Source organism: Oncorhynchus kisutch, linkage group LG12, assembly GCF_002021735.2.
Source record: "Oncorhynchus kisutch isolate 150728-3 linkage group LG12, Okis_V2, whole genome shotgun sequence".
Lineage (NCBI taxonomy): Eukaryota > Metazoa > Chordata > Actinopteri > Salmoniformes > Salmonidae > Oncorhynchus > Oncorhynchus kisutch.
This window is the reverse complement of record NC_034185.2, coordinates 9,317,658-9,389,746: the sequence shown is the minus strand read 5'-3', so window position 1 is coordinate 9,389,746 and position 72,089 is coordinate 9,317,658. Positions and strand designations below refer to the sequence as shown.

The 72,089-nt window shown below is 44.0% G+C and overlaps 3 protein-coding genes across 5 annotated transcripts; 1 reads left to right on the top strand and 2 right to left on the bottom strand.

Annotated features, from left to right (window-relative positions):
* Window positions 1–40,124: 40,124 nt before the first annotated feature.
* LOC109882282 (muscarinic acetylcholine receptor M5-like) lies at window positions 40,125–42,040 on the top strand. The gene has a single exon (XM_020474381.2). It carries the CDS (start codon window positions 40,207–40,209, stop codon window positions 41,812–41,814), a length of 1,608 nt encoding a protein of 535 aa, XP_020329970.2. The 5' UTR covers window positions 40,125–40,206; the 3' UTR covers window positions 41,815–42,040.
* Window positions 42,041–49,531: 7,491 nt separating this feature from the next.
* LOC109882286 (ER membrane protein complex subunit 7) lies at window positions 49,532–55,161 on the bottom strand. The gene is made up of 5 exons (XM_020474384.2): window positions 54,472–55,161; window positions 53,760–53,879; window positions 51,924–52,062; window positions 50,760–50,840; window positions 49,532–50,460 (listed from the first exon to the last, which is right to left on the bottom strand). The coding sequence occupies exons 1-5, from the start codon at window positions 54,705–54,707 to the stop codon at window positions 50,305–50,307; spliced, it is 732 nt and encodes a 243-aa protein (XP_020329973.1). The 5' UTR covers window positions 54,708–55,161; the 3' UTR covers window positions 49,532–50,304.
* A 5,680-nt stretch (window positions 55,162–60,841) lies between these two features.
* LOC109882288 (KATNB1-like protein 1) lies at window positions 60,842–68,696 on the bottom strand. Of its 3 annotated transcripts, XR_004211849.1 has the most exons (11): window positions 68,517–68,683; window positions 64,721–64,851; window positions 63,811–63,848; window positions 63,470–63,566; window positions 63,266–63,324; window positions 62,786–62,901; window positions 62,636–62,686; window positions 62,443–62,532; window positions 62,181–62,285; window positions 61,915–62,008; window positions 60,842–61,561 (listed from the first exon to the last, which is right to left on the bottom strand). XR_004211849.1 is itself a non-coding variant. In XM_020474386.2 (10 exons), the coding sequence occupies exons 2-10, from the start codon at window positions 64,838–64,840 to the stop codon at window positions 61,529–61,531; spliced, it is 948 nt and encodes a 315-aa protein (XP_020329975.1). In that variant the 5' UTR covers window positions 64,841–64,851; window positions 68,517–68,696; the 3' UTR covers window positions 60,842–61,528. The 3 variants fall into 3 exon arrangements, 2 of the variants coding, with proteins under 2 accessions (XP_020329975.1, XP_020329976.1); XM_020474386.2 differs by having other exon boundaries at window positions 63,266–63,566; window positions 68,517–68,696; XM_020474387.2 differs by lacking the exon at window positions 63,811–63,848.
* Window positions 68,697–72,089: the final 3,393 nt, after the last annotated feature.

Sequence of the window (72,089 nt, the reverse complement as noted above, 5' to 3'; positions counted from 1 at the left end):
TGTTAATATAAGGCCACACAGTTGACAGTGCATGTCAGAGCAAAAACCAAGCCATGAGGTTTTGAGGAATTGTCTTTAGAGCTCCGATACAGAATTGTGTCGAGGCACAGATCTGGGGAAGGGTACCAAAACATTTCTGCAGCATTGAAGGTCCCCAAGAACACAGTGGCCTCCATAATTCTTAAATGGAAGAAGTTTGGAACCACTAAGAGTCTTCCTATAGCCAAACTGATCAATTGTGGGAGAAGGGCCTATGTCAGGGAGGTGACCAAGAACCCAATGGTCACTTTGACAGAGCTCCAAAGTTCATCTGTTGAGATGGGAGACCCTTCCAGAAGGACAACCATCTCTGCAGCACTCCAACAATCAGGCCTATATGGTAGAGTGGCCAAACGGAAACCACTCCTCAGTAAAAGGCACATGACAGCCCGCTTGGAGTTTGTCAAAAGACACCTAAAGGACTCTCAGACCATGACAAACAAGATTCTCTGGTATAATGAAACCAAGATTGAGGTCTTTGGCCTGAATTCCAAGTGTCACATTTGGAGGAAACTAGGCACTGCTCATTACCTGGCCAATACCATCCCTACGGCGAAGCATGGTGGCGGCAGCATGTTTTCAGTGGCAGGGACTGGGAGAATAGTCAGGATCGAGGCAAAGATGAACGGAGCAAAGTACAGAGAGATCCTTGATGAAAACCTGCTACAGAGCACTCAGTATCTCAGACTGGGGTGAAGATTCACCTTCCAGCAGGACAACGACCCTAAGCACACAGCCAAGACAACGCAGGAGTGGCTTCGGGACAAGTCTCTGAATGTCCTTGAGTGGCCCAGCCAGAGCCCGTACTTGAACCCGATCTCTGGAGAGACCTGAAAATTATGCTCCCCATCCAACCTGACAAAAAAGTATTTAGTCAGCCACCAATTGTGCAAGTTCTCCCACTTAAAAAAATGAGAGAGGCCTGTAATTTTCATCATAGGTACACTTCAACTATGACAGACAAAATGAGGGAAAAAAAATCCAGAAAATCACATTGTAGGATTTTTAATGAATTTATTAGCAACATGGACACCGCTATACACACTGATGTTCTGTGGTGGTCGCTGTAGCAGGGAGGAGAGACAGACAGCACTATACACACTGATGTTCTGTGGTGGTCGCTGCAGCAGGGAGGAGAGAGAGACAGCGCTATACACACTGATGTTCTGTGGTGGTCGCTGCAGCAGGGAGGAGAGAGAGACAGGACTATACACACTGATGTTCTGTGGTGGTCGCTGTAGCAGGGAGGAGAGAGAGAGACAGTGGGTGCTTGTCACACAGTCCCCCGCGGCCATTTTTTATTTTTAACACAGCGCAGCAAGTCTCAGCCCGGCTCGTCACAATCAAATCAATTGCAGTCGGACTCCTTCTAGTCATCTGTGTGTCTTAACTATTTCATCAAAACAGTGCGCCCCTATGTGTTTTCTGCGATCTGTGTTCGTAAAGAGGCAGTGTCACAATCGTGTACAGTACGACCAGTACGTCCTCCTCTGTGAGTTTCTAACCTTTCTTTGCGGCAGACAGTGTCCCTGTTTTAGAATGTTGCATGTTGCTGAATTTGAACAGTGTCCCTGCCATTTCAGTCTTTGCCTGTCAAAAAAAGATACAAGTCAAATAACACTATTCTATTTTAGAATGTTGTATGTGCTGAATTTGCATGGACTAGCCAAGTGCCACCACCACGATGACATGATTTTTGAATGACTACCTTCTATGTACCCCACACGTACAATTATCTGTAAGGTAAACACATATTCAACCACAAAGACTAACGAGATTTTCCAGTGCCTCGCACCTATTGGTAGATGAGTAAAAAAATAAAAATAAAAGACAGACATTGAATATCCCTTTGAAATGAAATGATTAATTACACTTTGGATGATGTATGATACACCCAGTCACTACATAGATACAGGCATCCTTCCTAACTCAGTTGCCGGAGAGGAAGGAAACCGCTCAGGGATTTCACCATGAGGCCAATGGTGACTTAAAAACAGTTGCTGTGATAGGAGAAAACAGAGGATGGCTCAACAACATTGTAGTTACTCCACAATACTTACAGTACCTAATTGATAGAGGGAAAAGAAGGAAGCCTGTACAGAATACAAACATTCAAAAATATGCATCCTGTTTGCAACAAGGCACTAAAGTAATACTGCTAACACATTTGCAAAGCAATTCACTTTTTGTTCAGAATAGAAAGTGTTATGTTCGGGGGAAAATCCAATACAACACATTTGAGTGCCACTCTCCATTTTTTCAAGAATAGTAGGGGCTGCATCATGTTATGGGTATGCTTGTAATCGTTAAGGACTGGGGAGTTTTTCAGTATAAAAAACTAACAGAATGGAGCTAAGCACAGGCAAAATCCTAGAAAACCTGGTTCAGTCTGCTTTCCACCAGACTAGGAGATGAATTCCAGCAGGACAATAACCTAAAACACAAGCCCAAATATACACTTGAGTTGCTTATCAAGATGACATTGAATGTTCCTGAGTGGCCTAGTTTCAGTTTTTACTTAAATCTACTTGAAAATCTATGGCAAGACCTGAAAATGGTTGTCTAGCAATGATCAACAACCAATTTGACAGAGCTTGAATCATTTAAGAAAATAATGAATGGGCAAAAATGTTGGTTGCAAAAATACATATATTTAATCAATTTTGAATTCCACAGAATGTGGAATCAGTCAAGGGGTATGAATAATTTCTGAAGGCACTGTAGATAAACATTTACTCGGGCTAGTATTGATCGCTATGAAGGTCAGTGGTCGATGAGTGGGAGAAAAATAGTGCACTATGTGCGGATTAATGCTAAAGAGTGTGTTTGAGTGTAATGAATACTCAGGGAGAAAAGGGTGTAGATTCATGTGCTGAGCGCGGCTTGTGTTCATTTCACCTTCGCAGAAGGCAGGAATCACCAACCAATTTGGCCTTAACGATTACAAGCATACCCAGGCAGGCAATGGTCATACACAGGTAGGCAAACAGGCAGGTGAATCAAAACGAGGACTGAAGGCTATAACCGGTTCTCACAAACGAGCTGGGAAAAGGCTTAGTAGAGTCAAATCGAACAATACCTCACAAAGGCACAAACAGAATGAACTGAACTAAATAAGGAGCTGATGAGACCAGGTGAGTAACTAACACAGGTAAAAACAATGAACAAAAATGAAAGACAGGGCTACTACGTTCAAGAACACAAAGAAACAGGGCTACGTTCAAGAACACAAAGAAACAGGGCTACGTTCAAGAACACAAAGAAACAGGGCTACGTTCAAGAACACAAAGAAACAGGGCTACGTTCAAGAACACAAAGAAACAGAACACAAGGTTGACTAAGAAAATAAATACAGAACTTTACATTGAGAATGGTTTCTGCATCAACTACATGACATAACTGCTTTTTAGCTGTTGTTGTTTGGTAAAAAAACAATGTTAAAATGTAACAGGGAACAAAAACACAAATGTCCTTAAAAGGACCAAAAGGATCCACACGAGGTGATACAGATGTTTTACTTTTAAAAAGTAGGCGAAAAATGAAGTGTACATTTTATTTGAGGCGTTTACAGTTTTTTTCCCAAATGGCTAAGAAGCTGAGAAGTAAAGTTGCCCCATCCAATCAGAGCTACTGAAATTGAAATGAGCCCAGAGCAGTGGGTAGGTAGCTGGGGTAGGTAGCTCTATCACCCATTGAAGATTGAAGCCAAGCAAACTTCCCAGGTCTTGAGGTCAGTGAGTTATCTAGCCACCCAGAGGAGTCAGGCCTAATCATTCCAGAGAAAGAAAAGCTCCGAACTAGCTGTCTATCTATTATTAATTAATGGACAGACATATTGGTTCTGTCAGTCGTTTGGCTGTGTTTACACAGGCAGCGCAATTATTGGTCAAAAGACCAATTAGTGGCAAAATATCCGAATTGGGCTGCCTGTTAAAATGCAGCCTTAGACACATTCATTGGGCCATACTCAGTACCAATGCAACATTTGCACTATTTTCTTGCAAGAAGGAATAAAGCGTACAAGTTGTAGTTGGCGTACTGAGCCCACAAGGGTGAACCATGAACAATATTCAGTGGCATGTCACAGTGACTGAACTACACAGGATCCTGCTTACTGAATTTCATGAACTAATACTGATATTCCTGCTTACTCAGATTCATTAACTCATACTGATATTCTGTCGACAGACAGGAAGTGCATGTACCCGCTAGAGTCTGACATGCTCTCCACTCTCTGCTTCCGGGCCATTTTTAATTACACCCCGGTTAAACATTCATTTTAATTGACCCTTTCTGATCCTTGAAGCGCAAAACACTTGAGTACTGATCGCCAGGAAAGGAGACATTAAGGTTGGCTGGTGAAGCACAAGCCTTAGGGCAGAGGTATTTAAAGTCGGGGTCGCGACCCCACAGAATTGCAGCGGGGTCTCAAATTTATTTTATTTGTACTTTTTGTTTACAATTTTGGGCAACCAAGAATTAAGAGCACAGATTATTTCATGGGACAATATACAAACGTTATTGAGAAAGATCATTTGAAAAAATGGAATGTTGAGTAAATGTATGTTATCTTAATTTCGAAGAGGAAAAATAAAAGGTTATCTGTGAAAATCTAAATGGACAGATTTTAAGGTTGCGTCATTAGATTTGTGGTGGGGTGGGATTCCCCAGATATTCTGGCCTAAAAGAAATGGTATCTCTGCCGAAAAAAGTTTGAATACCTCTGGGACAGGAGAGGCAGATCGAGTCACAGCAGTGTTCTCTACCATCACACCTCAAAATCAAACGATCTACAGTCCGTGAGTAATCACCCCATAATGAAAGTCTATGGAGTCGGGGCTCCCGAGTAGCGCAGTGGTCTAAGGCACTGCATCTCAGTGCATAGAGGTGTCACTACAGACACCCTGGTTCATATCCAGGCTGAATCACATCTGGTCGTGAATGGGAGTCCCAAAGGGCGGTGCATAAATGGCCGGGGTATGCCGTCATTGTAAATAAGAATTTGTTCTTAACCGACCTGCCTAGTTAAATATATATATATATTTTTATAAAATACACATGAGGAATAGATGACACCAGTATCTAAATAGACTGTCGTGACACAGAGTCACATAAATATGATATTAAGCCACTTGACCGACTGACTGAATAGCCCTCTGCGGATGTGGGCATTTCTTACCTTACAGATATTTTTCAAAGACTAGTTAGGGCTATTTCATGACCTTTTTTTTTGTTGGTGTAGGGAGAGCTGTATTTGTGGAAAGCAATCGAATGGCAATTCCTGACGAATGCTAATTCCAACCAATGAGATTTCCAGCAAATGGCAATTCCTGACGAATGCTAATTCCAACCAATGAGATTTCCAGCAAATGGAGAGAACAAAGAGCAATCGCAATGGAATCAAGACAAAGAGATCAGCATCAGAGCAGATAAACAGATCCCCCATCTCTGTTGTTTTCACTACAGGGGGTCTGTTCTTCACACGGCTGTCCGTCTTGTCCTCAGCAGCTGTCACTACACAGAACCCCCTGCAGTCACGACTCTCACTTCTTCACTCTGAGGCAACTAATCACTAGCATCCATCTTGTTTATACTGCCGCTTAAGTTTAAGATCAAGTTCCATTTCCAATGTAGAACACTGTCAGGGGCAGAACGAGGTAAGAGATGTCTACTCCCTGTTTCTCCCTCTGCAGTTTGTATAGTAGCCTAAACACTGTCAGGGGCAGAATGAGGTATGAGATGTCTACTTCCTGTTTCTTCCTCTGCAGTTTGTATAGTAGCCTAAACACTCAGTGGCAGAACGAGGTAAGAGATGTCTACTTTCTGTTTCTCCCTCTGCAGTTTGTATAGTAGCCTAAACACTGTCAGGGGCAGAACGAGGTAAGAGATGTCTACTCCCTGTTTCTCCCTCTGCAGTTTGTATAGTAGCCTAAACACTGTCAGGGGCAGAACGAGGTAAGAGATGTCTACTTCCTGTTTCTCCCTCTGCAGTTTGAGGTCAAATTTCATTTCCCATAATCAACATGACTCAGGGGCAGAACGAGGTTCCATGTGGTTTCTCCCTCTGCAGTTTGTATAGTAGCCTAAACACTCAGTGGCAGAACGAGGTTCCATGTGGTTTCTTCCTCTGCAGTTTGTATAGTAGCCTAAACACTCAGTGGCAGAACGAGGTTCCATGTGGTTTCTCCCTCTGCAGTTTGTATAGTAGCCTAAACACTCAGTGGCAGAACGAGCTGCAAGGTGAAATATGTATTTTCACAATGCGGTGAATAAGGTGAAAAATATCTATAAACTCATGGAAGTATCCAATCGCACACTACGATAATTGGGCCAATTCCTTGACATACACTCAGAAATCACAGTCCTTTCATCATCCAGGGTATATTGATCATTTGTTATAAACTGGGGAGAGAAATACCAGGTTTAGGCAAAGGCTACAGTATCAATCAAATGCATTCAGTGAGTGGAGGAGAAAATGTTTAATTAAGAATCTTTAGTGTTATTTTTTCCAGAAGGTTATTCCAGATCGTTAGAGTTAATTAACACGTCTGTTAGATTCTCTAAGCGTATCTGACTCTCTCGTGTTTTGTTTTAAATTGCCAATTTGAGTCTTAAAATGTCACATTTGGATAGCCACCGCAAATGAGCATGAGACACGTGGTGATTTCTGAGTTGTGTGTTGGTTTATGACATTTTTTTTTTGTAATGTGTATGTGTCCATGTTTTTGTGTGTTTTTGTTCTGTGATCTCACCAACACTATCTGGAGGTGTAGAGTATTGTATAGTGCCCATGATGTAGACTACCTAGAGGACCATCATTATCAACAGCTACAACAAGTTAGTTACAACCAATATAGTGACAGAGCTGGATACAGTGTGGGCGGATGGCATGGGATGGGAGCCTCGCCCGCATCCCAATTATCATTAATTAAAGCACACAACCATTCTGGTTGTCTATTGTCTAATTTTAGGAAAAACACTTAACTGGTGTTGGTGCAGCTTTAAAAAAAAAAACACAAGGTCGATTTTATGTCATCACAATTTGTATATATTGATGGATGAGTACAGGATGGGAAAAACAAGTGGAATGTTAGAAACTAAATGGCTTCAACCTCCGAAGCTTTAAAATATTGTGTTGTGCACCGGTAAAACTCACTAAAATATACATTTCCTCAGTCATACAATGCTGTAATTGGGATCATGCCTTTTTTTTTGTTGCTGATTCGTGAAGATAGTTGAATATCTGAAGATCGTCTGCAGGCGATTTTCCAAATAAAGTGTTATGGACTCAGTGTTATCCACCCAAAGCCATACTGTAGCAACCAAGCATCTATTTAGTCCTGACTGACTGACGTGGGTGATGACGGACTCAGCTGTAGGTGACAGAGAGACGAGGACAGACCTCAGGCCTGAGGCCAAGGTGACACAGCGTGTGGCGAGACAGTACTGAGAAGTGAGAGAACCTACTTCCAGGTGCAGTGTCACTGACTCTACATCAGTATCAGTTAGTATCTCACTCCAAGCTCAAGGACATGACGATTGAGACAGCCGGAGAGTCAGTGGGTTCTCCTCCCTTCTCCCTTGGCAGCCATCTTGCCAAAAACAGTATCTGGTGTGACAGGAGCTTTTCTCTCCCCCTGTGGAGGGTGGTGTGTACTCCGTCTGTTTCAGACACTGGCCCCGAGAGTGAGTTGATGCTGAAAACAAAAGAAGCTTATTCTTGTGAAAAACAGTACATTTCTGTTGCGGTGTTGAGGGTCGGGCATCTTCTTTCTTTTCGGACTTTGTCTTCTCCACAGAGCCTTGTTGTTCTGGAAAATCTGATCATAACTCTATCCTCCTGATTCCTGCTTATTAGCAAAAACTCAGACAAGAAGTACCTGTGAGGCGCTCAATACGGAAGTGGTCTGATGAAGCGGATACCAAACTACAGGACTGTTTTGCCGGAGCAGGTGTCTTCAGATTAGCGACTGATGAATGGCACCTGTGACTAAGGCAGAAGGAGAGACAACAAATACACACAGGATACCTGTATCCGTAACACATCCTGTGCCATTGAGGAGTTTACCACATCAGTCACCGGCTTCATTAATAAATGCATCAACGATGTTGTCCCCACAGTGACCGTACGTACATATCCCAACCAGAAGCAATGGATTACAGGCAACATCCACACTGCGCTAAATGCTAGAGCTGTCGCTTTCAAGGAGCAGGACACTAATCTGGACTCATAAGAAATCCTGCTACACCCTCCGACAAACCATCAAACAGGCAAAGCGTCAATACAGGAATAGGATCAAATCCTAATACACCGGCTCTGACGCTTGTCAGATGTGGCAGGGTTTACAAACTATTACGGATTACAAATGGAAACCCAGCCGTGAGCTGCCCAGTGACGTGAGCCTACCAGACGAGCTAAATGCATTCTATGTTCGCTTCGAGGCAACCAACATTGAACCATGCATTAGATCACCAGCTGTTCCAGACAACTATGGGATCACTCTCTCCATAGCAGATGTGAGTAAGGCCACATGGTCAGACGGATTAACAGGACGTGTACTCAGAGCATGCACTGACCAGCTGGCAAATGTCTTCACTGACATTTTCAAACTCTCCCTGAACCAGTCTGTAATATCTACATGATTCAAGCAGACTACCATCGGTTACCTTGGCATTCTGGGACACAGGGACTGTCTAAATGACTATCGCCCTGTAGCACTCACATCTGTAGCCATGAACTGCTTTGAAAGGCTGGTCATGGCTCACATCAACGCCATCATCTCAGACACCCTGGACCCAACTCCAATTTGTATACCGCCCCAACAGATCCACAGATGACACAATCTTTATTGCACTCCACACTGCCCTTTCCCACCTGGACAAGAGGTTAACTTATGTGAGAATGCTGTTCATCGACTACAGCTCAGCGTTCAACAGCATAATGCCCTCAAAGCTCATTACTAAGCTAAGGACCCTGGGACTGAACAACACCCTCTGCAACTGGATCCTGGACTTCCTGACGGGCCTCCCCCAGGTGGTGATGGTAGGCAACAACACATCTGCCATATTTGACACTCAACACCGGGCCCCCTCAGGGGTACATGCCTAGTCCCCTCCTGTACTCCTTGTTCACCCATGACTCCGTGGCTGCACAAGACACCAACAGCATCATTACGGTTGCCAACAACACAACGGCGATGAGACAGCCTATAGGGAGGAGGTCCGAGACCTGGCAGTGTGGTGCCAAGACAAATATCTCTCCCTCAACGTGATCAAGACAAAGGAGTTGATTGTGGACTACAGGAAAGGGAGGGTCGAGCACGCCCCCATTGACGGGACTGTAGTGGAGCTGGTCGAGAGCTTCAAGTTCCTCGGTTTGCACATCACTAAGGACCTATCATGGTCCAAAGACACAATTGTAAAGTGGGCACGATAGCGCCTCTTCCCACTCAGGAGGCTGAAAAGATTTGACTGGGTCCTCAGATCCTCAAAAAGTTATACAGCTACACCATTGAGAGTATCTTCACTGGCTGCATCAATGCTTGGTATGGCATCTGCTTGGCAGCAGACCTTAAGGCGCTACAGAGTGTAGTGCGTATATGGCCCAGTACATCACTGGGGGCAAGCTCCCTGCCATTCAGGACCTCTATACAATGCCTTGCAAAAGTATTTGTCCCCCTTGGCATTTTTCCTATTTAGTTGCATTACAACCTGTAATTGAAGTGGATTTTTAATGGGATTTCATGTAATGGACATATTCAAAATAGTCAAAATTGGTGAGGGAAATAAAATAAATAACTTGTTCAAAAATGTTTTAATACAAATTTTAATAAGCGGAAAAGTGGTACGTGCATATGTATTCACCCCCTTTGATATGAAGCCCCTAAATAAGATCAGGTGCAACCACAATTACCTTCATAAGTCACATAATTAGTTAAATAATGTACACCTGTGTGCAATCTAATTATCACAAGATCTGTCACATGATCTCAGTATATGAAATACCCCAGAGTCTGCAACACCACTCAGCAAGGGGCACCACCAAGCAAGCGGCTCCAAAGACACTGTGGCAGCATGGAACTCACACTGGAAAGACCCTAGAAAGATGGCGGACAGAAGATGGCGGACGGAAGATGGAGGACGGAAGATGGCGGACTGAAGATGGCGGACTGAAGATGGAGGACCGAAGATGGCGGACGGAAGATGGCGGACGGAAGATGGAGGACGGAAGATGGAGGACGGAAGATGGCGGACGGAAGCTGGCGGACGGAAGCTGGCGGACGGAAGATGGAAGACGGCGGACGGAAGATGGCGGATGGAAGATGGCGGACGGAACGTAGTTACGCAACGCACCTCAAGATAAAAACGTAATATTCAATATCGGTAAGTTAGACTAAATATTAGCACTACACAATCTGGTGGGTGATAATCTTCAATCTGGATAATAACACAAAAACAATCTTAAGACTCGAGAATTTTATCGACAAATATTACGAAAACACGCAACACCCAAACATGACGGAGAGTAAGACAGGGGAACCGATTCCAAAACGAAAATGTGACTCTTCTACAGACATAGACATTTCATATTTTCACCACCGGGAATGGTAAAGGTCGAAACCGATCTTTTAAAATCAATAAATGACAAACTGGGAATACTTGAATTAGTCAGTAAGGATATAAAAGAGTTTAAGGCCTCGAGATGAGTGATGAAAAAGCTGCGACATTGGAGAAAGATACAAACAAGCTAAAAGGGACAGTCAATAAGATTGAAACCGAAGTTAACGAACTTAAAAAGGAGAACATCGCTCTGAGAGAAGCCTTACTGGACATACAAACTAGATCCATGAGAGAGAATCTGAAACGTACAGGTATCCAAGAGAAAGAAGGATAAGTTCCTGAATCTGTAGTTAGAGAATTCCTCATTACAGAGCTTCAGATTCCACGCGAAGCTATCGACAAAATCCAACTCGAACGTGTACACCGCTTTGGACAGAGAGGGCAGAGGTATGAACGCCCAATCATTGCCAAATTTGCTTCCAAATTTGCTTCCTTTAAAGATAAAATAATGGTTAAAAGCCCAGGTAAAAGACTTGCTGGGACCCAAATTAGCATGAATGACCAGTTCCCGAAGGAAATTGCAGAACGGTGTAAAGTTCTGTATCCAATTTGAGGAAAATAGATTAAAAGGGAAACGAGTAGCTCTCGTCGTCGATAAACTATATATTGATAACCAGTTGTTCAGACACAAAGACTACTCCATGGCTATTTTAAACAATTACAATGTTCTTATACACATGGAATATAATGAAACACAATTCTAGCCCTGTTAGGGATTTCAATAATACAACAAAAAATATAGCTATCTTCAAATATAACTAATTGGAACACAAAAGCACTAATTCAATATGGTGGAGATAAACTCAGTAAACAGAAGGCACAGTATGTGTGGATGGTGTGGTCTGTGTTTTCTTTATGTTTGGGAACGTGTGGCGTTGAGTGAGAACCAATGTATTGCTGTGAGGAGGGGTTGTGAGATGCTTTCAATGTTGTTCAGATGACGGATATACTTTTTATAATGAATTATGCATCTTATTTATTTATGTATTTATTGTCCTATCATGGTGGAACAGCGTTTTAAAATAAATTATACATTTAATTTATTTATTGTCCTATCATGGGGAACTACATTTTTTTAATAAATTCTACATCTAATTTATTTGTTTATGATCCTATATTGATGGAACGGTCCACAACCCTATACCCTAGACACCCACCTGAATGTCCCTAACTGTTTTATGGGCCTGCTGTAAGCAGTCTGTATGCAGCCAAAATGCAGTCAGAGACCAAGAGCAGCACTGCCCCCTCAAGATTCTGAGCCTGCTTGGCAGGGTTGGTCCTACAAAGCCAAAGCCCCCTGATGGGAGAGCATAATATACAAAGGAAATTCTCAAAGCTGCTAATGAGAAGCTTGACGACCTTGTACCTAGCCGGTGGTGATTCCAGTGGGGTGCCCCCACCCAGGCAATGGCAGGGCTGGCAACACTAGCTGCAGTAACCCATGGAGAGGGGGGTGCCCCCACCCAGGCAGTGGCAGGGCTGGCAACACTAGCTGCAGTAACCCATGGAGAGGGGGGGGGGGGCACCCAGGCAGTGGCAGGGCTGGCAACACTAGCTGCAGTAACCCATGGAGAGGGGGGTGCCCCCACCCAGGCAGTGGCAGGGCTGGCAACACTAGCTGCAGTAACCCATGGAGAGGGGGGTGCCCCCACCCAGGCAGTGGCAGGGCTGGCAACACTAGCTGCAGTAACCCATGGAGAGGGGGGTGCCCCCACCCAGGCAGTAGCAGGGCTGGCAACACTAGCTGCAGTAACCCATTGAGAGGGGGGTGCCCCCACCCAGGCAGTGGCAGGGCTGGCAACACTAGCTGCAGTAACCCATGGAGAGGGGGGTGCCCCCACCCAGGCAGTGGCAGGGCTGGCAACACTAGCTGCAGTAACCCATGGAGAGGGGGGTGCCCCCACCCAGGCAATGGCAGGGCTGGCAACACTAGCTGCAGTAACCCATGGAGAGGGGGGTGCCCCCACCCAGGCAGTGGCAGGGCTGGCAACACTAGCTGCAGTAACCCATGGAGAGGGGGGGGGGGGCCACCCAGGCAGTGGCAGGGCTGGCAACACTAGCTGCAGTAACCCATGGAGAGGGGGGGGGGGCCCACCCAGGCAGTGGCAGGGCTGGCAACACTAGCTGCAGTAACCCATGGGGTTACATTCAGAGAGGGGGCATATTATTGTGACCATGGTGGCACAAAATCAAATGTCTGACTGCACGGAGATGCTTGTGAATATGGTCACTACGGGGGACCGTGTTGTGGGGGTTTCAGGGAAAAGGGGTTATATCTGACCTCCATCATCAAGGACGTGACAATGGTTAATCAAATCTCCCCATTTCTGCCCATTTTTGTGCAGTTTTGCAGGCCTTTTCATACAGCTGCAACTGTATATGCATTCGTAAATCAAGACCTTTCTTGAGTTGGGCTCTGGGATGGTGCAACTGTTGAGAATGTGAGTCTATGGTTGTGTGAGGGAAAGGGGTTAAGTGTGTATGAATGTGGGTGTATGTGCATATCCCACAACTGTGGCAAAGAAGTAAAATATGTTAGGGACAATATAGGAGGATTCACAATAATTGTTTGCTAACATAATAATTGCTTGCAATAATGTAATTTTGGTAATTGCGAGACTGGTTAGAGGTAAAATCCTTTGCATAAATTGCCTACATTACCACAAATATTAATAGTTAATTATGGAAAATAAGAAACAGGATTAAAAAAATATATATATATATATTTGTTTTGATGGCTATACATAATAAAAATGGAGGTGAGGGCGATGGAAATGCATTTGGCGGTTGATCTACTTCTGTGAGTGGCACGGTGTGCTCTTTTTGAAGGATGGGTCCCGGTCTCTTCAGGGCTATGGATTACGGGGGGGTCGGGGGTGGTCTGCCGGGCATTGGGATGACAACCCAACTCGGGATGAGGAGGGCTTTTAGCGGGTGGAATAGTGGGGACCAATTGGAGGTTAACTTAATAGCAATGCAAATATCAGGGTACAGCTATATAGACACTCAATCATCATGTTACTTTTTAATTTTACAAACATATATTTTGATAAATACAATTGAAAGTTGTGTCTCATTATGGTAAGCGGTGAAATAAGTTTAGCCAGTTACAATTGTAATGGCCTAGCAGATAATAAGAAGAGACGATCAGTATTTACCTGGCTAAAAGAGAAGGAATATAATATCTATTGTTTACAGGAAACCCATTCAACAATTTAAGATGGAGTTTTGTGGAAAAAGGACTGTGGGGGCGAAATATATTTCTCCCATGGTCAAAGACATTCAAAAGGGGTGATGATATTATTAACAGTAATTTTGATCCACATGTGCAAATTGTCCAAACAGATCATCAAGGTAGATGGATTATTTTAAATATGTTATTGGACAATAAACAGATGTGGCTTATTAACCTATACGGTCTGAATAATGATGATCCAAGCTTCTTTGAAAATATGTATAAGAATTTATCAACTCTACAAGCAACACTAGACTCCATTATTATGGTGGGAGATTTTAATACGGTCTTAAATACCTCTATGGACCGGAAAGAAAATCACACTACAAACTATCACCCTCAGGCACTTAAGGAAATCATGAATGTCATGGATATATTGGAGTTAGTGGATATATGGAGGCTTAAATACCCTGACCTAGTGAGATATACATGGGGGAGGCTTAATCAAGCTATGCCATTCTCTCTGGAACCAAAAGATTAAAGTGTTGATAGGGGACAGAATGTAGTCGGATCATCACATAATTGACATATATATTTCTCTTGCAGAATTTCCACTTGGGCGAGGATATTGGAAAGTTAATCAAAGCCTACTAGGTGATAAATTGATTAGAACAAGGACAGAAGAATTTATAACTGACCTTTTCAGACATAACATAGGTACAGCAGATCCCCTTATTGTATGGGACACTTTTAAATGTGCCTTTAGAGGCCATGAAATTCAGTACTCATCTAAAAAACTAAAGCAATTTAGATCAAAAGAGTCCAAAGAGGCATAGAATAAATTAGAGGAAAAACAAAAAGAAATGGAAGAACTTATTCCAGAAAGATCCAGTGTAATATATTAGAAAAATAAAGCAAACTGGATGGAATATGGGGAAAAATGCACCAGATTATTTTTCAATCTTCAATATAGAAATGCTACCATTTTTTTTTATTGAAACTTGTTACAAATGACGAAGCATGATTCACTGAATGAATGATGGAGTCACATGATTCACTGAATGAATGATGGAGTCACATGATTCACTGAATGATATTTTGAAAGAGGAAGTAAAGTACTTTAAGAATATGTTTTCATGTCAGTCTCCTCCATCTCCACTAACCATAATGATAATAATGTAAAATTAACATGTGTACAGAAAGACTCATGTGAAGGCCAAATTACAGAGGAGGAACTTCTTGATGCATTTAAAGCCTTTAAGGATGGGAAAACTCCAGGGCTGGATGTCATACCAGTGGAAACATGTTTTTATATACTCAGAGGACATTATTAGCATGTTTTAACCACTCCTATATAGAAACTAGATTACCGGACATGCAACAAGAAGGTCTGATATCATTATTACTGAAACAGGAACCAAGTGGTATATATAAAGATCCAGTCCATAAAAAAAAATGGAGACCTCTTACACTTTAGTGTTGTGATGCAAAAATCCTAGCTAAATGCTTGGCACATAGAATTAACAAAGTATTGTCAGATATTATTAATCCTAATCAGACAGTTTTTTTACATGGACGATACATTGGAGATAATATAAAACAAGCACTGGAAACAATAGAATACTAAGAAATATCGGAGACACCAGGCCTGGTTTTCATAGCTGATTTTGAAAAGGCTTTTGATAAAGTACAACTGGAGTTTATATATAAATGCCTAGAATATTTACATTTTTGGGGAATCTCTTATAAAATGGGTTAAAGTTATGTATAGTAACCCTAGGTGTAAAATAGTAAATAATAATAATTAATAATAATCTCAGAAAGTTTTAAACTATCTAGAGGAGTAACACACAAGGTTGTCCACAATCGGCATATCTATTTATTATTGCCATTGAAATGTTAGCTGTTAAAATGAGATCCAACAATAATACTAAGGAATTAGAAATCCGTGGCTTAACAACGAATGTGTCATTGTACGCTGATGATTCATGTTTTCATTTTTCTTTTAAATTCATGATTTCTTTTAAAACCACAATTAGAATCTCTACACGGCCTCATAGAGGATCTAGATACTTTTGCTAACCTCTCTGGATTAAAACCAAATTATGATTAGTGCACTTACTATATTACGTATTGGATCACAAAAAAATATTTTAATTATTTTAGCAACATTTTTATCTTTAATTTACAATCTGTAGAAGCTATGAGAATAGAAAGGTTCAGTACTTTTGTGAAGCCTCACAGCACAGTTGAAAAATATATGGCAAATAGAAATCCAAAATGGATGGTGTTAAGAGATAGATGGAAGGGTTTGAATGGAGGGTGGGACTAATAACAAGATAACAAATGTAAAACAGGGTCTGTAAAATGTATATAAGTTCAGGAATTTACAAATAGAAATCAAACTGGATAGACATCAGAGATAGAGGAAGTCCTAAAATATATATATATATATATATATATATATATATATATATCTACTGTAAAATATATTGTGTCTGTAAAAAATAACTTGGCGAACGTGTTGCTGGTGAGCCTCAGGGTCCTTGGAAACAATCAGGATGTCATCTAAATAGACAAAAACGAAGCGTCCAATCACATCCCTCAGCACATCATTGACTGGTTCTGGAAAACAGCAGAGGCGTTAGTAAGACCAAAAGGCATAACCAAATATTCAAAGTGACCAGGTGGTGTGTTGAACGCAGTCTTCCACTCATTCCCCTCTCTTATGCAAACAAGGTACAAGGTATTCCGGAGGTCGAGTTTGCAGAGCTGATGCGTGGCAAGGGGTACTTGTTCTTAACAGTGATATTATTCAGCCCACGGAGGTCTATGCACGGCCTCAGTGACCATTCCTTCTTCTTCACAAAGAAAAACACAGCACCCACCGGGGAGGAAGACCCAGAACCCACCGTCGTACGGCCGATGAGGCGGCAGCGACAGGGCATGGTGCTTGCTGAACACAGGAGCTAGTTCGTGATACTCGGGAAGAACTGATGACAGGTCCGGAGGTTCTGGAATGAACGGAGTCACAGACAAGGCAGGGGAAAGGACAGAATGTAAACAATTGGTGTCTAAATGAACTCCAAGTGGGTACCTTTCCGGCGGACCAGTCAATCTGTTGTGTAGCTTTAACCATGGATGGCCAAGAACCAGGTGAGAGTAAGGACAGTCAATCTTTTCATGGTGACTTCCAGAGAGACGAAGGGTGACAGGGACAGTTCTCTCACAGACACGGGCGAGGAGCTGTCCGTTGAGACCGTTGGTATCGAGGGGTGAATCGAGTGGGACAGTGTCCAGGCCCAACTGGGTAACGACACCTCGGTCCAGGAAGCTCTCGTCAGCGCCCAAATTAATGAGAGCAGATTGAGGAAAAGCCTGGCTCTGCCACACAAGGTTACCTTCAAGCAGGGGTTTGGGGGGAGATGGGCAGGCGATTTGACTCAACAGTATATCCCCCACTACTGCCGAGCCCCCGCTACTGCCGAGCCCCCCTGGACTCCAACGCGTCCTTGAGGTTCTTAATGAGCACGTTCTGAAATACTCCCTGAAGGGCCTCCTCATTCCAGCCGCTCTCATCGGCGAGGGTGCGGAACTCACATGACATCTCAGCAACACTATGGGGGCCTTGACGGAGGGACAGGAGTCATTTAGTGGCATCCTTACTGCAGACCGGGTGGTCTAAGACTTTCTTCAGAGGAGAAGGACTTGGGACTGGTTGTGAGCTCTGGGCAAAGGTTCGGCCCTGTAGGTCAGACAGGCTCTGTGTAAACTCCTTGATGTGCTTCAGAAGGGTCTTCAGGGCTTGGTCATGTTGCCCGAGTAGGGCACCTTGGCCGACGAGGGTTTGGTGGAGAGTAGCAGAGTCTGTTGGGTTCATCTCTTTGGCCAGATCATAAGTTTACGAGGAGTGGGACAGAGGAACCCAAGGGAAGACTCAGACGAGGAGACTGGGATAAAGTAACCAAGGTACAGTGCCTTGCGAAAGTATTCGGCCCCCTTGAACTTTGCGAACCTTTGCCACATTTCAGGCTTCAAACATAAAGATATAAAACTGTATTTTTTTGTGAAGAATCAACAACAAGTGGGACACAATCATGAAGTAGAACGACATTTATTGGAGATTTCAAACTTTTTTAACAAATCAAAAACAGAAAAATTGGGCGTGCAAAATTATTCAGCCCCTTTACTTTCAGTGCAGCAAACTCTTTCCAGAAGTTCAGTGAGGATCTCTGAATGATCCAATGTTGACCTAAATGACTAATGATGATAAATACAATCCACCTGTGTGTAATAGAGTCTCCGTATAAATGCACCTGCACTGTGATAGTCTCAGAGGTCCGTTAAAAGCGCAGAGAGCATCATGAAGAACAAGGAACACACCAGGCAGGTCCGAGATACTTTTGTGAAGAAGTTTAAAGCCGGATTTGGATACAAAAAGATGGTTCCCCAGATCTGTGCCTCGACACAATCCTGTCTTGGAGATCTACGGAAAATTCCTTTGACTTCATTGCCTCTAACATGCACTGTCAACTGTTGGACCTTATATAGACAGGTGTATTCCTTTACAAATCATGTCCAATCAATTGAATTTAACACAGGTGGACTCCAATTAAGGGAAGGGGTCTGAATACTTTCCGAATTTAATCAATTAACAACAAAAAATAATTTGCAATACAACTTTTTTCTCACGGCCATTTTGGCCGGCAACAGATTTATTTATTGGCTTTTCTTTTTTCTCCCAAAGCCGTCAATTGCCGGCTAACAGAAACCCTGGTACGTACGGTCACTGTGAGGATAATGCCATTGCTGCACTTATTAATGAAGCCAGTGACTGATGTGGTAAAGTCTTTGATGCCGTCTGTGGAGATCGTAAATGAGAATGTCTCGGTCAACTTACCCGGGAAAATACAGATCAAATAAATGTAAAAAGTAGGTTGTATCAACACAAACACACACACACACACACACTCTCTCTCTCAGCCAAAGCAGCAGTCAGAGCATCAGGCAGTCACTGGAGGAGCCACAGCCTGAAGAACCTCGGACACACTCCCTCACACTCCACAGCACAGCTGCTCTAACTTTAACAGAGAGAGATACAGAGGACAGCTGACTATCTGCACCATTCATTTTCATAGGACACCGGAGGTAATCTAGCTCACATTCCACTTCTCCCAGGACATCAGCTGACAGACGGAGAGATCTCACTGGCATGCCCAGAGAGAAGACATCATCCTTCTTCCCTTTCAATTGTAAAAGCAGATCTACAGAGAAGACATCCGACTTCAACGTCTCCTCCCTGTGCTCTCTGCTGTAAAAGAGGATGTCACAGCTACAACTGGGGAAGTTCTTCTACTGGCCACTAGGGAAGAGAACCGCTCTGCCTCCATTCAGCTTGGGCTCTGAGAGGCTGTCACTTACAGACTGGAGGTACTGTAAACAGGTCATGCTGCTCTGAACTAGTGGAGTCACTGAACACTGAATACCTGATAAGGATGAGGTGAGAGTGAATACCTTTACCTTTCTACTGGGGTCATTCTGACCTGGGTTGGGAGTGGAGTACGAGGAAGACAAAGAGAAAAAGAGACTAATACTTAGAGAAAGAGATTGAAAAGGAGAGGGAGAGAGAGAGGGTGGGGAAGAGGAGGGAGACATAGGAAAGGGAGAGAGGAAGAGTAGAGAGAGGGAGAAAGGAGGAGAGAAAGGAAACAGTGAAGGCATTAAGAGAGAGAGTGGAACAGCGAGATATACAAGGAGAGAGAGAGACAGAAAGCTCACCTGGAGGAGAGGTAAAGGATTAGCTAACATCATATTGAAGAGGAGAGTGACTGTGTGGAAGTCCTTCTGGTGCTGGAGAGACACCATATCTGGGAGACGACTGAGATATCAGCTGTGAGTAGCCTGTCTTTCACATCATTTAATGACTCAGGAAATTAAACACTGAACAAGGGAATTGCTCAGCTATAGTATGTCTGCTGCTAGTGTTTGATTTAAACAGTGAAATTGCTCTGGTATAATAAAAAAGACCGATATGAGAAGAATTAGTCAATATTTGATGAGTTTATCCTGAATTAGATCACATGATGAGGTAGATTGGCTTATACTTCTCTGTCTGATAAATATTTGATGACAATATTGCACAACTTACACTTAGATTTTTTTTCTTCGGAGAAACCCCCCCCCCCCCCCAAAAAAGAAAATACATTAAAAGTAAGCTATAGGTTACCTATATAATTAGAAAGATATACAATTATATTTTAAGGGTATGCCCTCCTCTCCTTTATGCAGCCTGAGTGTGCTCCTAAACGCCAAGAGCCTAAGCGTAATTTGGCGTCCACAGACACTGAGAAGCGATAGTACCGCGTTCCATTGTGACATAGTTATGCGGCTCTAAAACCACCATCAGTGGGGGGGGGACCGCACACCTCCCGAAACTCTATTCATTTGAATGTGTTGACAGTTAGGTTTTATTTATTCACGGCAAAGAAAATAAGTGAAAGACAAAACAGTACAGATTTTATTTTTTTAACTGGTGAAACGGTGTGCAGGTGAGGTTGGAAGCCCAAAAGGGCTGGTATGAAAACCACACCACAAATATAAGTACAAAAAATTAAAGTGTGTTCAATCAATTAAACAAAGCATATGAATTATAATTGTACATGATATACTCATTATACAAGAAAACCCATGTTTGATTATGTGTGTGTGTGAGTATGAGACTTAGGCTACATGGAGGAGATTATTGGGTAGTTTGGTTCATCAGGCTAAAACCAGTCTTCATGGAGGGGATTATTGGGTAGTTTGGTTCATCAGGATAAAACCAGTCTTCATGGAGGGGATTATTGGGTAGTTTGGTTCATCAGGCTAACCCTCAGTCTTCATGGAGGGGACTATTGGGTAGTTTGGTTCATCAGAGTGACCCTCAGTCTTCATGGAGGGGATTATTGGGTAGTTTGGTTCATCAGGCTGACCCCCAGTCTTCATGGAGGGGACTATTGGGTAGTTTGGTTCATCAGAGTGACCCTCAGTCTTCATGGAGGGGATTATTGGGTAGTTTGGTTCATCAGGCTGACCCCCAGTCTTCATGGAGGGGACTATTGGGTAGTTTGGTTCATCAGAGTGACCCTCAGTCTTCATGGAGGGGATTATTGGGTAGTTTGGTTCATCAGGCTAAAACCAGTCTTCATGGAGGGGATTATTGGGTAGTTTGGTTCATCAGGCTAACCCTCAGTCTTCATGGAGGGGATTATTGGGTAGTTTGGTTCATCAGGCTGACCCCCAGTCTTCATGGAGGGGATTATTGGGTAGTTTGGTTCATCAGAGTGACCCTCAGTCTTCATGGAGGTGATTATTGGGTAGTTTGGTTCATCAGGCTAAAACCAGTCTTCATGGAGGGGATTATTGGGTAGTTTGGTTCATCAGGCTAACCCTCAGTCTTCATGGAGGGGATTATTGGGTAGTTTGGTTCATCAGGCTGACCCCCAGTCTTCATGGAGGGGACTATTGGGTAGTTTGGTTCATCAGAGTGACCCTCAGTCTTCATGGAGGGGATTATTGGGTAGTTTGGTTCATCAGGCTAACCCTCAGTCTTCATGGAGGGGATTATTGGGTAGTTTGGTTCATCAGGCTAACCCTCAGTCTTCATGGAGGGGATTATTGGGTAGTTTGGTTCATCAGGCTAAAACCAGTCTTCATGGAGGTGATTATTGGGTAGTTTGGTTCATCAGGCTAACCCTCAGTCTTCATGGAGGGGATTATTGGGTAGTTTGGTTCATCAGGCTGACCCCCAGTCTTCATGGAGGGGACTATTGGGTAGTTTGGTTCATCAGAGTGACCCTCAGTCTTCATGGAGGGGATTATTGGGTAGTTTGGTTCATCAGGCTAAAACCAGTCTTCATGGAGGGGATTATTGGGTAGTTTGGTTCATCAGGCTAACCCTCAGTCTTCATGGAGGGGATTATTGGGTAGTTTGGTATCTTCGCTAGAAGATATTGAGCAATGATGAGGTTTTGGCAAAAAAATGTTTACCTTTATTTAACTAGGCAAGTCAGTTAAGAAACAAATTCTTATTTACAATGACGGCCTACACCGAACGACGCTGGGCCAATTGTGCACTGTCCTATGGGACTCCCAATCACAGCCAGTTGTGACACAGCCTGGACTCGAACAAGGGTGTGTAGTGACGCCTCTAGCACTGAGAGGCAATGCCTTAGACCACTGCGCCACTCGGGAGTCCAAAGTGAAGGTAAGAATTCCAGAGTATGGTACCTCTGTATCTGATAGAGAATTGACTATGTGAGATGTGGCAGTGGGGAAGGTGAAGGTTAATGCAGTGTCTTGTGTTATATAGATGTATTTCAGAATTAATCTGGAAGAATCCATTGAAGGGGTTAGGTAAACTGTCTGAGAGGTATGAGTATTTGCAGATAAAAGTGCATCATTGGCGTACATTATTGTGGTAAATAGACAAGATATTGAGTTTCTTAAACAAAGGTGCAGATGGAGCCAGGCAATTAGATGAGGTGGCTAGTCTTGCAAATGTATTTTGTATGATGAGTAATTTGTGTCAGTGGGAGTAATGTGTACTGGCACCAGACAATAGTTCAGTAAACGAGATATGGGTACATTAAGCTATAGTATAAAGTTAGGAAGCAAGCCTGATGAACCAAAACACTAATCTTTCTGAAGATACCAACATATTTTATCACTTTGCTACAGACAATTTGAATATGATCTTTCTGGGATACCTTTTCATAACTTAGAACTCAGAGGAATCTAGTGGGTGTGACTAGTTTCATCACTTAGAACTCAGAGGAATCTAGTGGGTGTGACTTGTTTCATCACATTCCCACCAGAAGGTGGGAGAAATAGCTAGAGCTGCTCTGAAAATTTGAAAAGTATGAAAGACAACAGTCCAATATTCTACAACGCTGCTGTGTGCACGTGCTTTGAACTCTGATAGGCGTTTAACCTGCCTCAACCTCTAACTGACAAAGGTTTAGAGAGGTGAGTTTCTAAAGAGGAACCATCTTTAAAACAATGGAGACAGACATCCAGCCACACAGAGGCATTTGGAGACTGGTTGTTAAAGACTCACTGCTCGCAGTTCATTGCAGTATTTCCCTCAGGGAATTTTTTTTCAGCAGTGTTGGCAAAGTTAGCGTGTGGGGGGAGGGGTGTGTGGTAGTGGGTGTGGTCAATGGCCACAGAGACAACATTTTTGTTGTTTTAATAATCTAATTTCCTGCAATTCTACACATTTTGCCATGTCTTACGTCATGTTCTTATGCTATCGGAGAGACTCAAACATTATAACAAAATCAATGGGAGCCCCATGCCACTGTTTTAACTTTTGAATCTTCCTGACTGTCTAGTTTTTTTATTTAGGTGATTTGTTAGTTCTCAAAGATGATCTTATTTAAAGCTGAAATATGTCACTTTTGGGTGACCTGACCAAATTCACATATAAATGTATGTTATAGCTCTGTCATTCTCATTGAAAGCAAGTCTAAGAATCGGTAGATCTGTTCTATATATTCTATTTCTTTTATTTTTGTTTTTGTACACCAGCTTCAAATAGCTGAAAATACAACACAATTTGGTTATGAAAAATATATTTCACAGCGGTTTAGATGGTACAATGATTCTCTAAACAATACCAGCTTATTTTGTCACATAAACTGAAATTAGGTGAACTATTAGAATTTTAGCAACCAGGAAATGGCGGAGCGATTGCTGCATAGTGCATCTTAAAAAATAAATATTGCTCCAATATTTGTTCTACATACTTCATATCTGGTTTAAGTCATTTTAGACTCTTCCTAGAGCTGGCCACCCGGCCAAACAGAGAAATCAGGGGAGAAGAAACTTGGTCAGGGAGGTGAACAAGAACCCGATGGTCACTCTGACAGAGCTCCAGAGTTCCTCTGTGGAGATGGGAGAACCTTCAAGAAGGACAACCATCTCTGCAGCACTCCACCAATCAGGCCTTTATGGTAGAGTGGCCAGAAGGAAGCCACTCTCAGTAAAAGGCACCCTAAGCACACAGCCAAGACACCGTAGAAGTCTATGACTGTCCTTGAGTGGCCCAGCCAGAGCGCGGACATGAACCCGATCGAATATCTCTGGAGAGACCTGAAGAAAGCTGTGCAGCGACACTCCCCAATAAACCTGACAGAGCTTGAGAGGATCTGCTGAGAAGAATGGGAGAAACTCCCCAAATACAGGTGTGTCAAGCTTGTAGCGTCAAACCTAAGAAGACCGGAGGCTTACCGCTGCTAAATAAACACAGAAACACAGTCATTGACGAGAGTAGCTGTTGCGACAGCCTCAACTCAACCAAGAACTAGCTGTTGCGACAGCCTCAACTCAACCAAGAACTAGCTGTTGCGACAGCCTCAACTCAACCAAGAACTAGCTGTTGCGACAGCCTCAACTCAACCAAGAACTAGCTGTTGCGACAGCCTCAACTCAACCAAGAACTAGCTGTTGCGACAGCCTCAACTCAACCAAGAACTAGCTGTTGCGACAACCTCGACTCAACCAAGAACTAGCTGTTGCGACAGTCTCGACTCAACCAAGAACTAGCTGTTGCGACAGCCTCAACTCAACCAAGAACTAGCTGTTGCGACAGCCTCGACTCAACCAAGAACTAGCTGTTGCGACAGCCTCAACCCCATCAAGAACTAGCTGTTGCGACAGCCTCAACTCACCCAAGAACTAGCTGTTGCAACAGCCTCAACTCAACCAAGAACTAGCTGTTGCGACAGCCTCGACTCCTCAACCAAGAACTAGCTGTTGCGACAACCTCGACTCAACCAAGAACTAGCTGTTGCGACAGCCCCGACTCCTCAACCAAGAACTAGCTGTTGCGACAGCCTTGACTCGACTAAGAACTAGCTCCTTTAGCATGGTCAACCTCAACCTGGAGTGTCCTGGTGTCTCAGTCTAAATCCTGGCACATTCAATATAATTCAGTGTAATTAGCCTAGACTAGCTCTATTTCCATCTTTTAGCAGACCAATGATCGACGTAATTGATCTGTCAACACACTGCTATTGAAGTGTAACCAAGCGTTCGTAATTACAACACTAAGAAGTTATAGCTATAGGTAGCTATAACTATAGCTATAGGCCAACATTACTGTCGTTTGGTGATTGAAATTCACATCAATCTTGGTTAAGCAAGAGAACATGTCCTGGTAGTGATTGTCAATCTTGTTATGTCATGTGAATCATTCTTGTGAATCATCAAAGACCTAATGTAATCACGCACGCACACACACACACACAGACAGACTCACCATGATAGATCACTGATGAATCCTCCATTAGTAGTGCTGCGGCCTGCAGGGTTTTCAATTGATCCTCAGTGTTAATGTATACAGATAGACCGATGAGGAGTGTGTGTCTGTCTGTCTGTGTCTGTCTGTCTGTCTGTCTGTGTGTGTCTGTCTGTCTGTGTGTGTCTGTCTGTGTGTGTCTGTCTGTTCTTCCATGCATACGGTATTACAGATGAGGCAAGGTGCTAAAGATGTTAAATAGCCCAGGAACAAGTGCATTGTGGTGCGTATGAACAAACAAATCTGATAGAGATGAGGATGGACACAATTAGACTAGCACAATGACAAGTTCTTATCCTTGCAGACAGTAATGTGTGCGTGCACTGCATTCACAAAAACATTCTATTCAATAGAATCTAAGATCTTCGACCACACAAAGGTTCAACCTTGAAGTGGAAATTATGTCAATTTCCTCTACAACGCCAGACTCTTTCCATCCAGTTATATTCAGAATGCAATCATCATCATCACCACCACCACCGACTGAGTTAAGATGGCGCCGGTGAAGAAGGCTGACGTTTTACGTGTTTCTATTTAATTGTGTTTTTTGTTAGTTTCTTTGCGTTATTTCTAACTTGTTTTTTTTACTTACTTTGCTACTGTCTCTTATGACCGAAAAAAAACCTTCTGGCCCTCAGAACTGTAATTACTCACCACGAACTGTCAGAATCCTTTTTTTCCCTTATGTTTATATTTCCTTATCTTATACTTCATGGAGTCGTGGCTGAACGACGACACTATCAACATACAGCTGGCTGGTTATACGCTGTATCAGCAGGATAGAACAGCGGCGTCTGGTAAGACAAGGGGCGGCGGACTATGTATCTTTGTAAATAACAGCTGGTGCACGATATCTAAGGAAGTCTCGAGGTTTTGCTCACCTGAGGTGGAGTTTCTCATGATAAGCTGTAGACCACACCATCTACCTAGAGAGTTTTCAACTGTGTTTTTCATAGCTGTCTATATACCACCACAGACTGAGGCTTGCACTACTACCACACTCAAAGAGCTGTATTCCAACATAAACAAACAGGAAACCACTCACCCAGAGGTGGCGCTCCTAGTGGCCGGGGATTTTAATGCAGGGAAACTTAAATCAGTTTTTTACCTCATTTCTATCAGCATGTTAAATGTGCAACCAGAGGGAAAAAAAACTCCAGACCACCTTTACTCCACACACAGAGACGCATACAAAGCTCTCCCTCACCCTCCCTTTGGCAAATCTGACCATAATTCTATCCTCCTGATTCCTTCTTTCAAGCTAAAATAAAAGCAGGAAGCACCAGTGACTCAATCAATAAAAAAGTGGTCAAATGAAGCTGATACTAAACTACAGGACTGTTTTTCTAGCACAGACTGGATTATATTCCAGGATTCCTCCGATGACATTGAGGAGTACACCACATCAGTCATTGGCTTCATCAATAAGTACATCAATGGTGTTGTCCCCACAGTGACCGTACGTACATACCCCAACCAGAAGCCATGGATTACAGGCAACATCCGCACTGAGCTAAAGGCCAGAGCTGCCGCTTTCAAGGAGTGGGACACTAACCTGGAAGCTTATAAGAAATCCTTCTATGCCCTCCAACAAACCATCAAACAGGCAAAGCGTCAATAGAGGACTAAGAACGAATCCTACTACACCGGCTCTGATAATCGTCGGATGTGGCAGGTCTTGCAAACACAAAGGGAAGCACAGCCGAGAGCTGCCCAGTGACACGAGCCTACCAAATGAGCTAAACTACTTCTATGCTCGCTTCGAGGCAAATAACACTGAAACATGCATGAGAGCACTAGCTGCTCCGAAAGACTGTGTGGTCACGCTCTCCGCAGCCAATGTTTTTTATTTATTTTTAATTTCACCTTTATTTAACCAGGTAGGCTAGTTGAGAACAAGTTCTCATTTGCAACTGCGACCTGGCCAAGATAAAGCATAGCAGTGTGAGCAGACAACAAAGAGTTACACATGGAGTAAACAATTAACAAGTCAATAACACAGTAGAAAACAAAGGGGGAGTCTATATACAATGTGTGCAAAAGGCATGAGGTAGGCAAATAATTACAATTTTGCAGATTAACACTGGAGTGATGAATGTTCAGATGGTCATGTACAGGTAGAGATATTGGTGTGCAAAAGAGCAGAAAAGTAAATAAATAAAAACAGTATGGGGATGAGGTAGGTGAAAAAGGGTGGGCTATTTACCAATAGACTATGTACAGCTGCAGCGATCGGTTAGCTGCTCAGATAGCTGATGTTTGAAGTTGGTGAGGGAGATAAAAGTCTCCAACTTCAGCGATTTTTGCAATTCGTTCCAGTCACAGGCAGCAGAGTACTGGAACGAAAGGCGGCCAAATGAGGTGTTGGCTTTAGGGATGATCAGTGAGATACACCTGCTGGAGCGCGTGCTACGGATGGGTGTTGCCATCGTGACCAGTGAGCTGAGATAAGGCGGAGCTTTACCTAGCATGGACTTGTAGATGACCTGGAGCCAGTGGGTCTGGCGACGAATATGTAGCGAGGGCCAGCCGACTAGAGCATACAAGTCGCAGTGGTGGGTGGTATAAGGTGCTTTAGTGACAAAACGGATGGCACTGTGATAGACTGCATCCAGTTTGCTGAGTAGAGTGTTGGAAGCCATTTTGTAGATGACATCGCCGAAGTCGAGGATCGGTAGGATAGTCAGTTTTACTAGGGTAAGCTTGGCGGCGTGAGTGAAGGAGGCTTTGTTGCGGAATAGAAAGCCGACTCTTGATTTGATTTTCGATTGGAGATGTTTGATATGAGTCTGGAAGGAGAGTTTGCAGTCTAGCCAGACACCTAGGTACTTAAAGACGTCCACATATTCTAGGTCGGAACCATCCAGGGTGGTGATGCTAGTCGGGCATGCGGGTGCAGGCAGCGACCGGTTGAAAAGCATGCATTTGGTTTTACTAGCGTTTAAGAGCAGTTGGAGGCCACGGAAGGAGTGTTGTATGGCATTGAAGCTTGTTTGGAGGTTAGATAGCACAGTGTCCAAAGACAGGCCGAAAGTATATAGAATGGTGTCGTCTGCGTAGAGGTGGATCAGGGAATCGCCCGCAGCAAGAGCAACATCATTGATATACACAGAGAAAAGAGTCGGCCCGAGAATTGAACCCTGTGGCACCCCCATAGAGACTGCCAGAGGACCGGACAGCATGCCCTCCGATTTGACACACTGAACTCTGTCTGCAAAATAATTGGTGAACCAGGCAAGGCAGTCATCCGAAAAACCGAGGCTACTGAGTCTGCCGATAAGAATATGGTGATTGACAGAGTCGAAAGCCTTGGCAAGGTCGATGAAGACGGCTGCACAGTACTGTCTTTTATCGATGGCGGTTATGATATCGGTTAGTACCTTGAGTGTGGCTGAGGTGCACCCATGACCGGCTCGGAAACCAGATTGCACAGCGGAGAAGGTACGGTGGGATTCGAGATGGTCAGTGACCTGTTTGTTGACTTGGCTTTCGAAGACCTTAGATAGGCAGGGCAGGATGGATATAGGTCTGTAACAGTTTGGGTCCAGGGTGTCTCCCCCTTTGAAGAGGGGGATGACTGCGGCAGCTTTCCAATCCTTGGGGATCTCAGACGAGATGAAAGAGAGGTTGAACAGGCTGGTAATAGGGGTTGCGACAATGGTGGCAGATAGTTTCAGAAATAGAGGGTCCAGATTGTCAAGCCCAGCTGATTTGTACGGGTCCAGGTTTTGCAGCTCTTTCAGAACATCTGCTGTCTGGATTTGGGTGAAGGAGAACCTGGAGAGGCTTGGGCGAGGAGCTGCGGGGGGGGGGGGGGGGGGCGGAGCTTTTGGCCGAGGTTGAAGTAGCCAGGCGGAAGGCATGGCCAGCCGTTGAGAAATGCTTATTGAAGTTTTCGATAATCATGGATTTATCAGTGGTGACCGTGTTACCTAGCCTCAGTGCAGTGGGCAGCTGGGAGGAGGTGCTCTTGTTCTCCATGGACTTCACAGTGTCCCAGAACTTTTTGGAGTTGGAGCTACAGGATGCAAACTTCTGCCTGAAGAAGCTGGCCTTAGCTTTCCTGACTGACTGCGTGTATTGGTTCCGGACTTCCCTGAACAGTTGCATATCACGGGGACTATTCGATGCTATTGCAGTCCGCCACAGGATGTTTTTGTGCTGGTCGAGGGCAGTCAGGTCTGGGGTGAACCAAGGGCTGTATCTGTTCTTTTTGAACGGAGCATGCTTATCTAAAATGGTGAGGAAGTTACTTTTAAAGAATGACCAGACATCCTCAACTGACGGGATGAGGTCAATGTCCTTCCAGGATACCCGGGCCAGGTCGATTAGAAAGGCCTGCTCACAGAAGTGTTTTAGGGAGCGTTTGACAGTGATGAGGGGTGGTCGTTTGACTGCGGCTCCGTAGCGGATACAGGCAATGAGGCAGTGATCGCTGAGATCCTGGTTGAAGACAGCGGAGGTGTATTTGGAGGGCCAGTTGGTCAGGATGACGTCTATGAGGGTGCCCTTGTTTACAGAGTTAGGGTTGTACCTGGTGGGTTCCTTGATGATTTGTGTGAGATTGAGGGCATCTAGCTTAGATTGTAGGACTGGCGGGGTGTTAAGCATATCCCAGTTTAGGTCACCTAACAGAACAAGTGAGTAAGACCTTTAAACAGGTCAACATTCACAAGGCCACATTCACAAGGCCACAGGGCCAGACAGATTACCAGGACGTGTACTGCAAGCATGCGCTGACCAACTGGCAAGTGTCTTCACTGGCATTTTCAACCTCTCTCTGTCCGAGTTTGTAATACCAACATGTTTTAAGCAGACCACGATAGTCCCTGTGCCCAAGAACAGTAAGGTAACCTGCCTAAATGACTACCGACCCGTAGCACTCATGTCTGTAGCCATGAAGTGCTTTGAAAGGCTGGTCATGGCTCACATCAACACCATTATCCCAGAAATCCTAGACCCACTCCAATTTACATACCGCCCAAAAAGATCCACAGATGATTGCACTCCACACTGCCCTTTCCCACCTGGACTAAAGGAACACCTATGTGAGAATGCTATTCATTGACTACAGCTCAGTATTCAACACCATAGAGCCCTCAAAGCTCATCAATAAGCTAAGGACCCTGGGATTAAACACCTCCCTCTGCAAATGGATACTGGACTTCCTGACGGGCTGCCCCCAGGTGGTGATGGTAGGTAACAACACATCTGCCACACTGACCCTCAACACAGGGGCCCCTCATGGGTGCCTGCTCAGTCCCCTCCTGTACTCCCTGTTCACTCATAACTGCACAGCCAGGCATGATTCCAACACCATCATTAAGTTTGATGATGACACAACAGTGGTAGGCCTGATCACCGACAACGACGAGACAGCCTATAGGGAGGAGGTCAGAGACCTGGCCGTGTGGTACCAGGACAACAACCTCTCCCTCAACGCGATCAAGACAAAGGAGATGCTTGTGGACTTCTAAAAAAAGAGGACAGAGCACGCCCCCATTCTCATGGGGTGGAGCAGGTTGAGAGCTTCCTTGGTGTCCACATCACCAACAAACTAACATGGTCCAAGCACACCAAGACAGTCGTGAAGAGGGCACGACAAAACCTATTCCCCCTCAAGAGAGTTGTATGTTGTATTCTGTTGTATTCGGCGCATGTGACTAATACAATTTGATTTGATCATCACATGCTTTATGTATGACTCAGGCCTCTTGTATAGGCCTACGACAGGGAATAAAACTCCAACTAAGACTTATGTTCTGATAGTTTCACCTACTGTACGATGTTCCACTTTAGATGACTGTGTATTGCATAAGAGCTTTGAACAGGAGAGAGAGGGTTATTTTAATGAAGGTCTAGAACTGATAAAAGTCGAGCAGTCCCCTGGTTACAGTTGATTTCACAGCAGATGTGGATGGCAGAGTTGTCCTGGGGAATTAGTTTAAGTTTTAAACCTCGATCTAGAAGTTCTTTCATTTTATCTTCCTATTGTGTAAGGGAACTCTCAAACTTTTCGGGTCCAAGGACCCCTTTTGTGATAGCAAATTCTTCCGGGACCCCTTTATAACTCGAGCGATATAAAAATAGCAAACAATGAGTTTTACTATGACTTTGGCAGTGCATGGCCGGACGAAGCAAATCTCGGGCCCTTGGAAGGAACATTTTCAAGGCCCACCTCTTGGCATCGGAAACAACATTTAGCCGTTTTCAAATTAAATTCCTGCCATTCTACACATTTTGACATGGGACTGAGAGATTTTTGTTGTTGTTGCAGCTTTAATGCTAATATCCATTTTAATATATATATATTTTTTTATATCTAGAAAGTAAAATAATATTTACATTTAAATTAATTATAAAATGTATAATTATTAGAGCAGTAGGTCATGGACTGTACAGAGTCTGAACAGAACCCTCTGAACAGAACCCTCTGAACAGAACACTCGGGAACAGAACACTATGTACAGAACACTCTGAACAGAACACTCTGAACAGAACACTCTGAACAGAACACTCTGAACAGAACACTGTGTACAGAACACTCTGAACAGAACACTAGAGGGGATGCAGGTATTCAGGTGTGTGTATGTCTCACCCTCTGTCTCCCTTGAAAGTGGGAGAAGCAGTTTTGGAAAGTGATAATTGCAGTTGACTAGACATTCTTTTTTTTTATTTAACCTTTATTTAACTAGGCAAGTCAGTTAAGAACATATTCTTATTTACAATGACGGCCTACCGGGGAACAATGGGTTAGACTGCCTTGTTCTGGGGCAGAACGACACATTTTCCCCTTGACAGCTCAAGGATTCAATCCGGCAACCTTTCAGTTACTGGGCCAACACTCTAACCACTAGGCTACCTGCCGCCCCTGACATTTGTAGATTGTCCCGTATGAAGTCATGCTTCTTGTCCTCGTGCTGCCAGATCCTTGATGATCAGTGTAAAGTAATTGTAAAGTCATAGTAGCATTCTTACATGGTTAAGGTAAGATAACAGAGGCTCACCTCTATTTTCCTTGACCCACAGCTGAGCTCACAGCCAGAGAAGAAGAAGAAGAAGCTACCTGGGTTGAGGTCAATTCCCATTTCGATTCAGGATTTGACCTAAACTGAATTGAATTGAATTCCAATTCAAGCGAGCAGTGCGTCAAGAAGCAGTGCGGTTTGGCAGGGTCCTGTTTCGGAGGACGCATGGCTCTCGACCTTCGCGGGAGTTTCAGCGATGGGACAAGACTGTAACTACCTATTGGATACCACGAAATTGGGGAGAAAAACTGGGAAAAGTTCAAAGTAAAAATGTCATCCTCAAGCTGGCATCCAGCTAAACAACATGTCCGTCTGTAGGAAGGTAACATGATAAGGTACATGCTGCCCTGCTTAGGCCCCTATATTCTCATTTTCCTCTTACATAAAAGAATACTGATGTTTTTGTTTTTTTACAAACCTGTAGGCTACTTAGTGAACATAGTGAAAAGTTGTGTGCAAGCTATGAGTGTTGGAGGAGTCTGTGACCTACCGGCCTCCAGATCGTCACGATTTGTCCTGTTCTCCCGGCATAACAAACACAAGTGGATACTCCAACACAACGCCTCGGATTTACAACAGTCAGGTTAGGATACAGCATGACCACACAGCTAAAGCTGCTACAGAGCAGGCACCAGTCGAGGAGGGGGGGGGGGCATAGAGAGCGAGAGAGAGAGAGAGAGAAAGGGAGGGGGTTGGGAGAGAGGAGGAGAGAGAGTGAGAAATACAAATGAGCAGAGAGAGAGAATGAGAAAACAAGAGTGCGAAAAGGGGGGAGGGCTCATTATGTGGACACAATTCCTGATTTCATGGATACACTAATTGCCCAGAAAAGCGTCTCCTAAACACATTTCCGCCCACGAAGAGTCCTCTGGAGAGCTGTGGACTGCTGCTCCTCTCTCTTCTCTACAGTGACTAATCTTTCAGTGTGGGCAAAACACAGAGAGAGGGGCCACCAGGCCAACACGTCACCACAGTAACCCTCAGAGAGGAGAGAGGGGCCACCAGGCCAACACGTCACCACAGTAATTCTCTAGAGAGGAGAGAGGGGCCACCAGGCCAACACGTCACCACAGTAATTCTCTAGAGAGGAGAGAGGGGCCACCAGGCCAACACGTCACCACAGTAACCCTCTGAGAGGGGAGAGGGGCCACCAGGCCAACACGTCACCACAGTAATTCTCTAGAGAGGAGAGAGGGGCCACCAGGCCAACACGTCACCACAGTAACCCTCTGAGAGGAGAGAGGGGCCACCAGGCCAACACGTCACCACAGTAACCCTCTGAGAGGAGAGAGAGGGGCCACCAGGCCAACACGTCACCACAGTAATCCTCTGAGAGGAGACAGGGGCCACCAGGCCAACACGTCACCACAGTAACCCTCTGAGAGGAGACAGGGGCCACCAGGCCAACACATCACCACAGTAACCCTCTGAGAGGAGACAGGGGCCACCAGGCCAACACGTCACCACAGTAACCCTCTGAGAGTAGAGAGGGGCCACCAGGCCAACACGTCACCACAGTAACCCTCTGAGAGTAGAGAGGGGCCACCAGGCCAACACGTCACCACAGTAACCCTCTGAGAGTAGAGAGGGGCCACCAGGCCAACACGTCACCACAGTAACCCTCTAGAGAGGAGAGAGGGGCCACCAGGCCAACACGTCACCACAGTAACCCTCTGAGAGTAGAGAGGGGCCACCAGGCCAACACGTCACCACAGTAACCCTCTGAGAGTAGAGAGGGGCCACCAGGCCAACACGTCACCACAGTAACCCTCTGAGAGTAGAGAGGGGCCACCAGGCCAACACGTCACCACAGTAACTCTCTGAGAGGAGAGAGGGGCCACCAGGGCAACACGTCACCACAGTAATTCTCTAGAGAGGAGAGAGGGGCCACCAGGCCAACACGTCACCACAGTAATTCTCTAGAGAGGAGAGAGGGGCCACCAGGCCAACACGTCACCACAGTAATTCTCTAGAGAGGAGGGGCCACCAGGCCAACACGTCACCACAGTAATTCTCTAGAGAGGAGAGAGGGGCCACCAGGCCAACACGTCACCACAGTAATTCTCTAGAGAGGAGAGAGGGGCCACCAGGCCAACACGTCACCACAGTAACCCTCTGAGAGTAGAGAGGGGCCACCAGGCCAACACGTCACCACAGTAACCCTCTGAGAGGGGAGAGGGGCCACCAGGCCAACACGTCACCACAGTACCCCTCTGAAAGGAGAGAGAGGGGCCACCAGGCCAACACGTCACCACAGTAACCCTCTGAGAGGAGAGAGAGGGGCCACCAGGCCAACACGTCACCACAGTAATTCTCTAGAGAGGAGAGAGGGGCCACCAGGCCAACACGTCACCACAGTAACCCTCTGAGAGGAGACAGGGACCACCAGGCCAACACGTCACCACAGTAACCCTCTGAGAGTAGAGAGGGGCCACCAGGCCAACACGTCACCACAGTAATTCTCTAGAGAGGAGAGAGGGGCCACTCAGTTCTTAATTTGTACATTGGGATGTGCCAGAACAAAAAGTGAGCGTGAGAGGGGGGTGACCTGGGGAGCTCTGAGATACCGGAAAATGACTTTTGTTGACTTTTTAAACATTGCCTGCATATCTTAAGGCCTAGAGTAGAGATGCATACCTTTTTTTGCAGCCTAGGGTCTGGGCCTTTTGTAAACACATTACATGCAATTCTATGTCATTTTACATGACTGGACACTTAAGCAGAATCTTTTTAAAAATATGATAGAAATGTCAGGTTACCTTGACACTGACAAACTGAGAATGTGAGATCATTAAAATCGACCTTGTATTGAATCCGTCAATAGCCTAGGTATGTGGAGGAGACACCTATTGAATCCGTCAATAGCCTAGGTGTGTGGAGGAGACACCTATTGAATCCGTCAATAGCCTTGGTGTGTGGAGAAGACACCTATTGAATCCGCCAATAGCCTTGGTGTGTGGAGAAGACACCTATTGAATCCGTCAATAGCCTTGGTGTGTGGAGAAGACACCTATTGAATCCGTCAATAGCCTTGGTGTGTGGAGAAGACACCTATTGAATCCGTCAATAGCCTTGGTGTGTGGAGGAGACACCTATTGAATCCGTCAATAGCCTTGGTGTGTGGAGAAGACACCTATTGAATCCGTCAATAGCCTTGGTGTGTGGAGAAGACACCTATTGAATCCGTCAATAGCCTTGGTGTGTGGAGGAGACACCTATTGAATCCGTCAATAGCCTTGGTGTGTGGAGAAGACACCTATTGAATCCGTCAATAGCCTTGGTGTGTGGAGGAGACACCTATTGAATCCGTCAATAGCCTTGGTGTGTGGAGAAGACACCTATTGAATCCGTCAATAGCCTTGGTGTGTGGAGAAGACACCTATTGAATCCGTCAATAGCCTTGGTGTGTGGAGAAGACACCTATTGAATCCGTCAATAGCCTTGGTGTGTGGAGAAGACACCTATTGAATCCGTCAATAGCCTTGGTGTGTGGAGAAGACACCTATTGAATCCGTCAATAGCCTTGGTGTGTGGAGGAGACACCTATTGAATCCGTCAATAGCCTTGGTGTGTGGAGAAGACACCTATTGAATCCGTCAATAGCCTTGGTGTGTGGAGAAGACACCTATTGAATCCGTCAATAGCCTTGGTGTGTGGAGGAGACACCTATTGAATCCGTCAATAGCCTTGGTGTGTGGAGAAGACACCTATTGAATCCGTCAATAGCCTTGGTGTGTGGAGGAGACACCTATTGAATCCGTCAATAGCCTTGGTGTGTGGAGAAGACACCTATTGAATCCGTCAATAGCCTTGGTGTGTGGAGAAGACACCTATTGAATCCGTCAATAGCCTTGGTGTGTGGAGAAGACACCTATTGAATCCGTCAATAGCCTTGGTGTGTGGAGAAGACACCTATTGAATCCGTCAATAGCCTTGGTGTGTGGAGAAGACACCTATTGAATCCGTCAATAGCCTTGGTGTGTGGAGAAGACACCTATTGAATCCGTCAATAGCCTTGGTGTGTGGAGAAGACACCTATTGAATCCGTCAATAGCCTTGGTGTGTGGAGAAGACACCTATTGTACAATTTGAAGAGGAAATTACAGTCCAAAAAATCTTTACAGTTTCAATGACTCACCCAGTGATGCGCAGCTCACTCACCGGCGATGGCCGATGTGCTGGTGCCAAAAGACCATCTCTTTCGTTTTCATTTGTAAAAACAATGCTGTTCGCTCAATCGGGCTATTTGGAAATTGATCAAATATTTTCGTAGCCTAAAGACAAGTATTTGTGTTTCAGCGGGAGACATTTGCTTTCCAACCTGTGCTATCTCAACGATTGTATTTGAAATATTGAAAAAGGCCTTTTTTTTTGGACTGCATTCTGTTCACTGATAGATTTCCCACGCGTTCTCGACTGTAGGCATGCCTTGTGATTGGACTACACACAATCCACAGCTAGGCTATTTAAAAAGAAGAAAAAAAATATATTGATCCTCTGTGGCTAAATTATAAGCTACTCCTGGGGTAGTATTATGAATTATTTCATTTATTTCTGAAAATAAATATAACTCTATAACTTTGGCAAATGTATTTTAATTGATCAGCGGTGCTGCATCCCCACTAAGACCCCTCCCATGGCTATGATTCTATTAGGAAATAAATGATACAGTACAACTATGGAGAGATGAGAGTTGCAGGCTCGTCACTATCAGAGCAGAGAGAGGGAAAGAGATCATAGAAAGTCAATCTCATTCTTGTTCTGTGAGAGATACAGGCACACAGCAACAGCAACTGTTCTCTAGGCTACAGTGTTGTGTAAACCATAAACCTGGGCAGGGCCCAAACCAAATAAGTTCTTAGAATAACAGGTGCTGGCAGAACATCCACGTTTTCACATTAGGCTAACCTTTTTTTTAGGGGGCAGGAGAATTACAGAGGAGGCAACTTGAATTATGAATTTACATTGCAAACAGTGGAAATGATGTTTTACGCCACGAGAGGTACTGGATCCTGGGAAATAGGTTCTGGAACGAAACAGTCCATAAAACTGAGAGGTGACGAATCCTGTTCCAGCAGGATCCATTTCAAATTAAGCACTGGGGCCACCAATCCACTTCACCACAGTAGTAACCCTCTGACACTGAGAGGGAGAGAAAGGGTCAGGGAGATAGAGGGAGAGAAAGGGTCAGGGAGAGGGGGAGAGAAAGGGTCAGGGAGACAGAGGGAGAGAGAGGGTCAGGGAGATAGAGGGGGCGAGAGAGGCATGGAGACAGAGGGAGAGAGAGGGTCAGGGAGATAGAGGGGGCGAGAGGGGCATGGAGACAGAGGGGGCGAGAGGGTCAGGGAGATAGAGGGGGCGAGAGGGGCATGGAGACAGAGGGGGAGAGAGGGTCAGGGAGATAGAGGGGGCGAGAGGGGCAGGGAGACAGAGGGGGAGAGAGGGTCAGGGAGATAGAGGGAGAGAAAGAAATTGTGTTATAAAATCACTTAATTAAGTCAACCTAACGTTCATGTCCTCCACACAGTGACCTTATCAGAGCATTGCTCCAGCCCTAGTGCCCTAAATGTTTAGTATTCTAGGTTGAGGGAGAGATGTTTTATGTTCAACCAGGCAGGCTTGAGATAAGGATCTCTTCCTAATAATAGGTCTTAGTTAACCAGCTATGAGTTAGTAAAAAAAGGTTTCAGGTTTGCTAACAGAGGTCATGATGTGTAAGTATACTTTCAACAGAGACTCTTTCACCCCAAAATAAAAGGATAAATATGTCATGTTGTGCAACTGCTGTGTGCTACTTGTGATCTCAGGGAGTTGAATTAGGCTGTTCAGGCTGTTCTACGGCAGTGAATCACTGCTTCTCTAGATAGGGACAGTATTTAGAATTGGTGAGCAATGGCCAACGGCCATCTTATATAGTATGCCTACCTCTCATTCTTCAAGCATGAGCCAATCTAGTGCTGTTACGAAGGAATATGATAGGCCTTTCCAAGGCAAAACAAGAACATGTCTAGCGAAGTGTCTGGCACATTTACTCGGTTCTGGATAGGCTACATAAAGGACAGAGAAAGACATGTCTTCTGACACTATCACAGGTTGTAAGACAAGCCTAACTGATATTATCACAGGTTGTAAGACGAGCCTAACTGATACTATCACAGGTTGTAAGACGAGCCTAACTGATACTATCACAGGTTGTAAGACGAGCCTAACTGATACTATCACAGGTTGTAAGACGAGCCTAACTGATACTATCACAGGTTGTAAGACGAGCCTAACTGATACTATCACAGGTTGTAAGACGAGCCTAACTGATACTATCACAGGTTGTAAGACGAGCCTAACTGATACTATCACAGGTTGTAAGACGAGCCTAACTGATACTATCACAGGTTGTAAGACGAGCCTAACTGATACTATCACAGGTTGTAAGACGAGCCTAACTGATACTATCACAGGTTGTAAGACGAGCCTAACTGATACTATCACAGGTTGTAAGACGAGCCTAACTGATACTATCACAGGTTGTAAGACGAGCCTAACTGATACTATCACAGGTTGTAAGACGAGCCTAACTGATACTATCACAGGTTGTAAGACGAGCCTAACTGATACTATCACAGGTTGTAAGACGAGCCTAACTGATACTATCACAGGTTGTAAGACGAGCCTAACTGATACTATCACAGGTTGTAAGACGAGCCTAACTGATACTATCACAGGTTGTAAGACGAGCCTAACTGATACTATCACAGGTTGATAGGCGGGACTGACAACACTGTTCATCAAATCTCAAGCTTGTAATACAAGCAAGCATATTCTGAATGACCTTCTCAGTCAGGACAGAGCTGAATCTGTTGTCATGACCACACTGGTTAGGTCATTCAAAAGGAAAACGTCATGCATTCCTTACCGACATTAGACCCCCCCCCCCCCCCCCCCTACAAAATTCAGGCAAAAATGTCAAATTTATTTAAAGTAAGATACTATGCCAAAAACTTGACATATTGGTCTTCAGATTGATAGTTGATTTTTGCAGATGCATCATGGTTTTGTAACTCAATTTGCAATAGACATCTTTAAAACTACACTGGACAAAAATATAAACGCAACATGTAACAATTTCAAAGATTTGACTGTCTTTTTTGGAATTCTCTCAAGCTTCCAGTTGGCTGTCTACAACTTTTTCCATATGTGAAAATGATGTTGAATGAGGGCAATTGATATTGATGAAATGTGTAAAAAAAAAATCTACAAAAAACTAAATATGTTTACATCCTTGCGGAGGTGAGAAGTGTCCCACACTGGTCATTCCGCATGCGCTGTGCATAGCAACACCAACAACATTGCACACATGACTTCCAATGACGCGTGTTTCACTTGAAAACGTGATCGATAACTAGACAAATTTAGTTCAAAGACCTTCCGGAGATGTTCAACATGTTAGCTAGCTAGCTAATAAACTAATTATCGATATCGCAACAACAACAGCTATTTGAGTGTGATACGTTTTGCCAGCTCCTCACCCTTCCAAATGTGGCAGGTGACCCGCCGCACACCTCGGCCTTGATAATGGTCCCTTTTGCCCCTTCCGTTCCATATTGTCCGTCTTCTCCGGACCCTGTGTTCGCCACTCGAGGTCCCGCTGTCACCCCCACCTCGGGTCATTGTTTCCGCCTGACAATGATTCATCATTGACTCCAAAATTACAAGATATGAAAAACATGAATGACAAATTGTTTAAATAATTATAAACCAAATAGAAAACTTCAGTGATGAACATTTATCAAACAACAAATTACATATGATTTTTTTATTTTTTTATTTAAATTTTAAGTCAAAAAGCCTAAACTGATTTTTGAAAGATACACCAATATATAGATAGTGTGTCTTATCCTTGTTTTTTCGTTTCTTTCAGGGGAGCCAATGGTAAATAATAATGGAGCCACAGAGAGACATTTCCCTATCTATCGCTTCACTGTAACATAAAGAGCCAACCACTCAAAATGGACGTCAAGGACCTCCAGATCCAAAACTCCACGTTCGAAAGCAACACATCAGACATTCAGCCCGTCCCACACAACCTATGGGAGGTCATCACCATAGGAACCGTATCAGCCATCGTCAGCCTGATAACAGTCGTAGGCAATGTTCTGGTGATGCTGTCGTTCAAGGTCAACAGTCAACTAAAGACAGTCAACAACTACTACCTTCTCAGCTTAGCCTTCGCTGACCTCATAATAGGAGTTCTGTCCATGAACTTATACACCTCATACATCCTAATGGGCTATTGGTCCTTAGGGAACCTAGCCTGTGACCTCTGGTTAGCCATGGATTACGTGGCCAGTAATGCCTCCGTTATGAACTTGTTAGTCATCAGTTTCGACAGGTACTTCTCCATCACAAGGCCGTTGACCTATAGGGCCAAGAGGACGCCGAAGAGGGCGGCTATTATGATTGGTCTAGCGTGGCTAGTGTCGTTTGTCCTCTGGGCGCCGCCTATCCTGTGCTGGCAGTACATTGTCGGAGGTCGGACGGTCCCGGCAGACCAGTGCCAGATCCAGTTCTTCTCCGAGCCGGTGATCACGTTCGGCACCGCCATCGCTGCGTTCTACATCCCTGTCTCCATCATGACCTTCCTCTACTGTAAGATCTACAAGGAGACAGAGAAACGCACCAAGGACCTGGCTGAGCTGCAGGGCCTCACCACATCTGGTCACCCAGAGACTGTTAATAAACCCCAGAAAACAGTTCTGTTACAGTCCTGTTTCAGCTCCAGCAACGACAGGAGGGACAGAAGGAACCAGGCCTCGTGGTCCTCGTCCAATCAGAGTAACGTCACCAAGACCACGACCCGGTCGGACGAGTTGGCCTGGGCCCGGGCCGACCAGGTCATATCCTTCAACAGCTACACCTCATCTGACGAGGAGACTCATCATCCTGTTTCCGCTGCAACTTCCCAGGGGTCGTCCAAAGGTCAAGGTCAGACTGAAAACGGACAGGCGCCCGCTGGTTATGGTGAAGATGAAGAAAGCGAGTACTTTCCGACCCCACCTCCGAAAAAACCCAACAAGAAGGGAATCTCCTACAAGTTCAAACCGGTCTCGAAGGATACCAGCAGCCCTCAGAATGACAAAAACCCCAACACAGACCCTAAAACAGACCCTCCATGTCTCTCTGAGTCTGACCAGACAGGAGGACAGAACCACCACCAGAACTCCTCTCCATCATCCTCAACCACCACCAAGCCCATGGATCCTGTCCTAAAGAGCCAGATCACCAAGAGGAAGAGGATGGTCCTCATCAAGGAGAAGAAAGCTGCCCAGACCCTCAGTGCCATCCTCCTGGCCTTCATCCTAACATGGACTCCGTACAACATCATGGTGCTCATCTCCACCTTCTGTTCTGACTGTATCCCTGTGTCTCTCTGGCACCTGGGCTACTGGCTCTGTTATGTCAACAGCACCATCAACCCCATGTGTTACGCGTTGTGTAATAAGACTTTTCAGAAGACCTTTAAGATGCTGTTGATGTGTCAGTGGAGGAAGAAGAGAGGGGAGGATAAGCTGTACTGGTGCGGACAGAACCCGGCCATCAACAGCAAGATGACATGATGTGGTGTGGAATAGAGAATATATATATATTTGGGCATTCAACAGCAGACCCCTTTTTTTTTTATCCAAAACTCCTCCCTGTACAGTAAGCAGATATGTTCAGCATATATGGCCCATGTGGGTTTTAAACCCACACCTGGTGTTGCTCGTGCCAAGCACTAATCAACGGAGCACAATTGCCCCAACGTTATGAACTGTAAAACTGGCGTAGTGTTTGAGCAGTGTCTGGTGAATGCATCTGTGCTTTTATCAAATTATAAAAAGTTGCACATTAAATGGAGGCTTTCGAACCTCATAATTTGTCATGTACCCCAGGGTTTCCCAAACTTGGCCCTGGGCCCCCCAGAAAAAAAGTATTTAGTCAGCCACCAATTGTGCAAGTTCTCCCACTTAAAAAGATGAGAGAGGCCTGTAATTTTCATCATAGGTACACTTCAACTATGACAGACAAAATGAGAAAAAAAATCCAGAAAATCACATTGTAGGATTTTTAAGGAATTTATTTGCAAATTATGGTGGAAAATAAGTATTTGGTCACCTACAAACAAGTAAGATTTCTGGCTCTCACAGACCTGTAACTTCTTCTTTAAGAGGCTCCTCTGTCCTCCACTCGTTACCTGTATTAATGGCACCTGTTTCAACTTGTTATCAGTGTAAAAGACACCTGTCCACAACCTCAAACAGTCACACTCCAAACTCCACTATGGCCAAGACCAAAGAGCTGTCAAATGACACCAGAAACAAAATTGTAGACCTGCACCAGGCTGGGAAGACTGAATCTGCAATAGGTAAGCAGCTTGGTTTGAAGAAATCAACTGTGGGAGCAATTATTAGGAAATGGAAGACATACAAGACCACTGACCACTGATAATCTCCCCCACTACGCGGATTATTTAAATCATCACAGCTACTCTGTGATTCTCATGTAATGTACATATTGAAAATATGACACACATTTCAACAAGTATGTTTCTGTACAGTATAAAAAAACAGCCTTTTCCTCTGTTTTTGTAAAGGTTTTACTAGCAGTTGTATGTAACGTACTTTGCCTTGTGCATTTCTAGTAGTCAAATGTTATAATCGTTATTCATATCATTTTAGTCGTGTTCTTTCAGTTTAAGTAGGTTGATCTTGCATCCAAGGGCTAATATTATACAATGTTTAACAGGTGGTTATGCTGGTCTGCAGTTTCAATGTAATGGAAATGAGAAGCCTTTATGGAGATTGTACACGCCCACTCATCACAAAAACACACACATTACCATCATTTCTCTTTACCTCTGTAAGCAGAGGCAGAGGTGAATCAGAGAGATACACCGTACGTACATGTAAACCACAGGAGGTTGGTGGTTACGTTAATTGGGGAGGACGGGCTCGTGGTAATGGCCGGAGTGGAATCAGTGGAATGGTATCCAATACATCAAACACATGGTTTCCATGGTTTCTTAGGTGTTTGATTCCATTGGCTCCATTCCAGCCATTATTATGAGCCGTTCTCCTCTCATCAGCTTCCACTAATGTAAACACATCCCAACCCAAAATAACATCCTCCAATAAATATTACATTTCATATAGTCATTGCCCCTACTGTAAAATGTGGTCACTGGAAAACAGCATATCTCACCCCTCACCTGCAGTACCTGAAGTACCTCTGAGGTGGAGTTGGTTTTTGAAGCTGTATACTATTGCAACACACGTCCTTTCTACTGTAAAAAATGTTTCCTCTGTAAAGTTCTGTGCCTTGTGTTGCGACCTGAGGACATGATGACGCTGACATATCTTGTGAATGGATCTATGTTTATCTTGCTCTCTACTGTATAGTGTGCTGCTTGTGTCCCCTTTTTGATCTGATCAGTGACATAATACCAATTGAAAAATATCAGTAGAGATTCTCTGAAGGCTCTTTGGTTAAACACAATGCTTTGTTTACAACGTGCTGAAAGTATTATCACAAAAACAGACCTTGAATGGAAGACCTTGAATCTAAGGACATGGTTCTACATCTAAGGACATGGTTCTACATCTAAGGACATGGTTCTACATCTAAGGACATGATTCTACATCTAAGGACATGATTCTACATCTAAGGACATGATTCTACATCTAAGGACATGGTTCTACATCTAAGGACATGGTTCTACATCTAAGGACATGATTCTACATCTAAGGACATGGTTCTACATCTAAGGACATGGTTCTACATCTAAGGACATGGTTCTACATCTAAGGACATGGTTCTACATCTAAGGACATGGTTCTACATCTAAGGACATGGTTCTACATCTAAGGACATGATTCTATATCTAAGGACATGGTTCTACATCTGACATGGTTCTACATCTAAGGACATGGTTCTACATCTAAGGACATAGTTCTACATCTAAGGACATGGTTCTACATCTAAGGACATGGTTCTACATCTAAGGACATGGTTCCCAGCATGGGGGGGAGCCAAGGACACTGACACCCTTCAAAACCGTTCCAAAATTTAAACATGGGACCAGTCTGCTATTATTACACAGACTGTAATTATTATTAATTATGATGTATTATTATTCAATAGAGCATTAATGATGGAATATTTAACTCTGCATATTTAACAGGAGGGTTTGCAGAGGACAAAGGGACACCACCTACCTAGGAGACAGTGATCTGAGGTGACTCATGTGGTTCATTGGTCCCTGGGCTACAGGTGACTCGTGGTTCATTGGTCCCTGGGCTACAGATGACTCGTTGTTCATTGGTCCCTGGGCTACAGGTGACTCGTGGTTCATTGGTCCCTGGGCAACAAGTGACTCGTGTGGTTCATTGGTCCCTGGGCTACAGGTGACTCGTGTGGTTCATTGGTCCCTGGGCTACAGGTGACTTGTGTGGTTCATTGGTCCCTGGGCTACAGGTGACTTGTGGTTCATTGGTCCCTGGGCTACAGGTGACTCGTGGTTCAGTGGTCCCTAGGCTACAGGTGACTCGTGGTTCATTTGTCCCTGGGCTACAGATGAGTTGTGGTTCATTGGTCCCTGGGCTACAGGTGACTCGTGGTTCATTGGTCCCTGGGCTACAGGTGACTTGTGGTTCATTGGTCCCTGGGCTACAGGTGACTCGTGGTTCATTGGTCCCTAGGCTACAGGTGACTCGTGGTTCATTTGTCCCTGGGCTACAGATGAGTTGTGGTTCATTGGTCCCTGGGCTACAGGTGACTCGTGGTTCATTGGTCCTTGGGCACAGGTGACTCGTGGTTCATTGGTCCCTGGGCTACAGGTGACTCGTGGTTCATTGGTCCCTGGGTTACAGGTGACTCGTGGGTCATTGGTCCCTGGGCTACAGGTGAATCGTGGTTCATTGGTCCCTGGGTTACAGGTGACTCGTGGGTCATTGGTCCCTGGGCTACAGGTGAATCGTTGTTCATTGGTCCCTGGGTTACAGGTGACTCGTGGGTCATTGGTCCCTGGGCTACAGGTGAATCGTGGTTCATTGGTCCCTGGGTTACACGTGACTCGTGGGTCATTGGTCCCTGGGCTACAGCTGAATCGTGGTTCATTGGTCCCTGGGCTACAGGTGACTCGTGTGGTTCATTGGTCCCTGGGCTCCAAGTGACTCGTGGTTCATTGGTCCCTGGGCTCCAAGTGACTCGTGGTTCATTGGTCCCTGGGCTACAGGTGACTCGTGGTTCAATGGTCCCTGGGCGACAGGTGACCCGTGGTTCATTGGTCCCTGGGCTACAGGTGACTTGTGTGGTTCATTGGTCCCTGGGCTACAGGTGACTCGTGGGTCATTGGTCCCTGGGTTACAGGTGACTCATGGGTCATTGGTCCCTGGGCTACAGGTGACTCGTGGTTCATTGGTCCCTGGGCTACAGGTGACTCGTGGGTCATTGGTCCCTGGGCTACAGGTGACTCGTGGTTCATTGGTCCCTGGGCTACAGGTGACTCGTGGGTCATTGGTCCCTGGGCTACAGGTGACTCGTGGGTCATTGGTCCCTGGGCTCCAAGTGACTCGTGGTTCATTGGTCCCTGGGCTACAGGTGACTCGTGGTTCAATGGTCCCTGGGCGACAGGTGACCCGTGGTTCATTGGTCCCTGGGCTACAGGTGACTTGTGTGGTTCATTGGTCCCTGGGCTACAGGTGACTCGTGGGTCATTGGTCCCTGGGCTACAGGTGACTCGTGGTTCATTGGTCCCTGGGCTACAGGTGACTCGTGGGTCATTGGTCCCTGGGCTACAGGTGACTCGTGGGTCATTGGTCCCTGGGCTACAGGTGACTCGTGGGTCATTGGTCCCTGGGCTACAGGTGACTCGTGGGTCATTGGTCCCTGGGCTACAGTCGCTAACACATCACGACTGTTCTGTTTCTGGATCACAACAACATGATCTCTCCTGTGAATGACAGGATTCATGTCATACCCTGTCTATGTACCAGGAGATTTACAGAGAACAAAGAGACACCTCAGCAATCTGACTGACTAGTGACACCCACCTAGAGGACAGGGATCTGACTGAGTGACTAGTGACACCCACCTAGAGGACAGGGATTTGACTGAGTGACTAGTGACACCAACCTAGAGGACAGGGATCTGACTGAGTGACTAGTGACACCCACCTAGAGGACAGGGATTTGACTGACTGACTAGTGACACCCACCTAGAGGACAGGGATCTGAGTGACTAGTGACACCCACCTAGAGGACATGGATCTGAGTGACTAGTGACACCCACCTAGAGGACAGGGATCTGAGTGACTAGTGACACCCACCTAGAGGACAGGGATCTGACTGACTAGTGACACCCACCTAGAGGACAGGGATCTGAGTGACTAGTGACACCCACCTAGAGGACATGGATCTGAGTGACTAGTGACACCCACCTAGAGGACAGGGATCTGAGTGACTAGTGACACCCACCTAGAGGACAGGGATCTGACTGACTAGTGACACCCACCTAGAGGACAGGGATCTGAGTGACTAGTGACACTCACCTAGAGGACAGGGATCTGAGTGACTAGTGACACCCACCTAGAGGACAGGGATCTGACTGACTAGTGACACCCACCTAGAGGACAGGGATCTGACTGAGTGACTAGTGACACCCACCTAGAGGACAGGGATCTGACTGACCAGTGACACCCACCTAGAGGACAGGGATTTGACTGACTGACTAGTGACACCCACCTAGAGGACAGGGATCTGACTGACTAGTGACACCCACCTAGAAGACAGGGATCTGACTGAGTGACTAGTGACACCCACCTAGAGGACAGGGATCTGAGTGACTAGTGACACCCACCTAGAGGACAGGGATCTGACTGAGTGACTAGTGACACCCACCTAGAGGACAGGGATCTGACTGACCAGTGACACCCACCTAGAGGACAGGGATCTGACTGAGTGACTAGTGACACCCACCTAGAGGACAGGGATCTGACTGACTAGTGACACCCACCTAGAGGACAGGGATCTGACTGAGTGACTAGTGACACCCACCTAGAGGACAGGGATCTGACTGACTAGTGACACCCACCTAGAAGACAGGGATCTGACTGAGTGACTAGTGACACCCACCTAGAGGACAGGGATCTGACTGACTAGTGACACCCACCTAGAGGACAGGGATTTGACTGACTGACTAGTGACACCCACCTAGAGGACAGGGATCTAGACAGAGAATAGTGGACCATTGCAGATGTTACCCAAGCTGTTTCAGAACAGAGCAGGTGGCTGCCCCTTTGCTAAAGCAGTGCATTACATATGGATCCCTTTTGGGGACATTCTCTCCCATGTTAGATCGGTCTATAAATAGACATCCAACTGAACAGTTGCTCCCACAGCAACCCTGAGTGTAGTTGATCATCAAGTGGTTTTTATTGAGGACATATATCATGGATAATATGTTTTAATATGTATATTCACACTTTGCCTCTGCTTGCCTTCGTTTAAAACAAAAAAAGAAAACAGCTGTCCAAGCCGGGGAGAGGTTGTCGGGAGACGTAGCTAGTGGATGACAATGTCATCTCAATTCATTCACACTTTACAAACTGTACAGGTGATACACTGTTAAAAAAAAAAAAAAGAAACCCCAGGGAACACATTATGATGAATGTAAAATACAACACAAACCAAGGTATGATAACTAAGAAATTCACTCAGAAATCAAAGCAATTAAAAGGTGATCAGCAGTAAGAAATATGGTTCACACTCCCTCTAGCCCACAAACAGCAATCCAATCATTTATACATGGTGAGATCAGTGTTCACCTCGGGAGCATTGGAAAATAACCTACACTGTGGCTAGTTAAACCACTTTCATGTGGGTTAACCATTAAACTGACTGGTTGATACATTTTTATCCATGTTTATTAATCAGTGATGTTCCACATCCCTAGAAAAACCGCCAGACATTCCAGTAAGGTAGTTCTAGAACATGACAGTGAAAGAGAGGGAACACAGCATAGCGAATGTGGGCCGTGCGCAGTAGATCAACTGCTGTGTGTAGGGGAACAATGGTGATTCAACACGTAGAGTCAGGAAATGGAAAATGACGACAGATGTTCTATGGTCAGAGGCGACAGGACAGCCGCCCGCTGAGCACTGCCAACGTTTATGGTGTTCCCTTCCCAAAGATTGACAGAAATATGGCTGAGATGCAAAGAAAATTAATGGAGAGGGGGTACAAAAATGGTCAGATTAATACTGTCACTGAGAAAATTCTAAACAACCCGAGACGATCTTTTTCAAGGAGTCTCACAAAAATAAGCATTCTATCTACTCACTATTCAAAGTCCTCTGAACAAATTAAGGGAATCGTTCACAATCATTGGCACATCCTAAAATCCGATGACAGTATAGGTAATGTGTTTTCGGACCTTCCCCTGGTCATATTTTCGCGGGGCAGAAATCTCAGAGATCAATTGGTAAACTCTGATTTACCACCCCAAGGTATCCCTGCACAATGTCTATTTGCGCCCCTACTGGATGGAAACTACAAGTGTAATGGCTGTGCTCAATGCAATGGCACTTATGTAGATCTTTCAAAACACCCACAAACAGGGAAACAGATCCCAATTAAAAGGTGTTATCATTATTTACCTTATAAACTTGTCCTTGTGGTACAAATGTGGGTGGAACAAAGTGCGAATTAAAAGTACAAATCTCGGCGCATTGTAGCACCAGTAGGTGCAAAAACAGGACTTATGCAGTTGCGGCCCACGAGTTGCGGCCCACGTTTTGGAACCAAACCACTCGATTTCACCCCAACGTTGTAACGGCACCGACCATGTCACCATCCCTAGGAGGGGGGTGACCTTGACAATTTGTTAAAATGAGAGGCTGCCTGGATCTTTTAATTTAAATACCCATGCTCCCTTCGATCTCAATGTAGACTTTGATCAGAAGCCATTCTTGTGATCATTGCGTTTCATTGTAAATGTTTTGTAGGCTTATGGAGACAAATTGTATCTATGATCAGATGCTATCCATTCAGGTTTTTGGTATGTTCTTTTTTTATTATTATCTGAGAATGAACCAATGATATCAGGCCACACCCAGCCATGACTACAAACACCTGTGTGTGTGTGTCCTTTGACACTATATAAACTTGTCACCCCACAGTGTGTCATTATACCCTGATGAAGACAGCTTGTCTGTCAAAACATTGGACATTAGGTTGAATTATTTAATGTTCCCTCCTCAAGGAATACACGATCCACAGAACACAACTGATCACGAGACCGTTTCATCATTTACATTTTATTTCACCTTGGTATTTAAATAAGTATTTTTTCATTCTTGATCATTAAAATTATATCCATTTTACAGTCCATTCACAGTTGTATTACTTAGACCCCTCATATTCAACTCTGGACCTCAAAGCCAGTTCCACTACTTTAAAATAATAATAATAATAATTCTTCTCTAATCAGGGACTGATTTAGACCTGGGACACCAGGTGGGTGCAATGAATTATCAGATAGGACCGCAGGCTACGGACCTCGTAGGGTCAGATTTGAGTACCCTGACCTGGTCCCTAACAAAAAAATAAAAATAAAACCTCTGAATATGAATGCATTCTCTCATTCAAGTAGTAGAATTAGAACTAACATTCATGTATGATGCCTCAGTAAAGTAGTACACACACCCAAGGGTTGTTAGAGACAGTTATCCCATTTAGCCAAGGAGACAAGGGTTAAACAACAAGGAGTATATGAAGGAACCAAGCAGGCATAACAAAGTCACTCACAGGTACAATGCAAAACATCAAATGAAGAGTAAAATGGGTTTCAACAGCGCAGTGCAAAAATTAATATATATTTTTTTAACCTCAAGCCTTCTCATATCCTCAGTCATTCCACTTACAATCAGACTTGTATTTCAGACCACAATGAAAGACCCCTCTCAAAAAACTGTACAAATGAAAAAGCTCTTTAAAAAATGCTATTATTTCCGTGGTATGACTAGTTAAGAGTGGTTCCTCAGGCCCGGGGGTACATGTAATGTTCTGGCACTACCTCCTCTTGACTGCTGGGCGGCCACTAGCCTTGCTGCCACCTACAGCCTTGTTGCTGGAGCTCTTGGACCCGGAGAACAGCTTGGTCATGAACTCAGACACGTCAGGTAGCTCAGGGTTGGGGTTCAGCATGTTCATTGACTGCTCCATTTCCTGGGAAGGTAGAGTGAATAAACACACAAGATTAGTTAGTATAACACTGGTGTGACCTAGCCTGGTCTCAGATCTGTTTCTGCTATGGCATGACAATGAGAGTTGGCAAGACAACACAAACACATTATGTAGGTGCTTCACATTGGTGGTGGATGAGGTGAGTTCCCTTACTATGAAATATACATTTAGATTATGAGCAAGTTTATCTAAATGTATCAACACTGAATGTACTGGATGGCAGACAATTCACAACAGGTGAGTAGAGATGTGTCAGAGTACAGGTGTCCGTCCTGGTTTACCTTTCTCATCTCAGGGTCGTTGGTGTTGACAACCTTAGGGAGCAGGACGATAATGAGCAGAGGAAGGACCATCATCAGGACCTGGGGAATCAGACACGCATTAAATCAAATATTTGTCACACGCTTCGTAAACAACAGGTGTAGACTAACAGTGAACGGCTTACTTACGGGTCCTTTCCCAACAATGCAGAGTAAATAAATACACACACACAAGTTTGGGATCACTTAGAAATGTCCCTGTTTTTGAAAATAAAGCACATTTTTTGTCCATTAAAATAACATCAAATTGATGAGAAATACAGTCTAGACATTGTTAATGTTGTAAATGACGATTGTAGCTGGAAACGGCAGATTTTTAATGGAATATCTACACAGGTGTACAAAGGCCCATTATCAGCAACCATCACTCCTGTGTTCCAATGGCACATTGTGTTAGCTAATCCAAGTTTATCATTTTAAAAGGCTAATTGATCATTAGAAAACCCTTTTGCAATTATGTTAGCACAGCTGAAAACCGTTTGTACTGATTAAAGAAACAATAAAAACTGGCCTTCTTTAGACTAGTTGAGTATCTATAGGCTTTTCTTTTAAAAACAAGTGACCCCAAACATTTGAACGGCCGTGTATATCACACACAGTACCACTCATTCCAGGGGTTTTCCTTTATTTTTTACTAATTTCTACATTGTAGGATAATAGTGAAGACAAAGCTATGAAATAACACAAATGGGATGACATAGTAAACAAACAAAGTGTTAAACAAATCTAAATAGATATTATATTTGAGATTCTTCAAACCCTTTGCCTTGACGACAGTCAAATGCTAAACAGCAGAGGGCATCACATATTATTTTTCTGATATTGGCTAGACCTTTTATTCTATTACTCACTAGTACAAACACCATGCGAAAAAAGGCACTAGTTAAATGACACCTGTTAGGGAGGCATGTGTGTTGAAGGACCGGTATGATACCTTTGCATGGGACAGTAAAGCAATTACAATACAGTAATACTACACTATTACCACAGTAGGACTCTCCTCCAATCACAAAGCTGCTCACATTTACTTAGAATCTGATGACACAGCATGGCCCTCTTTCAGAATATGTGCCAAGGGACACAGTAAACACTATTCTATGCATCATTCACATCTGATCATCTCACCATGGGATTCATGAGGAAGTCAGTCCACCCCCAGGTCTCTCTCTTCATGAAGTAGGTGTGTGGCCCAGAGGACCTCAGCTGGAGCGGGTACGGCTGCCGGATCACCTCAGACGTCTTGATGAAGTTCACCAGACGGGCCCTGTGAAGTCAACCACCGCTTAGAGATCAAGTCGTCTCCTTCCCTACCACGTATACACCTTTATTTAACTAGGCAAGTCAGTTAAGAACACATTCTTAGTTTCAATGACGGCCTTGGAACAGTGGGTTAACTGCCTCGTTCAGGGGCAGAACGACATGTTTTTACCTTGTCAGCTCGAGGGATTCAATTTTGCAACCTTACAGTTAACTTCTCCAACACTAACCACCTGCCTCTCATTGCACTCCACGGGGAGACTGCCTGTTGCGCGAATGCAGTAAGCCAAGGTAAGTTGCTAGCTAGCATTAAACTTATCTTATAAAAAAACAATCAATCATAATCACTAGTTAACTTCACATGGTTGATGATATGACTAGTTTATCTAGCATGTCCTGCGTTGCATATAATCGATGCGGTGCGTGTCGTTGCTCCAACGTGAACCTAACCATAAACATCAATGCCTTTCTTAAAATCAATACACAGAAGTATATATTTTTAAACCTGCATATTTAGCTAAAAGAAATCCAGGTTAGCAGGCAATATTAACCAGGTGAAATTGTCACTTCCCTTGCGTTCATTGCACGCAGAGTCAGTGTATATGCAACAGTTTGGGCCGCCTAATTTTCCAGAATTTTACGTAATTATGACAAAACATTGAAGGTTGTGCAATGTAACAGAAATATTTAGACTTATGGATGCCACCCGTTAAGATAATACAGAACGGTTCCTTATTTCACTGAAAGAATAAACGTCTTGTTTTCAAATGATAGTTTCCGGATTCGACCATATTAATGACCTAAGGCTCGTATTTATGTGTGTTGTTATAACTAAGTCTATGATTTGAGCGATGGTAGGCAGCAGCAGCTCGTAAGCATTCATTCAAACAGCACTTTCGTGCGTTTGCCAGCAGCTGTTTATGACTTCAAGTCTATCAACTCACGAGATTAGGCTCGTGTAACCGATGTGAAATAGCTAGCTAGTTAGCGGGGTGCGCGCAAATAGCGTTTCAAACGTCACTCGCTTTGAGACTTGGAGTGGTTGTTCCCCTTGCTCTGCAAGGGCCGCGGCTTTTGTGGAGTGATGGGTAACGCTGCTTCGAGGGTGGCAGTTGTCGTTGTGTTCCTGGTTCGAGCCCAGGTAGGAGCGAGGAGAGGGACGGAAGCTATACTGTTACACTGGCAATACTAAAGTTCCTATAGGAACATGCAATAGTCAAAGGTTAATGAAATACAAATGGTATAGAGAGAAATATTCCTATAATAACTACAACCTAAAACTTCTTACCTGGGAATATTGAAGACTCATGTTAAAAGGAACCACCAGCTTTCATATGTTCTCATGTTCTGAGCAAGGAACTTAAACGTTAGCTTTTTTACATGGCACATATTGCACTTTAACTGTCTTCTCCAACACTTTAAACAAAATTGAACATGTTTCATTATTTATTTGAGGCTAAATTGATTTTATTCATGTATTATATTAAGTTAAAATAAGTGTTCATTGTTGTAATTGTCATTATTACAAATAAATAAACGGCCGATTAATTGGTATTGGCTTTTTTTTGGTCCTCCAATAATCGGCATCTGCGTCGAAGAATCATAATCGGTCGACCTCTAATGAATATATGCTGATACGGTACGAAAATGCGGTTTTGTTCATCTCCCTCAACGACTCTCACACCCTGAACAAAACAACTATACCTCATTTTTCCTTTAGATGTGATGTCTACACGGACTGCTTCAAATTTGTATCCAGGTGAGATTACTTCCACAACGTAAGATCCCGAGGGAACATCATTGACGACAAAGCTGCCATCAGTTCTGCAGAGAGACAGAGAGGATTGAGAAATTCTAAGTTGCAGGTTAGAGATTTACTAAGGAATCAATTAACATTATACAGTAACAGCCATGTTCAGTTTGAACTAGCATTATAACAGGTGTTGGAGTCCTTGGCAAATTGGGCCCTTGGCCAGAGTGGGAACTAACAAAGTGTGTGTGTGCTAATTAACTAGCAAACAATATTTACTTAAACCCCTTGACACCGCACTGTGGAACTTGAAATTTACCACATGAAAAAGTTGGACACTCAGCATAGTCTCAATTAGTTATTCTTCATTTCAATTATCAGGCATTTGATAAACCAGACTGCAAATAGACTGAGATGATGACACCGCTAACGTCGTTGCTAGCTGTCAACTACAAACTAGCGATGGGACAAGACTAACTACCAATTGGATATCACGAAATTGTGGTAAAAAAGTACCACAAAAAAAAACTAATCTAGAAACATCGAGGCTGGTTGCTAGTAGTGACCACAACACAGGGCCCCGGCTAGTGTTAGCCCTTAACTTGCACAACAATCCGACAGCTGTAACTATTAGTTGTTTTTCTTCGTTCAAGCCTCAAGTCTTACCTCATAAAGCCTATATACTCTTCACCCTCTACCGTGACTCGGGCTGATGAAATCCAGTCTTGTGTTTTCACTCCAGGAACGATTGCCCGACCCTCGAGTTTAAAACGATCCCCGTTTGGTTGAACAGATCCACTCGTCGCGATAGGCCCCGATTCTATATCGCTGAAACAGCACGCGAAAACAAACATAGCCTGTAGAAAAATACATAATTCTGATAGTCTACCATGCAGCAACATGTTTACGTTCAGTATTTCAACAAGGATACGTTTTCTATAACTATAATAGAGTAGCTGAAATCATGTAGCCGACAAAGCAGGTGTAAGTTTAGCATCAGCTGTCTCCGTCGGGATATATTGACGTCACGTTGCTACATAAAAAAATAAAAAAGTTACCGAAACCCGGAAATACGCTACTTCCTTGTTTAAACAGAGATCTGTCGATAGTCAAAACATCTATGATAATGGCCATTTACGTGCTAGTTTGTTTTTTTCCCTCGAGATCAAAGACATTAACCAGGTTTCCATCCAATTTTTATGCGAGTAAAGCCATATAAAGAAAAATCACTAAAGGTGTGATGGAAACAGGAAGTGGAAATGCCGACAATTTGTTAGTTCGATCTTTTTGATTGGTAAAATTAATGATGCGATAAATGGCAGTGAAAACGCTTCCATGCCCAAATATTCATATAATAACCATCATATCGAAGTAAGTTTGGAGTCACGTGATGATGTGGTGTGTGGTCCTCCCACTACGACTCAGGAAACCATGCAGTTTATTAGGCGACAGATAAATTATGATGAAAGTACATGGTGTTCTTGATGCGCCTTTCCAGTTAATATCGAGGGTCTGATTCTGGTGATATGATTATCGATGCAACAGTTTGACAAATACAAATGGCTTTTATCTATAATAATCTCATAGTGTAGACCAGTCTACCTGCACTGTATCTGCCAGGCTAGATCGCACGTGTCAAGACCAGAGTAGCCACATTTGCTATTTAACGCAAGGTGTTTTTGTGACAAAACTATCGGTAGAGTTGAAAACAGAGGAAACCCATTTAACACACGGAATCTGGGATTTTTTTTACAGGGTGTATGCAAATGTAAGCGAAAAGGTACACTTTGTGTGCCCTAGGTCATCATGCACTTTAAAAGAAAAAATCTGCAACAAATCCGGTGGTGGAAACGGGCATATTTTCTTTATGCGGATTTCAGAATATTCGCATGAAAATGTCGTCAATTGGATGGAAACCTAGCTACAGTCCCGTTATCCGAGGTTGTTTAATGACAAACGTTACTGCCTGAGCCATAAGAGTGCATTTTCTTCCTATTAGAGTGCAAACTTTTTTGTCATGGCAGTGACACAGACTGGTATAGCATGATTCAGATGGACATATTTTCCCATTTAGGTATTTTCACAAACATAAGCTAAATGTTTTCATAAAACCAGTGCAGTGAGTCTCTTTTCCCAGCAATATCTGTTCTCAGAAACAAAACAAAAATGCCTCGGGCCAGACTTACATTTTTATTTGTATACATGTACCTATTCATGTCATATACAGTGTCCTCATATCACCATACACAGTGTCCTCTCATATCACCATATACAGTGTCCTCTCATATCACCATATACAGTGCCCTCTCATATCACCATATACAGTGTCCTCTCATATCACAATATACAGTGACTCATATCACCATACACAGTGTCCTCTCATATCACCATATACAGTGTCCTCTCATATCACCATATACAGTGCCCTCTCATATCACCATATACAGTGTCCTCTCATATCACAATATACAGTGACTCATATCACCATACACAGTGTCCTCTCATCACCATATACAGTGTCCTCTCATATCACAATATACAGTGCCCTCTCATATCACAATATACAGTGCCCTCTCATATCACCATACACAGTGTCCTCTCATATCACAATATACAGTGACTCATATCACAATATACAGTGCCCTCTCATATCACCATACACAGTGTCCTCTCATATCACCATATACAGTGACTCATATCACAATATACAGTGACTCATATCACCATATACAGTGTCCTCTCATATCACCATATACAGTGACTCATATCTCCATATACAGTGTCCTCTCATATCACAATATACAGTGACTCATATCACAATATACAGTGCCCTCTCATATCACAATATACAGTGTCCTCTCATATCACAATATACAGTGACTCATATCACCATATACAGTGTCCTCTCATATCACAATATACAGTGCCCTCTCATATCACCATACACAGTGTCCTCTCATATCACCATATACAGTGACTCATATCACCATATACAGTGTCCTCTCATATCACCATATACAGTGACTCATATCTCCATATACAGTGTCCTCTCATATCACAATATACAGTGCCCTCTCATATCACAATATACAGTGTCCTCTCATATCACAATATACAGTGACTCATATCACCATATACAGTGTCCTCTCATATCACAATATACAGTGCCCTCTCATATCACCATACACAGTGTCCTCTCATATCACAATATACAGTGACTCATATCACAATATACAGTGCCCTCTCATATCACCATACAGTGTCCTCTCATATCACCATATACAGTGTCCTCTCATATCACCATATACAGTGTCCTCTCATATCACCATATAGTGTCCTCTCATATCACCATATACAGTGTCCTCTCATATCACCATATACAGTGACTCATATCACCATATAGTGTCCTCTCATATCACCATATACAGTGACTCATATCACCATATACAGTGTCCTCTCATATCACAATATACAGTGCCCTCTCATATCACCATACAGTGTCCTCTCATATCACAATATACAGTGACTCATATCACAATATACAGTGCCCTCTCATATCACCATACACAGTGTCCTCTCATATCACCATATACAGTGTCCTCTCATATCACAATATACAGTGACTCATATCACCATATACAGTGTCCTCTCATATCACCATATAGTGTCCTCTCATATCACCATATAGTGTCCTCTCATATCACCATATAGTGTCCTCTCATATCACCATATAGTGTCCTCTCATATCACCATACACAGTGTCCTCTCATATCACCATACACAGTGTCCTCTCATATCACCATACAGTGTCCTCTCATATCACCATACACAGTGTCCTCTCATATCACCATATACAGTGTCCTCTCATATCACAATATACAGTGACTCATATCACAATATACAGTGCCCTCTCATATCACCATACACAGTGTCCTCTCATATCACCATATACAGTGTCCTCTCATATCACAATATACAGTGACTCATATCACAATATACAGTGCCCTCTCATATCACCATACACAGTGTCCTCTCATATCACAATATACAGTGTCCTCTCATATCACCATATACAGTGTCCTCTCATATCACCATATACAGTGTCCTCTCATATCACCATATAGTGTCCTCTCATATCACCATATAGTGTCCTCTCATATCACCATATAGTGTCCTCTCATATCACCATATAGTGTCCTCTCATATCACCATATAGTGTCCTCTCATATCACCATATAGTGTCCTCTCATATCACCATATAGTGTCCTCTCATATCACCATATACAGTGTCTTCTCATATCACCATATACAGTGTCCTCTCATATCACCATATACAGTGACTCATATATCACCATACACAGTGTCCTCTCATATCACCATATAGTGTCCTCTCATATCACCATACAGTGTCCTCTCATATCACCATACACAGTGTCCTCTCATATCACCATACACAGTGTCCTCTCATATCACCATACACAGTGTCCTCTCATATCACCATACACAGTGTCCTCTCATATCACCATACACAGTGTCCTCTCATATCACCATATACAGTGTCCTCTCATATCACCATATACAGTGTCCTCTCATATCACCATATACAGTCAATTCAAAAAGTATTCATACCCCTTGACTTAGTCCACATTTTGTTGTGGTACAGCCTGACTTCAAAATGGATTACATAAATATTTTCTAACCTATCTACACACAATACCCCATAATGACTAAGTGAAAACATGTTTTTAGAAATATTTGCAAATGTATTTAAAATGAAATACAAAAACCTAACTTACGTAAGTATTCACACCCCTGAGTCTGTACTTTGTAGAGGCACCTTTGGCGGAGATTACAGCTTTGGGTATGTCTGCATCAGCTTTGCACATCTGGTTTTGCAGATTTTTTCAAGCCCTGTTAAGGTAGATGGAGAGCAACGGTGAACAGCAATCTTGAAGTCTTCCCACAGATTTTCAATGGGATTCAATTTTGGGCTTTGGCTGGGCCACTCAAGGACTTTCACATTCTTGTTCTGAAGCCATTCCAGTATTGCTTTGGCTGTATGCTGCTGACCACACCGCTCGTGTCGTACGCGCTGCAAAATAAATGTACACGTACATGTTATTCAATCATTGCACCCACACTGCTCACACGCGTCAACGAGCATCTGCGTAGCCAGGCGCTGAAATAGATCTGGGTTCCATTTGTGACGCTTTGATGCGCTGCAAGTCCCGCCTCTCCCATCTCCTCATTGGTTTTTAGGAGCATATACCTGTGGGTGATTGAAAGATGAACTGAGGTCTACATGTACATGTAGGTAAAGGTGAAGTGACCATGCATGGATAGTAAACAGAGTAGCAGCAGCGTAAAAATGGAGTCAATGCAAATAGTCTGGGTAGATGGGTGATGAGCTGTGCCTGTCTTTCTCTAGACATAGCACTATACATTAAGGAGTTCAAGTTGTGTCTTATCAGACCAGAGGAATCTTTTTCCTTACTATCTCAGATTCTTTCACGTGCCTCTTTCTCGGGAGTGGCTTCCATCTGGCCACTCTACCATAAAGCCCAGATTGATGAAGAGACTGTTGTACTTCTGGAAGGTTCTCCCATCTCAGCCAAGGAACTCTGTAGTTCTGTCAGAGTGGTCATCGGTCATCTCCCTGATCAATGTCCTTGCCCAGTTGCTCATTTTGGTCAGACGGCCAGCTCTAGGCAGGGTCTGGGTAGTTCCATATTTTCTCAATGATGGAGCCCACTGTCCTCTGAAATTTTCAACACTGTAAAACATGTTTTATACCCTTCCCCAGATACACTACATATACACAAAGGTATTGGTAAACCCCTAAAAAATGTGTGGATCTATTTTTCAGCCACACCTGTTGCTGACAGATGTATAAAAATCGATTGGTTTTCTTTGACCGAGCAGCCACACACAAGAACACCATGCTCAATGCCAAGCATTGGCTGGAATGGTGTAAAACTCACCTCTACTGGACAGGCGTTCTCTGGAGTGATGAATCACGCTTCACCATCTGGCAGTCCAACGGCCAAATCTGGGTTTGGCAGATGCCAGGAGAACGCTACCAGCCCGAATGCATAGTGCCAACTGTGAAGTTTGGTTGAGGAGGAATAATATTTTGGGGCTGTTTTTCATGGTTTGGGTTAGGCCCCTTAGTTCCAGTGAAGGGAAATCGTAACGCTACAGCACACAATGACATTCTAGAATATTCTGTGCTTCTAACTTTGTGGCAACAGTTTGGGTGAGGCCCTTTTCAGTTTCAGCATGACAATGCACCCGTGCACAAAGAGAGGTCCATACAGAAATGGTTTGTACAGATCGGTGTAGAACTTGACTAGCTTGCACAGAGCCCTGACCTCAACCTCATTGAACACCTTTGGGATAAATTAGAACGGCGACTGCAAGTCTGGCCTAATTGGCCAACATCGGTGCCTGACCGATGTGGGGGGGGGGGGCGCCAACTCCATATTAATGCCTGTGATTTTGAAATGAGATGTTCGACAAGCAGGTGTCCACATACTTTTGGTCATGTAGTGTATATGCCTCAGTATTCTCTCTCGGAGATCTACAGACGGTTTCCTTAGACTTCCTGGTAGTTTCACTGCCACCTGTGGGACCTTATATAGTCCAGTGTTTCTCTCTAAATCACATCCAAACAATTGAATTGGCAACATGTGGACTCCAATCAAGTTTCAGCAAACGTCAAGGATGATGAAAGGAAAGTGGAGCTCATTATGAAGTGTCACAGCAAAGGTGTGTGAATACTTATGTAAAAGAGATTTCTGTATCTCATTTAACATAGTAGCGACAACAAAAAATCTTAACAAGTTTCACTGTCATTATGGGGTATTGTAGATGTAGATGGGTAAGAAAAATGATACATTTCAGCCTGTAACACAAAATGTGTAGTAAGTCAAAAAGGTATGACTACTTTCTGAAGGCGCTGTATAACCATGGGCATAACACGAATATCAAGTGCCCACCATTTAAAAAACTAAAATATAAATCAAATCCTTCAAGACAGATTTTTAGCAAATTTATTTTAAAGATGATTAAAAGAATCACTGTATTTACACTTTTACAGTCAAACATCATTCATGAACAGGAAAAACAACAAGAAGAAGAGCTCTCATAACTTAAGACCACAGCAGTTTTCAAGTTCTTCATTCAGGACATGATTGGAAGAATCGAGAAGTATTAAAACTAGGAAGGGGCATGCATTATTTTACACACCATGATGAGGAAGAGCGGCTGTGGTGGAGAGAGAGAACTTGGCACGTCACAGAGCGGCCCAAGACCCAGTCTCAGCGCGCATCAGAAACGGCACCCTATTCCGGTAAAACGTGCCCTATATAAGAAATACTCTGTTGCCAAGTCTCACGGAGGTCGACTGAAGACTTGCCCCGTCGCAAGACGGCGATCCACTTCAATGTGAAGTAGTCATTCCTGGTTTTGCAAAGAGAAAAAGGCTCCTTCCTCCCCTTGAGTCTCTCCTCTCTCCTTTTGCTAGTGTCTCTGCAGCTGTGATTGAGTGCGGAAGGTTGTCCGAATTGCTCAGGTCATCAATCCCCATATAATAGAACAGTGTTCCTGTCAGTGTGTGGAGCATTGTCTTGTCTTTATTGCCACTGGCTCCAGGTAACGATTAAAAAACACAGCTCTCTCCGGCAGTAGTGGTCGCTTCCTCAGTGCTACATTGACTGATTGGTCAGCGAAGTTGTAACAAGTAAGACTCAATGGCCTGTTGAGAGAGAGAGAGAGAGAGAGAAGAGACGACTTGTGAAATGTCAATCTAGACCAGGGATGGGCAACTGACGGCCTGTTTTGTAGGCCCCGGATCAAAATGTTTTGCTCGTTAGGTGGGGGGGGGGGGCCCTCGACAAAATGTTAACTTAGGGCCCCTGAAAAGCTAGGGCCGGCTCTGACTGTATGTGTGGGTATGGATTTGGGTATGCAGATCTGCAAGCTTACCGAGACCCTTCACGATGAGTTCAGATTTTTGTTGTGGTCACTACCTCCATATCTAGAGCCAATGGCCTTGGAATGAACGAAGACAAAGGATAAATAACATGAAGGGTCGCCATGACACCTTACCTTTGCCATCTCTCCTGTAGTTCCTGGAACTAAACATAACCGGGGTCCTTCTTCCCACAATTCCAACAGCTGCTGCTTCAAGGCTTGGATGTTCCTGTAAACAGACGTAAGTCAAATTAGGCTTGTAGCAAAATCATGCACAGAGCCTCCTGTGTGCGCTGCCACCAAGACCGTAACCGTGCTGTCCGGAGAAAGAGGAAGTTTGGTAAATGTAAAAAATGTTAAAAGAAACCAAAACACCAAAATATGAAAAGCTGTTAATATACCTGTCCTCTGAGCAGCTGTCCTGCAGTCTATTGCTGTTTGTGGAGAGTTCTGGCCACCATTTCTTAATGACAGACTGAATCCAGTGTAAACCCACAATCAAGTGTCTGGTAAAGAAACAGAACAATTTATAATCCATTATGGACCTCACATGTACTTCTACAGCAGCTGCAACTACAGGTCATTGCTGTAAAAGAGAAAGTGTTCTCTGTCAACTTACTCGGTCAAATATAAAAACAAAATCAATTCCACAGTTGAACTTACTCTTCATATTTACTGGCGAGGATGGTTTTGACTTGTGGCAGGAGGTCTACACAGCAGCCCAGTGACATGCACGGCACGTCGTCTTGAAGGCTACAGAAGCAAAAACAAGTGAGACGCGTAATTCATTTGTGTGTCTCAAGTTCACTCATCACAGCCATACATTATCACGTTTAAATTCAACTGGGATACTCACTTTTTAGTTATAACTGGCAGACAGTCAAGAAGCACGCCTGTGTCTTCAATTCTATGGAACAGTGTTTATTGGACGTGAGCATGTTGGTTAAAATCATTAACGGTGTGATAGATAGATAGAAGATGATAGACGAGGAGTCTGTGTTCCTACCTGATCAAGTATGCCACTAGTTCGCTGGCGTTTCTTCGCCATAGTGTCAGAGCTACATTTAATCGGAGATTCCTCCCAAAAAGCACGTGTGTCATTGCGTCATGATCCTTCGATAGCTGGTCAGGAAAGATACCCCACAAGGCAGTGGGGCATGACAAAACAAGTCAATACAATCCACTTCAAAAAGCTACAAAGGATCAAACAGAAAACACTGGAATTGTCTCAGAAAAGAGAATGACACTTTTCTATCCAATAAACAGGGTCTACCGATCTATTCCAGTGTGCAAGGATTGGAGAGGTATTGGGAATATGGTGACAATTCCAAACCTCTGAGGGTGGCTAGAGCGCAGGGGGCAACGGTTTGATGGTGGGAATGGACATTATGAGGTACAGAAGTGATAATGATCATTGATCAATGGTCTACAAACATCAAAGGGCCAGGGTAGGGAGTGAATTGGGGACTGGCCGGTAGTATCTCACCTCAGTGAAGTAATCACCGTACTTGTTTCCCGGCCCTGCCATCTTGGAGCCAGCATCTGCTACAGAGTTCACAGGGAAAACGCAGTTGTCATTGTAATGTATGGCCTGCACTTCCTCTGGGCAGGTCAGTTCATTCTCCTTGTTGGCCATGTCACAGACAGCCCGACCTGCGGGGGGCTCTCTGTGCCTCACGCCGGAGCTCACCACTACACTGTGACGCGACAACGAACACTTTCTCTTGTTGCACACAGACACTTGTTTTGCTCTGCCGGAGATGAGTGCACCGCGACTCACGGGGAATCTGTTGTGGAGGAAAAGAGTGCAGTTAAAAGGAGATATATAAATAAATAAAAGGATTTTGTCTTGATACATGCACTGGTTAGTTAGGAGACTAGAGACTATGGTAGTGTTTGGAGAAGTGCTTGGGGAAAAAGATGGAAATGTGTTTCGATGGTTAGATCTTCCCCAGTGACTGAGCAGCCGTTAACTGCAGTGCTAGGAAAGGCAGCTTGTGCATTAGATCTACATAGAACTGAAAAACTCACCGGTCTTTATCTATTTCTTCCTTAATTAAAAAAAACACCTAAAACAAAAAGGATAAGTGATAAAAACAGTTTTCTTTAAAAAAAGAGAAATGTTTGACTAAAGGTTAGTAAACACCTCTTGGTTCATATTCATAACAGAATCACTGTGTGATCCCGATTCGCCACAACTGTGCGCATTTACACGATCAAGCGTCAGATTTAACAAACGGTGAAAACTCTTTCTAGTCAATGCTTACAACAATTGAATGTTTTTATTTCAATGACAGGGATTGTGCAAGTGCACACTGTGTGTGTGGGGGGGGGGGGGGGGGGGGGGGGAACAAGTGGAGAACCGGGATGCACACTGTGTGTGGGGGGGGGGGGGGGGGGGGGACAAGTGGAGAACCGGGATGCACACTGTGTGTGGGGGGGGGGGGGGGGGGACAAGTGGAGAACCGGGATGCACACTGTGTGGGGGGGGGGGGGGGACAAGTGGAGAACCGGGATGCACACTGTGTGGGGGGGACGACGACAAGTGGAGAACCGGGATGCACACTGTGTGGGGGGGGGGACAAGTGGAGAACCGGGATGCACACTGTGTGGGGGGGGGGGACAAGTGGAGAACCGGGATGCACACTGTGTGTGGGGGGGGGACAAGTGGAGAACCGGGATGCACACTGTGTGTGGGGGGGGAACAAGTGGAGAACCGGGATGCACACTGTGTGTGGGGGGGACAAGTGGAGAACCGGGATGCACACTGTGTGGGGGGGACAAGTGGGGAACCGGGATGCACACTGTGTGGGGGGGACAAGTGGAGAACCGGGATGCACACTGTGTGGGGGGGACAAGTGGAGAACCGGGATGCACAGTGTGGGGGACGACGACAAGTGGAGAACCGGGATGCACACTTCCCACCTTGAAATCCACTCACCTCCTTCATATTCTGGTCAGCTGCAGATTGGTTGCTGATGTGATGGAGAAATTCATGAGGTTTGTCCTGGTTGAGCTGTTGGAATTCCCTGCTTTGCCTATCATGACTTCCAGAGGCCATAGTAAGAGACACTATTGGAGAGAGAAAAAAATAAAAAAATAAAAACCGTGTTAAAAAAAAAAAGGTAATTCATTCATAGTGCACAAAACATCATGCCAAATTATCAAGTCAATAACCCAAGGTTGTCTGAACTGTCACTTCACTATCAGAAACAACCCACTCAAAACACGAGGTACACAAGACATACAGCGCATCCAGAAAGTAAAAAAATAAATTGAAAAAAAAAAAGTATTCAGACCCCTTCATTTTGATCCACATCATTACGTTACAGGCTTATTCTAAAGTTAATTACCCCTCCCAATCTACACACAATACCCCATAATAACAAAGCAAATGTGTATGTGTGCAAAAAATATAAAAAAATGAAACGACATGCACATAAGTATTCAGACCCTATACTCAGTACTTTGTAGAAGCACCTTTGGCAGTGATTACAGCCTTGAGTCTTCGTGGGTATGACACTACAACCTTGGCACACCTGTATTTGGAGAGTTTCTCCCATTCTTCTCTGCAGATCCTCTCAAGCTCTGTCAGGTTGGATAGAGAGCATTGCTGCACAGCTATTTTCAGGTCTCTCTAGAGATGTTCAATCGGGTTCAAGTCCGGGCTCTGGCTGGACCACTCAAGGACATTGAGACCTGTGTTGAAGCCACTCCTGCGTTGTCTTGGCTGTGTGCTTAGGGTCGTTGTCCTGTCGGAAGGTGAACCTTCGCCCCCAGTCTGAGGTCCTGAGTGCTCTAGAGGAGGTTTTCATCAAGGATCTTTGTACTTTGCTCCGTTCATCTTTCCCTCTATCCTGACTAGTCTCCCAGTCCCTGCCACTGAAAAACATCCCCACAGCATGATGCTGCCACCACCATGCTTCACCATAGGCATGGTGCCAGGTTTCCTCCAGACGTGACGCTTAGCATTCAGGCCAAAGAGTTCAATTTTGGTTTCATCAGCGGGCTATCATATGCCTTTTACTGAGGAGTGGCTTCCGTCTGGCCACTACGATTAAAGTCTGATTGATGGAGTGCTGAAGAGATGGGAGAACCTTCCAGAAGGACAACCATCTCCACAGAGGAACTCTGGAGCTCTGTCAGAGTGACCATCGGGTTCTTGGTCACCTCCCTGATCAAGGCCTTTATCCCCAGATTGCTCAGATTGGTCAGGCAGCCAGCTTTAGGAAGAGTCTTGTTTCCATTTAAGAATGATAAAAACCACTGTGTACTCGGGGACCCTCAACGTTGCAGAAATGTTTTGGTAACTTTCCCCAGATGGCAACTGTTTGGCCCCCGACAGCAAGGCACTAGAGGGTAGTGCGTACAGCCCAGTACATCACTGGGGTACATTTCTAAAATCCTGTTTTTGCCTTGTCATTAATTAAGGGGTATTGTGTGTAGATTGATGAGAAAGAAAAAAAAATATATATATTTTAGAATAAGGCTGTAACGTAACAAGATGTGAAAAAAAGGAAAGGGGTCTGAATACTTTCTGAATGAACTGTATGAGTCTGTCATAGCAGTGACAATGGAAGTCTGGTGTATGCTGTACTCGTTTTGTAGGGGTTCATGACCTGGTCACAAAATCTCCTTATATTACAAGCTGCGTTTAACTGATGACAGTACCACTACTAGTTCATAGGACAACTATGAGTCGACTAGCTACAGGGGGAACAAGTTGGTCTAAATTAAAAATGCCGGATTACAATACACTGTGCCTGTAACATTAAGCTAAGCTAGCATTGTCAACAACAGCCTGCCAACAATGCACTAGTGTAGCTAGTGGTGCGCGACTAGGATGTTTTGGGGGAGTTGACTCAGTCTCCTGTGTTTGGGAGTCACACTTGCACGACTCCCAACGACGCGCTCCAACGGACGTGCACACATGTACACACTACCTCATTATTGCAGAGTCCTACCACGAAGACTACGTTTGCATTCTAGAGGACTGACATCAGCATGGTGTTATCAACTTAAGCCTATATAAAAAAGGCCTATTTCGTTTGAATATAGAAGGTAAAGTGTAGGAACTATAATATTTAATTGATACTTCTGCTGTGTGCAACCTTGATGGATCCCATGGGATGATGCTGCGCTTGTAATTTCCCCAAAGTTTAGCAGGGATGCCCTGCTTCGCAATCTACTGCCTAGGACAGGACTCTCCAACCCTGTTTGTGGAGAGCTGCCATCCTGAGAGTTCACTCATAACCTAGCACAGCCAATTCAATAATTAGCTAGTTGATAAACTGAACCAGGTTAGCACTTTAGGATTAAAATTAAACTGATGAAGAATAGTTTAGCCATATGCATTGATAGCCTAATATATATGTTTGGTGAATTTACGAGGCATTGTAGACAAGACATTGCGATAAACAGATTACAAGATATATATAGCCTATTCTGCCTGCCTGCCCCGATCCTCTCTCCCTCGCATGCTCTGTCTCCTCACTATGAAAAACTGTAGTGTGTCTTGTAGAATAGCTCAGCCTACTTACTCATTGATAGCCCCTACTTAAGTGAATTTACAGGAGTCGTTGCAGGCCAATAAATTGCGAAATACTGCATTGCAAATAGCCCAACTGATGCATGGTTCTGACTGCTTGATGAACGAGATGCCTACCTATGCCTCCCTGGCTGTGTCCCTCTTCTCTATATATCCCTAGCTAATGTCGCTCTTTCTTTGCTGTGAAAGATCAGAGTTTGTTCTCGGGAAGTAGCCTACGGCAACTAACGTTAGTTTCCTCTGATAAAATACTCTGTCGAAGACCAGGGGAATCAAAGCTTGACACCCATAAAGGGGAGACGGGCCAGGAGTTGACTCCCTCTAGCAGACTAACAACGAAGACAAGGCGTTGGCTATGGTCAACCATAACGTACCTACTACTAGCAACAAACTAGAAAATGTTACAAAGCAGCAAACATTGTTACATGATATCTTACCTTGCTAGTTAATAAGTACACATTTAGCTAGCATAGCTAAGTTACTAAGCTTTGCCAGCCCACAGAGTAAGTTACGCAGCAATGTGTGATCTAATGTCAGTTAGCAGCAAGCTCCCTAGTTAGCCACCTTTCTAGAACAATGAGCTATGAACACACATACATACATATATATATATATATACGTAAGTAAAGCAGCTCTCTAACTAAGTGTTAACTACGAGTCTAAATGTTTTGATAGTAAACATGTCGAAATACTCATCTTTATCGGAGTGGCAAGAAAGCAGGCACGCTAATGACATGTTAATTAGACCCTCTCCGACTAAACCTTTATCACTAAACAGTGGAGTTTAGTCGGTTAACGAGACCCTCTATAGTTAGCAATTTGCTAACGGGCTAATATGATGCTAATATGATATTTTTTAAATAGCTAGTAAATTAATGAGATCCGTGATGGGGCCTAACTAGCTGGCTAGTCCAGGAAAACATTTAATTTGTTCAGGCTAACGGAGTTGTCGAGCTCAAAACTAAGCATAAAGTGTCAAAGTTTAGCAGTAGCTAGCTTGACTAGCTACTATTGGAGATGTCGATTAGCTTTGCTTTTGATAAGTTAGCTAGCTAAGACTAGATAGCAAAGGGTGGGTGGGTGGCTAGCTAGCTAACGTCGGCTAGTTTTATTTCTAGGAAACATATGGCAAGAAAAAAAAAGTTGATTTAGCTACTAATTCAGTTATTGCAATCATTATTTTACTAACCGTCACATTTTGCGAAATGTCAGGACTCTCCTCAGCAATGTATGTCCACGTGGAAGTAGTAAGGAATTACCTGTAAAGTATAAACCTGCAACAAATGTCTGGCTAGCTTTTCAAATTGAATTCACGTTCAGAGCCATTCAAATGAATACACCGTTTGCAAGGATTATGGGATTGATATTGGCAGTGAAACTAGTGGAGTTTTTGCGGTATCTAGCGACGAAAAGTGTAACTACACCTGACATTTAGTGTCTGGTCCTAGTTCTCCATCTAGTGTTAGATATGTATTTACACATGGTGTTACGTCACAACACTAAAACAATTGTCAGTCCATTGGTAAATAACTTTCAGTTGAAAAAAAAGAAGTACCTACTACAACCTACCAAAACAATGCTGCTGCTATAGCTAGCTATGTTACAGCTCTTTCTCCTCCCTGTGAAACTGGGACCCGGACTTCCTGACGGGCTGACCCCAGGTGAAGGTAGGTAACAACGCCACTCTGATCCACCATCATGGGGGCCCTACAGGGGTGCGTGCTGAGCCCCCTCCTGTACTCCCTGTTCACCCATGACTGCGTGGCTAAGGAAGTCTCCAACTCAGTCACCAAGTTTGCTGACGACAGCAGTGGTAGGCCTGATTACCAACAATGACGAGACAGCCTAGAGGGAGGAGGTGAGGGCCCTGGAGGAGTGGTGCCAACATCTACAAAACGAAGGAGCTGATTGTGGACTATAGGAGACAGCAGAGAGAGCACGCCCCCATCTACATTGAAAGGGCTGCAGTGGAAAGGGTCAAAAGCTTCAAGTTCCTTGCCGTGCACATCACTGATGACCTGAAATGGTCCCTCCACACCAACAGTGGGGTGAAGAAGGTGCAACAGCTCCTCTTCAACCTCAGGAGGCTGAAGAAATTTGAAATCAGGAGGCTGAACACCCTCACAAAGTTCTACAGATGCACCATCGAGAGCATTCTGTCAGGCTGTATCACCTTCTGGTACGGCAACTACACCGCCCGCAACCGTATAGCTCTCCAGGGGGTGGTGTGATCAGCTCCAACGAATCATCGGGGGCACACTGCCTGCCCTCCAGGACATCTACAGCACCCAGTGTCACAGGAAGGCCAAGAAGATCATTAAGGACCTCAGCCACCCGAGCCACGGCCTATCCACTCTGCTACCATCTAGAAGGAAGAGACAGTACAGATGCAACAAAGCTTGGACGGACAGACTAATAAACAGCTTCTATCTCCAGGCCATCAGACTGTTAAACAGTCATCACTAGCATGCCTCCGCCCGGTACCCTGTCCTGAACCTTAGTCACTGTTACTAGCCGGCTACCACCCGTTACTCAACCCTGTACCTTAAAGACTGCTGCCCAATGTACATAGATAGAGTTAATGAACACTGGTCACTTATTTATATACTGTTTCATCTACTAGTCAAGGCTCATCCTATATAACTACTACTGTACACACATGTTCTATTCATATATGGGGCGGCAGGGTAGCCTAGTGGTTAGAGCGTTGGACTAGTAACCGAAAGGTTGCAAGTTCAAACCCCCGAGCTGACAACGTACAAATCTGTCGTTCTGCCCCTGAACACGCAGTTAACCCCACTGTTCCTAGGCCGTCATTGAAAATAAGAATTTGTTCTTTACTGACTTGCCTAGTTTAATAAAGGTAAATATATATACTGTCTATACACACCATTTATACAACAGGCTTACAATTCCTCCACCATACATTATTTATTTATTTAATTTATTTAACTAGGCAAGTCAGTTAAGAACCAATTCTTATTTACAATGGCGGCCTACCCCAGCCAAACCGAAACCCGGAAGACGCTGGGCCAATTGTGCGCCGTAAAAATACACATTTATTTATCTGTTATTGTGAATATTGAATTTCTACCCTATTTTACTTCTTGACTTCTTGCACCAGCCAAATGACTGTCTATTATTTGACTATTATTATACGCCTGTTATGCTAGGGGAATAGTTACTGAATAAACACAATAACAGCCATACTGGTCTGCTGCTTGGTTAATAGAACTAAACCCAGAAGTCAAATATTTATCTTTATATTAATGGCATTTTATTTGATGGAATTTGTGTGTGTGTGTGTGTTTGTATGTGTGTGTGTGTGTGTGTGTGTGTGTGTGCATGTGTGTGTGTGTGTTAGTGGTACTTAAAATAGTTACATCCAATTTAATATGAAAAAAAAATCAAGAAATATGTTGGATTTTTAGATCCAGACAGCCACAGAAATGAGCCTGCCATTTTGTCAAGCCCTGTGGTTATGTATTATCCAGCTGCTGTAACCGACCCTGATCATTTCCGGGATATTAGAAGTAGAAATAGAATCAAAGACGGACTCTTTGGGACACAAATGAAACAAACTCAAGCGGTGGAAATTGATCTCAATCACCGTAATTTAGCTGCTGAATAAACAGTTACCATTTCATTTGGTATGTAGCTACATAAATGTAAGGGCAAAACGAATGGTCCTTTATCCAAGGTCATCTACCATGTGACCTTGACATTTATGGGCACCGAATCAATATTAAATCGAAATGTTTGGAAAATTAGATTTTACTCTTGGCTTACCTTCTATAAAAAACAGTGAAATAGCACATCCCACACTCAGAAGCACAGAGCCTGAAGAGCTCTGTTGGAATGGCATCAGTACCTGTGAAGAGGTCCAGAATGAAATGTCAGTTTCAAGGAAGTCAATGTCAACCATCTTAACAGCTGTAGACGGACCATTAGACGTCTCTCCTCGGTTCTCCATGGTCCAATGAAGATCCCCAAAACTCCTAGAATAATGAAGAGAAGGATGAGGAATGAGAAAATATAGTTATTTGTTTTTAATTTGATCATCATGACCATAAGTCCAGGCCTTGTTAGAACAAAACCATTAAAATGCAGTCAGCTACCTTTAAACAATAGTGCTCATTATACAATAATCAAATCAAATCAAATGTATTTATATAGCCCTTCGTACATCAGCTGATATCTCAAAGTGCTGTACAGAAACCCAGTCTAAAACCCCAAACAGCAAGCAATGCAGGTGTAGAAGCACGGTGGCTAGGAAAAACTCCCTAGAAAGGCCAAAACCTAGGAAGAAACCTAGAGAGGAACCAGGCTATGTGGGGTGGCCAGACCTCTTCTGGCTGTGCCGGGTGGAGATTATAACAGAACATGGCCAATAATGAGCCTTTATACTACTGAATTTTCATACACACAAGGAATGATATAATACATGTCCATAATGAATAGGTTTATTTGCTGAGGCCTATCAGGAAGTACTGTACATTGTTCTGTAGCCATGCTGCTTATAGAAGAACATCATGCAACTTCTGGAACTTAAAAAGAGTAATAATGTCTTTGTGACACGCTACAAAGTATCAATGTTTTTTTTTCGTGTGACAATCCGTCATTTAACAGTTCAAGGAAGGAAACGCGGAGTGGGAGGGAGGGAAAAACCAAACACAATGTTCCTTTTGCTCAAACAAACTATTCTCCCCTCTCTTTCGCTAAACATTTTTTATATAGAAAATAACTCTACAATACATACAGC

Excerpts from the sequence above, each read along its gene's own strand:
- LOC109882282 (XM_020474381.2), top strand. The coding sequence starts at position 40,207 with ATGGACGTCAAGGACCTCCAGATCCAAAACTCCACGTTCGAAAGCAAC.
- LOC109882286 (XM_020474384.2), bottom strand. The coding sequence starts at position 54,707 with ATGTTGCTGCATGGTAGACTATCAGAATTATGTATTTTTCTACAGGCT. Across the intron at positions 53,880-54,471 it reads GAGTATATAGGCTTTATGAG|AACTGATGGCAGCTTTGTCG; the intron begins GTAAGACTTGAG and ends GTCTCTCTGCAG. Across the intron at positions 50,461-50,759 it reads ACGACCCTGAGATGAGAAAG|GAAATGGAGCAGTCAATGAA; the intron begins GTAAACCAGGAC and ends CTACCTTCCCAG.
- LOC109882288 (XM_020474386.2), bottom strand. The coding sequence starts at position 64,840 with ATGGCCTCTGGAAGTCATGATAGGCAAAGCAGGGAATTCCAACAGCTC. Across the intron at positions 63,849-64,720 it reads CTGACCAGAATATGAAGGAG|GTGTTTTTTTTAATTAAGGA; the intron begins GTGAGTGGATTT and ends TTTTTGTTTTAG. Across the intron at positions 62,286-62,442 it reads CTCGCCAGTAAATATGAAGA|ACACTTGATTGTGGGTTTAC; the intron begins GTAAGTTCAACT and ends TTTCTTTACCAG.